This window comes from Monodelphis domestica, chromosome 2 (genome assembly GCF_027887165.1).
Source record: "Monodelphis domestica isolate mMonDom1 chromosome 2, mMonDom1.pri, whole genome shotgun sequence".
NCBI lineage: Eukaryota > Metazoa > Chordata > Mammalia > Didelphimorphia > Didelphidae > Monodelphis > Monodelphis domestica.
The window spans coordinates 24,964,374-25,028,535 of record NC_077228.1 but is presented as its reverse complement, the minus strand read 5'-3'; the positions used below and the strand labels follow the sequence as shown (position 1 = coordinate 25,028,535).

Sequence of the window (64,162 nt, the reverse complement as noted above, 5' to 3'; positions counted from 1 at the left end):
TGTGATTCCTGGAAATGCCCTTCCTCTTCTTCGTCCCCACCAAACCTTCGGAACAAAGATCCACGGCTCAGCAAAAAAGCATCCTCGACAGTGACCGGAGCCGTGTCCCCGGATCCCCTCGTTCAGCCCAGCGTCTTATAATGGGAAAAAAGGATGTTTTAGTCTCTGGTCTCCGAGGCCGTTACTGCTTTTTCTGCTGCTCAGAGACTGGCTTCCCCTGGATTCTCTTTCTGTTGAAGTCACTTGGAAAGCCTGTTTGGACTCAACTTGTACCTGCTGCCAGGGTCCCGGGGAGCACAACTACCCCAGAGTCCCTCCATCTCCAGACTCCGGGCCTTTTCTCTGGCTCTACTGCATGCCTGGAGTCTTTGCCTCCTCCTCTCTCCCTCCTGGTCTCCCAGACCTTCCTTCAAGCCGTAGCTAGTCTCACCTTTGTGCAAGAAGCTTTTCCCAATCTCTCACTATTAGGGCCTTTCTTATAACATTATCTCCAATTTGCTACAACATATATACATCCAGAATATATTACACATATACCATATAGGTATATTCATGCAATATATATAAATATGTATGTTACGTACACATAACATATAGCCATAGAAACCATGTACATGCATACACACAAATGAATACATGTATATAGACATACATATAAATGTGTACACACAGAAAGATATCCCCATGCATATACATACATATATACATATGCAATATGAATATTGTACATGGTTGGGTGTTATTCCACTGGCTTGTACAAATGTTATCATTTGATACATATTTCCAAAATTATTTATTTTTACCATAGAGAAATCTTTTATTTATTTATTTTTAAACCCTTACCTTCTGTGTTGGAATCAATACTGTGTATTGGTTACAAGGCAGAAGAGTGGTAAGAGCTAGGCAATGGGGGTTAATTTTAAGTGACTTGCCCAGGGTCACACAGCTGGAAAGTATCTGAGGCAGGATTTGAACCTAGGATCTCCCATCTCTAGGCCTGGCTCTCCACCCATTGAGATACCCAGCTGCCCCCTATGGAGAAATCTTTTAAAGCCAAAGCCCCAAATCTTATACCCATATAAACAAGTATCACATTTATTCTTTATGAGTTATCTTGGCTGTGCAAGCTTTCAACCTTCCCCTTTCTAGGCTAGGCTAGGCTTCATCCCTGTTAATAATAGAACTATTATTTAAAACAACTCATACCCTGATTGGCTAAAATGATAAAAGGGCAAAATGACAAACGTCAGAGGGGATGTGGAAAAGTGGAGACACTAATACATTGTTGATGGAACTGTAAACGGATCCAACCATTCTGGAGAACAATGTGGAATTGTACTCAGAGTTATAAAACTGGGTATTCCTTTTGATCTGGTATTAAGGTTATTTCCTAGTGATCAGGGTAAAAAGAAAAGAACTGATATGTTATAAAAGATTTGTTATAGCAGCTCTTTTTGTGGTGACCTAGAACTGGACACTAAAGGGATGTCCATCAGTTGGGGAATGGCCAAACAAGCTGTGGTATATGATTGTAATGGAATATGATTGTGCTGTGGGAAACGACAAGTAAGATGATCACCAAAAAAAACCCTGCAAGGATTTATATAAAGTGATGCAAAGGGAAGTGAGCAGAACCACAGTTCCAGCAATAATGTTTGATGATCAAATGTGAATGACTTAACTATTATCAAAGGCAATCCACCGTCACAGAAGGAATAGACCGAGTCTGAATGCAGATTGAAGCCATTCTTCACTTTATTTCCTCCATGAATTTTTCTCTAATGTAAGCAATATTTGTCTTGTTTCACAACATGATGAACAGGGAAATGTGTATTATATTGTATATGTATAACCTATATTATATTACCTACCCCCTTAGAGAGGGGGAAGCAATAGGAGGAAGGGGAAGAAGGGGGGGAAAGAACGAGATATAGATTTTTGGACATAGCTAATGTGAGAATTCTCTTTATATGAAATAAATTAAAATAAACATGCAAAAAATTGGATTGAAATGAAGCCTCATTTAAATCCAGTTTTTGCATGTTTATTATAATTTATTTCATATGTATAAAAATTATATTTATTATATTATTGTCATGTTACATATTGTATTTTGTTATATAGAAAATAAAAATAAATGGTAACTCAACAAAATTATTTATATATTTTTATATATCAATATTCCTTCCCTTTCTCCTACCCAGGAACTATCTCTTGTAACAAATGAATAACAAATTAATTGAGAGGGACAGCTAGGTGGCTCAGATCCTGGGTTCAAATCCAGCCTTAGACATTTCCTAGTTGTATGACCCTGGGCAAGTCACTTAAGACCCATTGTTTAACTCTTACCACCCTTCTGCTTTAGGACCAATTGTTGTATTAATTCCAAGACAGAAGACCAATAAAGTAATTAGTAATTAAGGTTAAATGACCTGCCCAGGATCACATAGCTTGGCAGTGTTTGAGGTCACATTTGAACCCAGGACCTCCCATCTCTAGGCCCAGCTCTCAATTCATTGAGCTACCTACCTGCCCCAGTAAGGTCCTTTTTTCATAACTGTTATCCATGGATGCACTCTACCAAGTCCCCTGCCTAAACTTTGATTTTAAACATTTTATTTAATTAATTAATTTAGAATATTTTTCCATGGTTACATGATTCATGTTCTTTCCCTCCTCTCCTCCCACCCCCTACCATAGTCAACAAGCAAACCCAGCAAAACCCATGTGTCAATAAATTTTGTCTCCAAAGCCAACAAACTGACTTTTTAAAGGCCACCCAGGTCATGGCTAAGCTTTCCACCTAATCTCAGATTGGAGCCATTAAAAACAGCTTCATACTTTGTAAAGAAGTAACAAAGAGTGTAAACACTTCATTATGTTATCTACCCCTTTACTCTGGCTATATTAACTGAGCTAAGAGGAAATCAATTGATCAGGGCTCTCTTAAATAGCTGCCCCAACATCCATCTACTGCAGTTGAGGGCGCCATCATCCTTTCAGTCATTCAGTCTTGTATCCTTGGTGTCATCCTTGACTATCACCTTCCCTCATCTGATTTGGCCAGTTTATTGTCAAATCCTTCTCAACATCTCTCCACTCACCTCATCGTCCTTCTGGTCTGGACCTTCATCACCTCATACTGGGGCTACTAAAATGGCCTTCTAATTAGTCTCAGCCTCAAATCTCTTCTTCTTCCAATCCTTCCTCTACACCATAGCCAAAAAGATCATCCTAAGGCTCAGGGCTGACCAGGTCACCCATTTATTTACTGTGGTTCTATTTTGTATAATTCTGCCTCATTTAAATCCAGTTTTTGCACAAGTCAAAAGACATCACCCATGATGTCAAGTTTGTTCCTCTTCCAGGAAGAAGGACATCAACCACATTCTGCTCACCTTAGAATCAAATGTAAGCTTTTCTTGGCATTTAAAGCTGCTGACCGCTTGGATTCAACCTATCTTTTCTATTTTTCTCCCTTTCTTGGAGCCAAACTGGGCTCCTTGCCCTTCACGCCTTTTTATAAAAACTCAATGGAATGATCCAAATAGGAATCAAAATATGAAACAATCCATTAGCCACATAAAGAGAAAACAAGAAATCTGAATGGAAAACTCTTGCACTGAAATCAGGGACAAATCACTTTTTCTTATTTTTACATTGTATGACCCCCCCCAAAAAAATCATACACTCGTGACCTGCAAGTGTATTGTAGCATCATCTATCTAGCAACCCCCCCAAAAGTATCTTAAAAATGATGGATTCACCCGACTGGCTAGCTACAATGATCCAATGAACTGAAAGAGCAATTACTAACAAATACTTAATATTTGCAAGTATGCCTTATCTCCCAAGGTGAACAGTGTGATCTATAGCATCCAAGGTGGCAGAGGGGTCAAGAAAGATGAGGGTCAAGAAAAGTTCATTCCATTTGGCAGTTAAGACATCATTGGCAACTTTGGAGAGAGCAGTTACTGTTGAATGATGGGGTCAGAACCTTGATTGCAGAAGGTCGAAGAGTGTTCCCTCAAGTTACAGTTAAAATTATTAGCCACAGAATCTCAGGCTTTCAGAGCTGGGGAGGACCCTCCGAGTTCTCGCCTGACCACGCATCACCTGTAGAACAGTCTCAAAATGACCAGTATTGGAGGGGCTGAAGGAAAACCAGCCCCACGTAGGGTGGGTGGCCATTCTGTTAAGACCCTTGAATCTATGCCTCTCAAAGTCACTAAATCTTGCCCACCCTTGATCCGGTGATTTCTCCTACCAAGACTGTAGCCCAAGAAGATCCAAAAGAGTAGGAGCAGACCTGCGTGTATTCAATATTTATAGCTGCCATTTCTCTAGTAGCAAGGAGACCTGGAGACCAAGATGGTACCCATCCACTGGAGAATGGCTGAATGATGGTCTACGGATGGGATGGAGTATGGAGGAAGGGGATGGTTTCAGAGAAAACCAGGGAGACTTATATGGATGGATGTGGAGGGAAGTGAGCAGAGCCAGGAGGACAATTTATATGATAACAACATCTGTAAAAACAAATAACCCTGGAAGACTTAAGAATGGAACAAGACAATGGCCAGCCATGATTCCAGAGGAGATGATGAAGGAGGCTGCCCTTCCCCTGGCAGAGAGGTGATGGGCTCATAATGGAAAATGAAACACGCTTTTTTGGATGTTGCTAATGGGGAAATTTGGTTTGTTTAACTAAGCATATGTGTTATAAGGGTCTTCTTGTCTCTCCCTATCTCACCCCCAATTTGGGGAAACAGAAGTGAGAAAAAATAAATGCTTTTTAATTGGAAAAAAAAAAAGATGTTTTTAACTTGAGTCCGTGTCTGTTAAAGACCTCCAAGGAAGGGGAATTCCCACCTTCTGAGGCTACTTTGAGATAGTTCTAGTTGGCAGAAATTTTGAGTTGGGCAGCTCAGTGGTTTAGTGGTTAGAGATCCAGGCGTGGAGAGAGAAAGTCCTGGGTTCAAATGTGGCCTCAGACACTTCCTAGCTGTATGACCTTGGACAAGACATTTACATCTCAGTTTGCCTCAGTTTCCTCAGCTGTAAAATAGGGACAATACTACATCTACTCCCCAATGTTGTTGTGAGACTAAAACGAGATAATATTTGTAAAATGCTTAGTATGGTGCCCGACACATGGTAGGCATTACATATATGTTAGCAATTTTTATTATTTGGTCCAACCCCATCATCCAACATTCGAGGCCACTTGGACTTGAAAGGAGAAGGGATTCTCAAAGGTCACACAGGGAGCTGGTGGTTCTGGGGACACTCGGCCATCGCCATCTCAACTGTACCCTGGAATTGATGCATAAGGAAGAATTTGTTCTGAGAAGAAGACAGAGTTAGGGGGAGACCCAGGAGGTCTCAAGAACAATACGATGATAGGAGTCACTGCAGGGCTTCTTGTCACTAGTCAGGGTGGCCCCTGCTGACCCCACTCCCCCTTTTTTGGCCCTTGTGGGGTATAAGTGAGGAGTGACTGGGGAAGGGAACAGCCCTAAAGCTGCTAGGACGGATTCTCTCCTACTAGGTGACAAAAATACAACAGAAATGATTCCCCACAAACAGGACGGCTTGTGCCCCATTGGGCGGAACAATCTTAGCTGGAGCCAGCGTGTGAGAAGACCCAGGGCACCAGAAAGTCCTCTTGTGGGACACCTGGCTCCAGTTTTTCCGTCCCAGAGGGGCCTTGCTTTTTCTTTTTGTTTTATTATGACAAGCTAACAAAAAATTGTCAAATATCAAAAAATAAGCTTTTTCCATAAATAAACAAAGGCTAGAATTGCCTAGAAACCTTGACTCTGTCACAGATAATTTTTTTGAACTATAAAACGAGCCTACTACAGTCATTTTAATAGTGCCCATTCTGCACTTTCTGCTGCTTTCTTCTGTGTATTTTATGGACATTATTGTCTTGATTTTGTTCCAGGGCGGGGGATACGAAGGAAGGGAAAATCCGTCCCTGCCCTCCTGGAACAAACATTCTAAGTGGAGAGACAACATCTAAATAACTGATGTCCCAGCATTATGGTGGGGATGTCGGTGTGGCCTATTGAGGTTGTGTTTCCACAAGGGTCTCTATAGTTTGGCTTTCCAGGACGTATAAATAAATATCTCCAGGATCTCTTCCACTCACATCCCCCCCCAGGGGGACTTTAATTTCCTGCCAGGAAACTGGGATCATAGGCTGGCCACTCTCCCCTCCTCAGAGGAGAATTCTCTCTCTAAATATTGTTGGTCTCTTGGGGAAACAATTTTTAGGTTCAGGCTGTGCCCTGATTCCTACGTCAAGCAGCCAAATTCTATGCCAAGGCTTCTCTCCCTTCCTTCCAATGCCAGGTCCAGAAAGCATAGCTATTTATCTACTCCTAGCAAATAGAAAATAACCCATTTATTAAGGCCAAAAACAAATGAGAGATGTTATTCAGATGAGAAATGCCGGCTGAGAAAGGTGTCTCAAGCTCAAAAATAAAAGGGAAGGGGGAGAAAAAGGGGAAGGGAGAGGAGAGAGGGAAGGAGGGAAAGGGAATGGGAAAGGTGGGAGAGAGAGAGAGAGAGAGAGAGAGAGAGAGAGAGAGAGAGAGAGAGAGAGAGAGAGAGAGAGAGAGAGAGAGAGAGAGAGAGAGAGAGAGAGAGGCAGACAGAGAAACAGAGGCAGAGAGAAAGACAGAGAGAGATAGAGACAGAGAAAGAGAGACAATCTACTGAGGAGAAAATTTTCAAAGTCTCTAGTATAGTAAGCTGGGGATTGGGACATCATGAAGATACCAACTTCTATTCATATTGGCTTTTTCCCCAAATAATTTCTCTGCTCTGGAGCTGCATATTTTCTCTCCTAGGCTCTGGTCCACTCTGACCCTCAGCTCAAGCACAGTAAATCAAATAATCTATTTCCTTCAATGAAAGAAGTCTTTTGCAAATGGCCTTGATAGATCTAAGTTAATGTAATTTAAAAAGGAAAGAAGAGGATCAAATGATCAGTATCAAAAATGAAAAAGGTGATTTCACCTCTAATGAAGAGTATATTAAGGCAATTATTAGGAGCTATTTTGCCCAATTATTTGACAACAAATATGACAATGTAGGGGAAATGGGTGAATATTTACCAAAATATAAACTGCCTAGATTAACAAAAGAGGAAATACAATACTTAAACAATCCCATCTCAGAAAAAGAAATTGAACAAGCCATCCATGAACTCCCAATAAAAAATCCCCAGGGCCAGATGGATTCAAAGTGAATTCTATCAAACATTTAAAGAACAATTAATCCCAATACTAGACAAATTATTTGACAAAATAAGTAAAGAAGGAGTCTTACCAAATTCCTTTTATGACACAAATGTGGTACTGATTACAAAACCAGGCGGAACAAAACCAGAGAAAGAAAACTACAGACCAATCTCCTTAATGAACATAGGTGCAAAAATCTTAAATATAATACTAGCAAAGAGAATACAGTAAGTCATCACAAGGGTTATTCACTATGATTGGGTGGGATTTATAGCAGGAATGCAAGGATGGTTTAATAGTAGGAAATCCATTGGCATAATTGACCATATCAATTACCAAACTAACAGAAATTACATGATTATCTTAATAGACAAAAGAAAAAGCTTTTGACAAAATACAACACCCATTCCTATTGAAAACACTAGAAGGTATAGGAATAAAAGGGCCTTTCCTCAAAATAATAAGCAGTATTTATTTAAAACCATCAGCAAGTATCATTTGCAATGGAGATAAATTAGAAGCCTTCCCAATAAAATCAGGGGTAAAGCAGGGATGCCCATTATCACCACCATTGTTTAATATTGTACTAGAAACACTAGCTCTCACAGAAAGAGAAGAAAAAGAAATTGAAGGGATTAAAGGAGGCAATGAGGAAACTAAACTATCACTCATTGCAGATGATATGATATACTTGGAGAATACTAGAAAATCAACTAAAAGACTAATTTAATCCACATTCAGAGGGAAAACTGTGGGAGTAGAAACACAGAAGAAAAACAACTGCTTGATGACATGGGTCAATGGGATGTGATTGGGGATATAGATTCTAAATGATCACCCTAGTGGAAACACCAACAGCATGGAAATAGGTTTTGATCAAGGACACATGTAAAACCCAGTGGAATTGCACCTCGGCAAGGGGAAGGGCAGGGGAGGGGAGGGAGGAATAGAAAATGACTTTTGTAACCAAGGAATAATGTTTGAAATTGACCAAATAAAATTTAAAAAAATTAAATTAAAAAATTAAAGACTAGTTTAAATAATCAATAACTTTAGCAAAGTTGCAGTACACAAAATAAACTGACACAAATCATTAGCATTTATCTGTCTTCTACTCATCATTGTCATCATCACGGAGCTCTGATTGGACAGACCCTCAAAGGGCATCTGGCCCAAGGCTACTAGTCCATCCTCTCATTTTACAGAGGCCCAGAGAAGAAAACGTCTTGATCAAGGCCTCCATAGTCCTTTGGCTTTCACCCCAGTGTTGGTTATCTATAGGAGCAGACTGATATTTCAAGGCTTGTCACTTTGGGGAGATTTTATATTTGGAAGGATAGAGATAGCTGGGTAAGCTGGGATGTCCTGGGGTCAGTTCCTACTACTGGGAGAGCTGGTTGTTAAATGCTGACCAGTATTTATTGGAAGGATGAACAATGTAGAAAGAAGCTCTGCGATCTGGGAGAACTAGGGCATTTAATTAAATTCTGCAGTATGTTGCTTTGGATTCTCTCCCTTGTAGAATGGAATATTCAGGAGTCCAATAATAATGGCTTTGTTAGAATGGACCTAAATAACACAGGAACTATATGAACACAACTACAAAACACTCGCCACACAACTAAAACTAGACTTGAGCAATTGGAAAAACATTAACTGCTCATGGATAGGACGAACCAATATAATAAAAATGACCATCCTACCCAAACTTATTTATCTATTTAGTGCCATACCCATGGAACTCCCAAAATATTTCTTTACTGATTTAGAAAAAAACAACAAAGTTCATTTGGAATAACAAAAGATCAAGGATATCCAGGGAAATAATGAAAAAAAAAAACACAAATGAGGGGGGCCTTGCAGTCCCAGACCTCAAACTATATTACAAAGCAGCAGTCATCAAAACAATTTGGTACTGGCTAAGAGACAGAAAGGAGGATCAGTGGAATAGACTGGGGAAAAGCGACCTCAGCAAGACAGTATACGATAAACCCAAAGATCCCAGCTTTTGGGACAAAAATCCACTATTCGATAAAAACTGCTGGGAAAATTGGAAGACAGTGTGGGAGAGACTAGGAATAGATCAACACCTCACACCCTACACCAAGATAAATTCAAAATGGGTGAGTGACTTAAACATAAAGAAGGAAACCATAAGTAAATTGGGTAAACACAGAATAGTATACATGTCAGACCTTTGTGAGGGGAAAGACTTTAAAACCAAGCAAGACATAGAAAGAATCACAAAATGTGAAATAAATAATTTTGACTACATCAAATTAAAAAGCTTTTGTACAAACAAAACCAATGTAACTAAAATCAGAAGGAAAACAACAAATTGGGAAAAAAATCTTTATAAAAACCTCTGACAAAGGTTTAATTACTCAAATATACAAAGAACTAAATCAATTGTACAAAAAATCAAGCCATTCTCCAATTGATAAATGGGCACGGGACATGAACAGGCAGTTCTCAGCCAAAGAAATCAAAACTATTAATAAGCACATGAAGAAGTGTTCTAAATCTCTTATAATCAGAGAGATGCAAATCAAAACAACTCTGAGGTATCACCTCACACCTAGCAGACTGGCTAACATGACAGCAAAGGAAAGTCATGAATGCTGGAGGGGATGTGGTAAAGTTGGGACATTAATTCATTGCTGGTGGAGTTGTGAACTGATCCAACCATTCTGGAGGGCAATTTGGAACTATGCCCAAAGGGCGATAAAAGACTGTCTGCCCTTTGATCCATCCATAGCACTGCTGGGTCTGTACCCCAAAGAGATAATGGACACAAAGACTTGTACAAGAATATTCATAGCTGCGCTCTTTGTGGTGGCCCAAAACTGGAAAACGAGGGGATGCCCATCAATTGGGAAATGGCTGAACAAACTGTGGTATATGTTGGTGATGGAATACTATTGTGCTAAAAGGAATAATAAAGTGGAGAAGTTCCATGGAGACTGGAACAACCTCCAGGAAGTGATGCAGAGCGAGAGGAGCAGAACCAGGAGAACATTGTACACAGAGACTAATACACTGTGGTATAATCGAACGTAATGGACTTCTCCATTAGTGGCGGTGTAATGTCCCTGAACAATCTGCAGGGATCTAGCAGAAAAAAAAATCATTCATAAGCAAAGGATAAACTATGGGAGTGGAAACACCGAGGAAAAGCAACTGCCTGACTACAGCAGTTGAGGGGACATGACAGAGGAGAGACTCTAAAGGAACACTCTAATGCAAATATTGACAACATGGCAATGGGTTCAAATCAAGAACACATGTGACACCGAGTGGAATCACGCATCGGCTACGGGGGGGGGGGAGCGGGGGGGAGGAAAAGAAAATGATCTTTGTCTTTAATGAATAATGCTTGGAAATGATCAAATTAAAAAAAAAAGAATGGACCTAAATAAATAGACAGGGGGTCGCCAGGGAAGATCTGAAGGAGTTTCCATTCAAACCCCGAAACTTTGGCATCTTTTAATTATTTGCTTATGAGTATTCTCCCCATTCCATGAAAATTTACTTGGCAATACAACACATTTTATACTAAAATCCATGGAGTCAACATGGGAGGAATTTGTAGTGATGGTTATTGTTGTCATTCAATCATGCCTGACTCTTCATAACCCCATTTGGAGTTTTCTTAGCAAAGATACTGGAGTGGTTTGCCTTTTCCTTCTCCACTTCATTTTACAGATGAAGAAAGTGATGCAAACAAGGTTAAGTGACTTGCCCAGGGTCACACAGCTAATGTCTGAGGCCAGATGTGAACTCAGATTTTCCTGATTCCACAACCATCACTCAATCTACTGCACCACCTAGATGTCTGTAGTGATGGTAGCATCTTTCTTCCCTCAATGGCCATTTTCCTGTTACATTTTTTAAAATAATGTACAAAGCAGTGACTTAAGAGCTAGCCTTGGAAACCAGAAAGATTTGCATTCAAGTCTTGGGCCAATCATTAACTCTCAATGATTCAGGCATCTTTCTAGTACTTTATTTAAAGACCTGCGTCAGTACAGGGATTTTCTTCAACTGGGAATTCCCTATATTAGTATCATCTCAGGTCTAGTCCCTATCCCTTAATATTTTATCCAATTAGCATCAATACAATAACTTAAATTTTCTGTGAAACTCAACATGTAAAATGCCATTAACTTGTCAGTTCCTCCCTTGCCCAGTGTCTATCTTTCTCCAGTCATACTTACTCACTTTTCTTTTTAGATGGTTGAAATTAATGTAAACCCTATTCTTCAATTCTGCTTTATTTCATAAAATTCTGGGTGTTTCCTTAGAGTTCTCACACACGAACTGAATTACTGTTGTCTATTCCACTAAGGTATCGCCATTTATTCAAACATTCCCTCACCATCAGATATTTAGATTGCTTCCAGTCTTTCTTGTTCTTTCTTGGGGTTATGGTTTTGTCTTGTTTTTGCAACTATACATGGTCTTGCCCTGGTATTTTTTGGACAGCCAGCTCTTATTTTTACTTATTTATTTAAAATATTTTATTTTCCCAATTACATGTAATAACAATTTCCCACATAATGTTTCCTAAAGTTATAAGATCCAAATTGTCTCCCTCCTCCCTCCCTGAGATGGTAAGCAATTTGATCTGGGTTATACATGCATTCTCATGCAAACCATTTCCATATTGTTCATTGTTGTAAAAGAATATTCATCTTATTTTTATTTTTAAAAAGCAAATAATTGGATCAAAAAGGATGATTCCTTTTGTCACCTTTTTTGTATACTGCCAGATTTTATTCCAAAAAGATTCTGAGAGTTTGCAGACCCACCAGTCTCTCCACACCTGCACCATCATTTAAAAAAAATTTTTTTAAACCCTTATCTTATGTCTTAATTGAAAATTTTTATTTAATTCATTAATTTAGAATTTTTTTCCATGGCTCCATGATTCATGTTCTTTCCCTCTACTCCCTCCCCTTCTCCTGTAGCTGACACGAAATTCCACTGGGTTTTACATGCATCATTGATCATACCTTATGTCTTAGAAGCAATAATGTATATTGGTTCCAAGGCAGAAGAGCAGTAGGGGCTAAGTGACTTGCCCAGGGTCACACAGTTTGGAAGTGTCTGAGGTCAAGTTTGAACTCAGGACCTCCCATCTGGCTTTTAAGCCACTGAGCTACGTAACTGCCCCTCAAGTATTTTTTTGAGGCTACTCCGTGCACTATGCTACAAACTAGAACTATAAGATAATAATAAAAGGAAACCACGCAGGCCTCAGTTTTCTTTATCTGTAAAATGAAGGGAATAGAACCTGATTTCCAAGTTGCCTTCTGGTTTCTCCATTCTATGAAACTAAATTAAATCCAGTTCAAGAACGATCTATTAGGCACCTTCCATGTCTAAGCACTTGGGGATAGAAAAATGGAATAAGGCCGATCCTGCCCTCCAGGAGCTTCCAATCGAATAACTATACTACAAGGCAGAAGGTGAAAAGTACAAAGACACCGACGAGAGATCAGGAGAAATCCAGGGGAGAGACGGCGGCGCCCAGCGTGGGGATCAAAGAGCTGAGATTCCCCCAACTCAGATTCTAAGGAGATCAGAGGAGCCTCCTGTGAATGGTGCTCTCGCATCTCTGCTCGTCACCCCCTCCTCTCCTCTGAGGCGGCCCCTCACCACGGCCATCGCTTGGTCTCCTTGCTCCAAATCTGGCTCCATCCCAACCCAGCGGCCAAAGTCCTACTCGATCCACTCCAATAGCCGTCGCCTCCGAGACCAAAGCAGAAAGTCCTCTGGCATTCAAGGCTCTCCCTTCCTTCCTGGGGCACAAAGATGCTGCTCTATTTGCTCCCCTCCACAAAGCAAGACCATTCCCATTTCTGTCCCTGGGTCTGGAAGGATCACTTTTCTCCGAGGCTTTCCATCCTCAGACCCTCTATCAGCCACAATCTCTCTTCCCTCAAGGGCCACCTTCGTGTCGCCTCTTCCTGGAAGCCTTCCTTGCGGATGGCCCCCCTCCCAATCTCTGTCCACTCCTTTCCATGTCCGTGTCCTGCCGTCCACATTAGAGTTTAAAGCTAAGAAGATCCGGGCCTGTCCAGGCATTGCCCACCACCCCTTCCCGAGGTGCCCTGGACCTCCCAGCACGTGGGATCAAACGCGTCCTGAGCAGAGGAAACGGGCAGCAATTTTTCAGTTGCTGTGGCAGGAGAAAACCACTTTATAAACCTTTGAGAAATTGGGCCGGCGGGTACCATTAGTCTCCTCCATGCCCTCTCTGCTCCCCCCAAACTTTGGGAATCCCCAGCTCCTCGGAAGGCTCCACTTGAAGCTCCGGAGGGTTGGCCCTTCCCCTCCTCAAATTAAATCCTAGCTTGTCCCAGGAGAAAGAATGCCTCATCTGGGTCTGGGGACCTGGGTTCAAATTCCATAATTTCCATTTACTACCTCTGTGAGCTGGGCAAGTCATTGCCCCAGTCGATAATCAATCAATCAATCAATCAAGAAACAAATAAATCAAATAGAAATATAAGCAATAGAAATAAATTAACATAAACTATAATAAATAATAATGAACAAATAATAAATAATCCATTGGATAGATCTTTATTAAACTCCTGCTTCCAAGGAGGTCCCAATGAAGCAGGGGACAACAGGCAAACAAGCTACTGAGAAGGGGAATTCCACAGCCCTGGCCTCAGTTTTCTCACCTGTATGATGGCGGGTGAGGGCAGCCTCAGGGGGTTCTGATCTCCCACGTCTTCAGATCACAGTCCTGTGCACCTTGCAGGCAGGGACCCGGCACCCACCCAGGGCTTGTCGCATGCAACTGGCCATTCTGGAGGCAGAATGCAGGGTGAGCAGATTGGAGCCGGCCCTTACCTAAGGCGGTCTGCCAGCTGCAATCTCCCCCTGGATCCCAGGAAGCTTCCAAATCAAGGGAAGGCCAGTCCCCTGAGCCTGGTGACCCAGCCTGCCACTTGGACGCAGGACAAGCAGATCTCACGATTCACTTCTTTGGATATTCCAGGATAATCATGAAGGGCCAGATTTTTAGAGGTCCAGAGTTTTCAGATGGGTTGCAAAAAATTAATTTATCGAGGGATACCTTGGGCGAACTGGAGGAATCAGGCCTTGGTTTTTTTTTCTTTGAAATTTTCTTTTTTTAATCCATCTCTTCTGTTTTTGATATTCCTTCCCTATATAAATTTCTTACTTTTGTTTTTAAAACTTAATACCTTCCATCTTAGAATCAATACTGTATATTGGTTCTACATTAGAAGTGTGGCAAGAGCCAAGCAATAGGGGTTAAGTGACTTGCCCAGTCACCCAGCTAGGAAGTGTCTGAGGTTAGATTTGAACCCAAGACCTTTGGTCTCCAGACCTGAATCTCTGGAGCCACCTGGCTGCCCCTCTATATATCTTCATAAATGTATCTATTTATGTTTATAGATATGGAGACAGCTCAGTCTCTATTCTGATGTGTGTGTGCACATACAGGAGATACATGCGTGTAAATACACACACATTTATTCCTACATCTCTATCCTTTCATAGCAAGCTTCTCCCCAGAAGGACTCTTACTGAACTTATAGCTTGCCCCCTCTTTTACAGAGAAGGACCCTGAGGACTCAGGAAGGAAAGGACTTGCCCAAGCTCACTCTGAATCCAGCTCCCCCACTCTTTCCTATTTGGATCAAAAATAGAAGGAGGCAGATTTCACTGGCTCTGGAACGCCCAGGAGTGGAAACTCCCTCCACTAATGCAGGGCTTTGACTTAAGACTCTTAGAGAGTTGGGGTAGATCTGCCAGGCCAGGAATCTGGAGGTTCTGGGTTTAAATCTAACTGTATGCACTGCCTAGCCGTGTGACCCTGGATAAGTCACGTAATCTCCATCTATTCTTTGGTCCTAGAGTCCATATTAAGCCAGGCAGGGTTTAAAAAAAAAAAAAGACTCTAAGGGAGTCATCTGTCCTGTCACTTGACCCAGATCACACAGTAGCTGGTATCTTTGGTGGGATTTGCACTCAGGTCTTCCTAATTTCAAGGTGGGCTCTGGACCCACTCCGCCCTGACGCCTAACGATAAAGGCGAGAATAAAGAGTCAAAACTGCCATTGGCATAGCGCTATGGGGTACAAAAGATAATGTCTGCCTTGCTTGCGGATGGAGTAGACCCGAGTTCTGCTCTTCCCTGCCCCTTGTCGGGCTCAGTTTCCTTTTGTGCAAAATAGGGATAATGGGATCCAATGCTATAGAATGGCCCGTGAGGGGCTTTGCAAACTTTAAAGCGCCGTGGAAGAGCTTGCATTTAAGTACAGACTAACACAAGTTCTCCCAACAAGCCAGGTTTGCAAAGCCCTTTCCCCGCCTCCCCTGATTTGGTAATGGAGGCTCCCGGGGCCAGGAATGACGTCAGCCTGTGTCCCTGCGGGGCAGGCACACAGTAGGCGCTTACTCGGTGCTCCCAGCAGGTCCAAGATGGATCCCGAGGGTGCCCCGCCTCCCACTCGCCCGGAGCTGGGGGAATGCCTGGCGGGGGTCACGCAGGTTGCACCCAGCAGCATTGCACAAGGACCCGCCACCCTTCCAAAGTTCCCAAGCTCTCCTAGCTCGGGCTGGGGGGGCGGGCGAGCTTGGGGAGGGAAGCCCAGCCCGAGCCTCGAGCTCCACCCGAGCCCCCCTCCCCTCCCCCAGCCAGATGGTCTCGGTGCACCAGTAGCAACCTCCCGGGGACTTGAGGTGAGCGCCATGCACTCCTCCCGCCCAGAGGCGGCGGCGGGGCCTCAGTTTCCTCCGCTGTCCGAGCAGACGGCTGGAGCTTGCGCCTGGCCAGGCTGCCCGGCCTCCATGAGCTCTGGGGCACGTCGGGGCTCCCCTCCGAGGGCTCCCGGGGTGCAGGGCCCTCCACCGCTTTTGCACCCGAAAAAGGGGTTGCTGTGCAAGTGGTCTGCGGAGGCGCCGACTTGCTACAAGTGTAACGACCTAGGGCACGCGGGGCTTCCGCCGGGGCAGCAGCAGGAGCAGGGGCAGGAGGAGCCGCAGCAACAGCAGGAGGAGGAGCAGGAGCAGAAGCAAGAGCAGCAGCAGGAGCCAGAGCAACGGCAGCAGCAAGAGCGGCAGCCGCCCAGCTTGTCCGCCCCGACGGCGCCCCCGCAGCCGCTGCCCGCGCCCCCGCCCCCGCCGCCCTCCAGCCCCGGCGGCTGGGCCATGAAGACGGAGCCCCCCAAGGAGGCCCCCGGCGACAAGATGCTGCGCACCCCCAAGTGCTCGCGGTGCCGCAACCACGGCTTCCTGGTGCCCGTCAAGGGCCACGTGGGCAAGTGTCGCTGGAAGCAGTGCACCTGCGAGAAGTGCTACCTGATCACCGAGCGCCAGAAGATCATGGCGGCGCAGAAGGTGCTCAAGCGCCAGACGCACGATGGCGACGACCCCGACGAGCACCCCGGGGAGCCTCCCGCCAGCGCCGCCGCTGCTGCCGCCGCCGCCCTGGGCGCCCCGGGGCCCGCGCCTTGCGCCCGTCCGGTGCCCCTGCCTATGCCTATGCCGCTGCCAATGCCCGGGCCCGGGCCCTGCGCCGCAGCCGAAGCGGGTCCAGACACCAGGGCAGCAGCCGCCGTCTACGCCGGCGCCCGGTCCGGCCCCACGGGGCCCTATGAGCGCGGCCCGGGGAGCAATGGCGGGGGCAGCCACCTGGGAGCCTCCGAGACGGGCGCCCGGGGCTTAGACGGCTGCTGCAAGCCGGGGCCGCGACGGGCGCTGCCCATGCCCATGCCGATGCCCCTGCCGGCGCCCCCACCAACCCCGCTGCCGTCGGCTGCCGCCGCTGCCGCCGCCTCCACTTCGGCCTCCCCCAGCCCGCCCTACGCTGACTTCGGTAAGTACTCTTCCCCCCCCCCCAGTCCCGGGACCTTCTCTCGTCTAGAAAACGCTTCTCCTCCCGCTGACTGCCCGCGTGGCGTCCAGCGGCCCTCAGTTTTCCCCCGCGCTAATAAGAGGGGATCGGAGCGCCCCACCCCGGCATCCCCCAAACCGCGCTCCCTCCGGGACTCGGAACCCCCGAGGGTGGGAGAACTTCCCTAGCGAGACGCATGTGGGCAGGGTCCGTGGCTCCTCGGAGTCTCGGTTTTCGGCCCCGGAAAGAGGGGGTCGACTTAGAATCCTCTCCCCGACCCCCCCCCCCTAACTCGCACGGTTTGGGCCCCACCGCGCTCCCTCCCGGACCCAGAACCTTCCAAGGTGGAGAAATTCTTATCACGGTGAAGGCGAGTCTGCAGGTCGGTGGCGCCTCCGGGCCTCAGTTTCCCCCCGGGTAAAATAGGGCTCTTGGACGATTCCGGGCGGGTGACCCCCTATCCAGCCCCTGCGTTTTTAGAGCGGGGAAACTGTCCCGGGGCTGGAGAAAAGCAAAGGCTCGGCCAACCTAACGCTGGAGCCGTAGGGAGGGGCCGCTTGTCTATATGGTCTCACAGTCTCAGCGCGCTTCGGGCCGTTGCGTTTGAATCGTCCGCCAGTGGGGCGGGAGGGGGCCTTAAGCCTTGCACAGAGCCGGGGACCCGGCCGGAGACCGCCGGTGATTGGTCTAAGGGCGCTCAGTGAGGAGGGGGAAGTAGAGACGCTGGCCCCCCGCCCCCACCCCAATCCAGGGCCGTTTCCACCCCCTCTATGGGCCGCAATACCCCGCGAGCAGTCGGGCCGGCGCCACCCTGGCTGCTCCCTTTTCTCAGGTGCCCTAAACTGTGGGCGGAGGCGAGTTTTTCACTCTAGTGCTGGGGTCGATCCTTAAACCTGGAAGGAGGCGGGTGGGGGACTGGCCCAAGGTCTCACCCAGTGAGTGAGTAGCGCCCCCCCTGGAGGGGCCTCTTGTCCGGGCTCTTTCTTCCTGAGTGCCCTGGGGTGGCCGCAGGGAATCCGTTAGACAATTGGAGAAAGCACTGGGGGAAAGGAAACCCTCAGCGAGTAAGTTTCAGCCGCACAGGGTTCTGGGACTTTTCCGGGCTGCTCAGGGCCAGGCATTGCTGGGCCTCCAAGGCCGCAGGGAGGAAAATGCACCGCCTCCCTGTGAGTTTCCCCAGGGAGCACTGTCCTTGGACGGGTAGTGTCTCCCCTCTGGGAGCTGCTGTGGGTGACTCTGGTTTTCTATCTTCCCTCCCCCTCTGGGGGCCCCACCTTGCCTCCCTCCAGGGCACCCATCCAACATCGCCCCAGAGTGCATGGTGGGGTCTGACTACCTAGAGAGAGAACCGTCCAAAATGTACCCGGGCTATGCCAACATGTACCACTACCGCCCGTTCCCGCTGGGCATCGTCAACCAGCCCAGCTACCGCAGCTCTCCTGCTACTTCAGGGATCCCCATCCAGAGGGGCTTCCGCCATGTTCCCAGCAACCACGGAGCGGGGACCTCCTCTTCTTTGCTGGTGAGTGGGGGCTCTTCCACAGGGGAGGCCGTGCCCAGGGAGTAGCTAGAAGGTCTGCTGCAAGGTGGCAAGTTCTGCCTGGACTTTAGGGGAAATGCTTCACTTTTAGAGCTGTCCTAAGACCCCTGGACTTGACCGCTGAAGTAGTGAGTTCCCTGTTCCTAGAGTATTCAAGCCAAAAATTATTTGATTGACTTCTGAACCCCCCCCCCCACGCCTTCATTTTAGAGGAGGAAACAGGCCCAGAAAAAGAGATAGAACGACTTAATGGAAAGAACACACAGTCTGGAGTCAGGAATGAGGTTCAAATCTTACCTCTAACATTTCCTAGTGTGGCAAGAAGGGCCCCTCCAGCCTCAGTTTCCTCATCTGTAAAATGAAGACATAGGAGTAAGGCGGCGTCTGAGGCCCCTTTTGGCTCTCAGTGAGGGTCCCGGTGTCTAAGGGGGTATTAGAATGACTGTTTTTAAACCCTCACTTTCCTCTCGGAGTCAATACTGTGGATTGGTGCCAAGGCAGAAGAGCAGTGAGGGCTGGGCCATGGGGGTCAAGTGACTCGCCAAGGGTCACCCCACCGGGAAGTGTCTGAGGTCAGATTTGAACCCAGGACCTCCCGCCTCTAGGCCTGGCTCTCCTCCTCCCTTTTAAAAGAAAGGGGGGGAGCCTTTTCTGTTTGGGAAATGAAGACAAAGGACGGGTGTCCCTCAGGGAGGGGGGGGGTCTGTCCCTTGGGGGGGGGCTCCCAGCCGCGTCTCTGTTTGCGAAGATGCAGGATACCAGTGGAGACTTCAGGCAGGGCTACTACCCGCCGCTGCCTCAGTTCATCCCTCCGAGCTTTCTGCCGGGGCTCCACTACATCCCGCCTCCGCTGCCGCTGAACGTTCTCACCGACACGGCCAAAGAATCCACCGGTAAGCTCGGCGGGTGGGGGCTGGGCGAAGGGGGGGCTCCAAGCCCGGCGGGTGGGGGCTGGGCGAAGGGGGGGGCTCCAAGCCTGGCGGGCAGGGGAGGCTGGGCGAGGCCTGGGGGGGCTCCGGGTGGACTCGAGCCCCGCCTGGGCCTGTGATTCTCTTGTAGCCACCCTGACGGACGTCTCGGATGCGGGCGTGATGTGTGAGCACAGCCAGCCGTCTCCGCAGGAGCCGACCAACTAAGCCCCCAGGCTGGTCCTCGGGCACACTGGGGGGGCCCAGGGGGGCTGCAGCTGTGCCAAAGGGGTGCTGATGAGCTGGAGTGACGCGTGGGGTGACTCGGGATGGGAGCCTGGAAAACTGGGGTTCAGGGAAGGCCAGGCCGGGGACAGGAGGGGGAGGAGGGGTGCCCGCTGTGGGGAGGGAAGCTGGTCTGGCCCGGTGTCGGGGCGCCACTGGGCCAAGAATGAATTGAGTGTTTCCCCGGCAGGGCAGCGGAGAGGAGGGCTGGGCCAGCCCTTAAGTTTCCCCAAAGATTAATTGAAATCTTCGCTGGGCCCAGCTTTCCTGCTTAGGGGTTGGGGAGGGGCCGCCCGCTGCGCCTGGGCAGTGGGCGGCTCCTGGGGAGGGGGGCCGGGGCCTGGTCTCCCCTTGGGCGTCCCAATCCTAAGCCAAAGAGGAGAGAGTGGGGGGAGGGGGAGGGGAGGGGGGCGGTTCTGCATCGTTTGTATTGAGAGCATCCTGTCAGGTGAGTGTGACTCGCTTCCCTGGGGGGGCCCTTTCCAGCCTGGGCATCCCCCCCCCCTCGCGCTCTCACGGTCCGGAGCCACTGGGGGGCAGTTAAGTCACAAAAGCACAAATGTTTCTTTTTGAGGCTGTTCTAAGGCGACGTTTCTTTGGTTGAAAACTCTAATTCTGTTCCGTGTTGAGCTTTTTGCTGTTTTTCAAGGGAGGCACGTTGGTTCCGGAGCTGTGGAGAGCCCCGGCTTGACCTCCCCAAACAAAGTGAAGCTACATTCAAGCGTGCGGGCTGCCCGCTCTCCGGGGGGCCGTTTTCTCCGTTTCAATAAAACAAAAAGATGCCTTAATTTGCCCTGAGTGGAAGCTTTGTTCTTTCTTTGGGAAGCCGGTGAACCTGCTGGCACTGAAATTGGGGGGCATCACGTCTCAGGGCTTAGCATGGGGCTGCGGATCCCCCAAAGAGCCCTGGAATTGGGGTTTCCATCCTGGGCCCTTGGACAAGGCAGGTTCTGGGGCCTCCGTTTCCTCATCTCTAAAGGAATGGGGTTGGGAGGCAGCACCATAGAAAGAGAGCCAGACCTAAGGTCCTGGGTTCAAATCTAGCCTCCAACTCTAGTCATGTGACCTCGGGCAAGTTACTTAACCCCAGTCACCCAGCTCTCGCTGCTCTTCTGACTTAGAATTGATATTAAGACAAGGTACGATCACCTAACCTCTCTAGACCACAGTTTTTCTATCAATAAAATGAAAGGATTGGACTAAAGAAAAAAAGACAGGGTACAGGTTTAAAAATAATTAAATTTTTAAATTTAATAAATTAAAATAAATAAAATTTTAGTTTTATCTTTATTTTATTCCGAGAACAAATCTACACATAAGTTCTCCAAAATTAGATGATGCTTGTGGTCTCCTTCCCTTCTCCTGTAGCCGAGAAGCCATTCAGTCTGGCTTATGTACCATATTGTTCATTTTTGTAAGAGAATCATGTTATAAACCCAAATAAACGAGTGATAAATGCTGTGCTTCCAGCTGCCCTCCAGCTCCAGCAGCGCTTTCTCCGGAGATGGACGGCCTTCTTTGTCCCGAGTCCCTCAGAGAGTGGTTTTACCCTTATCTCACAGGATACTTGAAAATCACTCCTTTCAGAGTAAATAAAACTACTGAGAAACAGAAAAAGAGCCGAGTCCACATTGTTCCTGATCCTCCCGCCCGCCCCGTGGGATCGTTCCACGGCCTGCCGCTTCTGACTGTGATGCTCCCCTGGTTCTGCTTACTTCCCTTTGCATCTGTTCATGAAGGTCTTTCTGGCTTTCTGAGACCGTCCTGTTACTGCTCCTCATCTAGAGATGTGATAAAGGGTGAAAAGGTTTGCAATTTGAGAAACTGCAAAAACTGAAAAGTGCACACCTAAGTATGGTGGACAGTGGCATGTGACCAAGGGTACGAGAGTACCATCTTTTTTTATTGAAATTATTTAATTAATTAATTTAGAATTTTTTCATGGTTACAAGATTCAAGATACAGGAGTATCCCATCCCCGCCACATGCTGCAGTTTATTCAGCTGTTCCCCCTTTGTTCCAATTTCTTGCCACCCCCAAAAGCACAAGGGTCTATTTTTGTACAAACATGTTAAAAATAATTAAGATGAAAGTGAGGGGGGTTGGGCTGGCTACTCAGCTCCCCTCCACCCCAGCTCCGGCTCCTGTGACAAGCTTCCCAGGTGCCCCAGGGGGCCCGGACTGCCTCTAGAAGGGGCGAACTCTCGGATGGGGAAGGGTCCTCAGAAGCCTGGGCATCTCCAACAAGCCCCTCTCCTCCGAAGGGGTCTGGGATGCTTTGGGACCCCTCTGGTCAGGAAGTCAGCCCTGGTCTGGAGTCTGGGAGACCCCAGTTCAAATTGGTCAGTCAATGAACGTTTATGAAGCTTCTGTTAGGTGCTGGCTTCTATACTAAATAGTCCTGAGAGGGAGATGATGAGTGAATGTGATTTAGGCACACAAGTAACTGGAGAAGATCAGGAGGGGTGGGAATAGTTTCCTGTAAAAGGGGGGATTTTAGCCAGAGAGGGGAAGCATTCCAGGCACGGGGGGTGGGGGGGGATTGAAATGCCCAGAGTGGACAGATGGAGTGTTTTGTGCTTAGAGAAGCCAAATGGCCCCTGGATCAGAGCGGGACAGCTACATAGCACAGTGGCTAGAGCATCAGGCCTGACGTCGGGGTGGGACCTGGATTCAAATCTGGCCTCAGACCCTTCTTCGCTGGGTGACCCTGAGCAAGTCACTTAACCCTGTTTGCTGAACCCTGCTGTCTTAGAGTATTAGCACTCAGTGTTACTAAGACAAAGTCAAGATTAAAAAAGAAACAAACCCAGTGACCCAAAGACAAGACCCTTCTTCAGGGGCCCATGGCTTTGAAACAAGAATGTTCCTCAGTTTCCCTTTTAAATGCAGACCTGCAGAAGCCTCCAGAGGTTTGAGAGTTGGCAGAGGAATGTTCTTCATGCCTCAAGCCCCTGACGTGGGATGGTGGTCACTGAGGCAGCTTCTGTTCCTTCAGGGCTGTAGGGTTTGTACGTTACCCTGTGAAATGCTGCCGTCTTCTTATACTGCAGTTTTTAAAAACTTCCATCTCCGCATCAAGACTGAGCATTGGTTCTAAGGCAGAAGAGCAGTCAGGGCTAAGCAATGGGGGTTACTTAATTTGCCCAGGGTCACCCAGTTAGGAAGTGTCTGAGGCCAGACTTGAACCCAGGACCACCTGGACTCTGATGATTGGATGAGAGTATGAGGTTGACTTCTTGGGGCAATTCTGCTTCACTTAAATCCAATTCATACATAGGTCAAGACATCACCTTTTTGACATCATCAACAAGGAGGGATGAATATTTGTAAATATTAGCACAGCACCTGCAGGGCCCATAGAAGACCTTGGATGAGTGCTTTTTTCCTTTCTCCCGCCCACACCTTTGTCTAAGTCACAGGTAAACAGATTATGGAGCCAGCAGGTCACTGCCAAGTTCCAGCAGGGGCTGCCTTCCAAGCTGACACGAACCATTAAGACCTCTTCTTTGTCCTGATGAAGGGACCTAATTATTCTATTATTTAACCATCTTTCTCCATCATCCACAAGACAGCACAAATGACCGTCCAGTACTTTGCTAAAATATAGACAAACCAGCCCTATTTAATCCCCCCAGTCCATGAAGACACCAGCAACTTGGAATGAATTGAATCCAACCCGCTTTCTGGTCCTTTGCAGTCGCTGCTGTTGTTTCTAGGTGTTCACTCTCCATCCCTTTAGTAACATGTGTGCTCACTGCCTTCTTCCCCCATTTAGCTTCTGGATTCCCTTCTAGTTACATCCTTTTTACATACACTTACATACATTTATATGCTGAATATTTGTGCTATTGTGCCCCCATATATGGGGAATGTGTGTGCTTAGGGTTCCAATGTAAAGGGACAACTCACTGCTGCCTCACAGGATCCCTCACTTCCTTCAAGGCACCTCTTAGCCACCATCTTTTTTTTTTTGAAAATTTTTATTTAATTAATTAATTTACATTATTTTTCCATGGTTACAAGATCCATTTCTTCCCTCACCCCACCCCCACACCCCTGTAGCCAATGCACAATTCCACTGGGTTTTACTTGTGGACACCATCTTTAATACAGAAATGACTTTGATTTCCCCCAACCCTCAGCTCCTTGGGCCTTCGCTCCTGAACTCCCCAGTGTTTCTTCTACATGCATTTACATGTGAGCTTGTCGTTGCTTCTTAAAGAATGTAAGTTCCTCCTTTAATTTTCCATACCAGCACCTAGTAGGTACTTATTGACTGATTGATAATATGTTGGGTTTGCTTCCATCTGGCCCTGGTGAGCCTCTAGTCCCTGCTGCCTTTCTGCCTGAAGCATAATTATGCTTTTAAATGCACGCAATCAAATACAGGAAATTTCCAGGGAAGCCAATTATATTTCAATGCATTCTATAGAATTGATATGCAATATACTATATCTCCCTATATAATGTATGTAATGTTTATCTCCATATAGAATAATATATTTATTACATAATAATTATACACACAAATGTATGTTTATTATAAATATTTATACATGTGTATATGTGTATCTTCACTATTTTTCTATAGGAAGTTACCAATCCTTGATTACTAATACTAATCAATGTATATTGAGGAATACATGTATATAGATAGATGTCTCATCTATTATTTATATATATACTATGAGACAGCTAGGTGGCTCAATGGATAGAGCACTGGGCCTGGAGTCAGGAAGATCTGAGTTCAGATCCAGCCTTAGACACTTAATAGCTAGGTGACTCTGGGCAAGATACTTAATCTCTTTTGCCTTAATCCACTGGAGATGGAAATGGCCAACCACTCCAGTATCTTTGCCAAGAAAACTCTATGGACAGAATTGGAATGCTGTGGTGGTCCACAGGGCCACAAAGAGGCAGCCACAACTAAATGATTGAATGGGAACAGTCCATTATTTATATATATGTATGTGTATGTGTACACATATATGTTTGGGCACGTATACATATATAGAATTGCCATATGATTGGCCTCCTTGGAAGTCCTTTGGATTTGACTTTATGTATTTAGAAGCATAAAAAACCAGAGTGATACATCCTAATTCAGCGAGTTCCATTTCCCATATTTCTTTGGGATCTTACATAGATGAGCGGCCAAGGACAAAGGGCCAAGTATATGCAGTCTGTACTCAGGAGTCAAGTTCTTTGTCTACTGGCCACATATATATATATATATGTAGTTTTATATTATATACTTAATATATTACATATATTTTATATATCATTCATTAATTTATTCATGTTTGTTGGTTTATTTATTCATTCTTTTTATTTATCTATCTATTTATTCATTTGTTCATTCGTTTGTTTATTTATTTATTTATCTATCTATTTATTTATTTGTTTGTTTGTTTGTTTCTTACTTCCAGTGCTGAAGGCCTTTTTCAGAGCATTTGCTGTTTCCTGCTAAATTTGCCCTTCTAGACCCGAGCTTTTGCAGCATTGTTGCCCCTCCGTACACCATATTCTCGGGTCCCTCGCAGCGCTAACCTTCCCTATTTTCTCCCCTTTCTCCTTCTCCATTTTGTGTTCTCAGACTCCCCGCGTGCTTCCAGGACGCCCTTTCGCAGCCTCGAGATGGTCCAGGCCTTGGCTTTCCTGGGGTGGATGAGCGGGTGGGCAGCCAGGGGTGACGCCACAAAGCCTGGGCATTCCTTGAGCAGATGTGAAGCTCGCGGTTCTGTTTGTCCTCTTGCTTTATTAAGAGCAGATGGGGAGATGCTAACGTTCCGTGGTTAAGGCAGGCGTCAGCCTGAGAGTCATTATGGTGTTGGGGGACAAACTCTTTCCAGAGGGGTGTTTCGTCTTGATCTTTCTTTTTATATTATGATTGTTGTTCTTATGAGAATCAGAAAATAGCTTTTTTCTTCTTGGAAGCCAACTTGGACTTTGGAAAACTCGCGATGATGAGGGTTGTTTTTTTTCCACATTAATAGGGCAATTAGTTTTAAGCACTGATCCAGAAAAACAGGGAAACTTGAAATGGCCTCTGGACGCCATCCACCATTTGCTGGTAGATTCTCCCTCAATTTTGTTCCCTCCTTGGAGGACATAAATGTCCCTGACATGGGGCGTTCAGATATGCCTGGTTGGAAAAGTGACAACTTTGTCTTCTTGTGGGCCAGTCCCCGGGCCTCCGTTTTACCATCTTTCAAATGGGCTCATTTGACCAGGAGGTCTCCAAAGTCCCGTCCATCTCTGTCATGGCCCCTTCCGTAGATGTCCTGTGTTCTTGGCAGCCACAAAGTACAGAGAGATTTAGAATCACAGAGTTTAAAACACTCTCCTAGGCCACATGAGTGTGGTTGCTTATATAGAAGGGTGGCTAAACCAAAGGCCAAGAAATTTGGATTTCAGGTCTTATTTTACCTTTTATTTTCTATAACCTGGGCTAGAGGGGCAACATGTCATCATGGATAGAAAGCAGTTTTAGAATCAAGGAGACCCGAGTTCAAGTTCTGCTACTGAAAAATTGGCTTGTGTCTCTGGACAAGTCATCTCATCTCTCTCAGTTGGTAGAGGTAGTTTCCTGCCTGGGAATTTTCTCTGCCAAGGGAATCACAGGCACAGTTTCAAAAATGGCGTAAGTCCATTCTCCCTGGTAGGCATCATCTATGAAGTGGTCCAGATTCACTGATGAAGTTCAAACGACACTATTGTAAAGTCCCTATAATTAATCCTGGGTTGGCAGTGACTGTGTGGGAGAAGGCTAGACCAAGATAAATAAGATGGCCTCATCTTGTGTGAAGTTAGAGATCGGAACTGGAGCAGATGGAGAACAGAAGTGGTCTTCTTAGAGAGCTGCCAGTGAAGTAAGAACTGGTGGAGAGGAAGAGAAGCCCAGTGGAAGAAACCAAGACTTCTGGGCCATAAGGACAACCAGATATTTTCTCGGATCCTCATGATGTTTCAAATCTCTGCAAAACAGAAACGATGACCTGAGGATAAAACAACTTGGGTGGTCTCCTTGGTCTGGGATACCCAGAATCCAAAAGAAGATAAAAAAACTCCATGACCTAATGCCCAACTCGAACTTACTGGACAGCCCCATTCCTATTACCCACCATGCTGCCAGCAATGAAGGTGCCCCCCCCAACTCATAGGCTGACAACAAAATGAACCCTGGTCTCCCCTCTTCAGTGCCTTGGAAATCCATGCTTCAAACTGTAGAAATTGACTGAGGCCAAGAGGGCCAGTGTCTGAGCCACACTCCAAGTCCAAAAAAGCTGGGGAGGAATGGCAGGAATGGCTCCTGACGTGTATCTGGGCTCATAGTGGAGCTCCATCTCACTCCTTAGCTCCCTTCTACCCTATCCTGTCAGGTACCATAGAGACTCTCTTCCCAGACTCCAAACAGCAGAGACTTATCTAAGCCATGAAAAAAAGCAACATGACAGCATTCTGCATAGATGGGCAGAGAACTGAGGAACAGAAAGAATGGGGCAGGACACCATGGGGTGGGTATGACAGCGACGATGGTGCTGCATGGCTCTCTATGAAGCCAGAAGAGAAGAGCTCAGCATCCCATTGGGGCCAGTTCTGTTCCTCTACTGTCACCAAAATGGGCAGGAACCTAGGCAGGTGAACTGTGAATTGCTCAGCACTGGAGGAGACTGAGATGCTTTGGGATCCAGCCCACAGGGAAACCATGTGCCAGAAGGGAGGGAATCAAAAAGTGAACAATAGGACAAAATAAAGGAAAATCAGACTGAGCTTATCCAAGATGTCAGGAGGATAAAAACTCAAAAACCTTAAACCGAAGCAGACAAATTAACAAGGGAAACATTGAGAGTTGGAGGAAATATGGCCTTTAGATCTGGTAAATGAGTTCAGGCATCTATGAATAAATTACTGCAAAACAAAGGGAAATGATCTAAGACTTGATCAGACAAACAGAAGACTTTGTGAAATTTGAGAAGAAATGGAACTACAATATGTGGTTCCTAGCTGGCTTAAAAAAGAAATGAGAATTATTAGAATAGAACTGCTGGCCTACACAGGAGAAATAATGGGCACAGAAAAACTAGAATCTATAATGGCAAATCTCTCCACAGAAATGAGAGAAGATAAATGATTAGGTATTAAAATACAGAAAAGTAAAGAATAATCTGGAAGATCCCTAAAAACCAACAAGATTAAAAGAATGCATGCCCTCTCTTCAAGTAAAACATTTTGACTTCAAAGACAAAATTTTTAGAGCCAATTTAAGGATTATAAATCTCTCCCCAAAAAAGAGAACTCAAAAAACCTGAATGTTATAATGCAAAAAATAATACAAGAAAACTGCTCAGGACTTCTGAATATAGAAAATAAAATGCCAATCAAAGGAATTCATAGATCACCTACAGAAAACACACACACACACACACACACACACACGCGCGCGCGCGCGCGCGCGCCACTAAGAATTCAAACTCTAAGATATATAGTGATTACATTTAATAATTCAATTCAGAAACAAAAAAAAAACTTCTGTAAGCAATCAGAAGAAAGATCTTCAAATACAATGGAAAGGAAATTAGAAGACTATTCTGCACCCACCAGAAATTACAGGAGAGAATGGAAGAATGTTCTGAAAAGCAATGGAACTTAGAATGCAGTCCAAAGTGATCTGTTTTGCAAATTTGAACTTAACCATAAATGAAAAAAAAAAGGATGAATATTCAATAATAAAGAAGCATTCAAAACAGTCTTAGGGGGGGAAAAAAGACCCAAAGATATTACTTGCTCTTTAAACATACCAGACAACAGAAATTCAGGAAGGGTAAAAGAATGCATGCGGTACAGACAAAAATAGCAAGAGTAAGAGCAGAAAGACAAGTAAGTGATTTCTTTCTAATGTACACAAGGTGAAAGCAGAAGTAAGGTGGACATAACAGGGAAGAGGTAGGCCATGGACACTATGGGCAGAACCCTGTGACTTGTTGCCTATAGATGAGTCCATTTTGGTTTGCTTTGCCTTCTTTTGAGTGGATGGGGAGGTACTAAATTTCAGAATGGGAGAGTGAATGGAAGTGAGGAAAGAAGAAAGAGGCTGGGGGATGACTATGTGATGTGACCTAGTCAAGCAATGATGGGAAGGTGACTCTTGTGATCTCTCAGGAAGAGGACAGCCTATAGTGGAGAAAAAGATAGAGGAAGGGAATGGAAAGGAGAAGAAAAAATGGGAGGCCTTGTTTTGGTGGTGGTTACAGTGCCACTTAGGAATGCTTCTGCAGTTGAACAGAGATGTTCTGTGAAGGGAGATGGGGACCCTGGACCAGAAGTTGACTGATGGGATTTGGTGCTTGGAGACTTTACTCATCATGCCTTGGGAAATGGGAGTTTGAATTTATTGAGGGGAAATTGTTCCATTCTGAGGCAATAACCAGTGATAGGGCATAGATCAGAGGTAGGCTGCATAATCAGAGATGTAGTAAAGGTCCTGCCAGGAGCAGTGTCCTCTCTACTGCCCACAGAAATCAGACTTGTTCTGGGAGGGAGGCACAATGGAAAAGGGAGGCCAGGAGGATAAACTCTACAAGGCAGTGAAATAAAAATTAAATACAGTACCATTTAGAAAATGCCAAACATAAGTCATTTAATTTTAGTTTTTTCAGAAAATTTTTAGTTCTATTTCTTCCCTTTTGTTAGTCTTTTTGTTAGACTGAACTGAAAATGAAGGACATTGACATTCACCAACACTATTGTATTATTATCTATGCTTTTGTAACTCATTTAATTTTTAAAAAACTTTTTAACTTTAGAAACTGTGTAGAGGGGAGAGCCTAGCATGAGTACCTCAGAAAGTTTGATTCCATAAGGAATGCAGAGAATAGAGAGCAACTAGATATGTAAAACGTCCGTGTTTCAAAAAGTGAAGATTAAACAGAAAGAGAGGACAGATAATAAAGAGAGTGATGGAGAATTTTCTTTAGAAAGGGGTACATAAAACTAAATTTAAAAATTTTAAAACTAATGAATAGAACAAGTTAAAGAAAAGAGAAAGGGAGTTTCTACTTTGGATCATTAAATAACCAGATAAAATCAAGAAAGGAAAAAGAATTAATAGTCAAAACTCCAAAGGGAGAGGACTAGCAAGTAGAAAGGATGTAGAATTTAGCAATAAGGGGAAAAGACTCAATGGAAATATGACCACATTAAAAACAAAATAAGCTGAAGCTGAAGCAAGTAAAATATCGTGTTTACAGAGGAAGAGTGAAAATAATAATTTTTAAAGATATTAGAAACAAAAGGAGAAAAATAGAAATTTACTTTTCTTTTAAAAGTTTTAAAAATCTTTAAAAGTGAATGGGGGAGAGGAGCTGGGTAGCTCAGTGGATTGAGAGCTAGGCCTAGAGACAGGAGGTCCTAGGTTCAAATTTGGCATCAGATACTTCCTATCTGTGTGGCCCTGGGCAAGTCACTTAACCCTCAGTGCCTAGCCCTTACCACTCTTCTGCCTTAGAACCAATATGTAGTATTGATTCTAAAACAGAAGGTAAGTGTTAAAAAAAGGTGAATGGGCTAAAAAATCCAATGAGATTAAAAAAGTGAAAATAATTGGATAAGAAAACAAACCCCAAAGTGTGTTGCTTAAAAGAAGCACATTTTAAAATAAAAGCATACCTATAATAAATGTGAGTGGCTGGGCAAAAAATTTACAAGGCATTGAATAAATCCAAAAAAACAGGAGTTGTAATTATACTGGCAAAGAATGAACAAACGTTCAAGGAAGCAGTCAAGGTTAAACAAGGAAATGATGTTATATTCCATGGAACCATGAACAAGAAACCAATATTAAATATTAAAATCAAACTTATATGCTCCTAATACCTTAGCATCTAAATTCATAAAATAAACATTAAATGAGCTACAAGAACATAGATAATACAGTAGTGTCAGGATATGTCACTGTTCCTCTCTCATTTTTGGATCAGTCTAATAAAAAGACAAACAAAAATAGAACTAAACACATTGCTGGAAAAACTAAAACTAAATGACTTATGGTAATCTAAATGATATTGTAAAATAATTCATATATTTCTTTTTTTCTTCAGCTGAAGCATCATAGATTCTGCTCCAGCCCCTTGTTTTTACTCTGTGTATGCCTCTGTTTCAAGTGTGACCCTTCTAAACAACACGTTGTTGGATTCTTGTGTCTAATTCATTCTGCTATCCTTTTTCCATTTTATGAGTGAGTTCATCCCATTCACATTCACAGTTGTGATTGTTAACGGTGTATTTCTCTTCATCCTTTTTCTTTTCTATTTATCCTCCTTTTTTACCTTGCCCTTAAATTTTTTTACCTTAAATTTTTTACCTTAAAATTTAAATTTAATTAAAATAAATTAAAATTAAATAAATAATATTAATTAATTAATTAAAATTAAAATTACCTTTACCTTAAAATTCTGTTTTGCTTTTGACCACTGCCTCTCTTAATCTACCCTCCCTCATAAACCCTTCTTATACCTCTTAACTCTCTCTCTTTCTACTTCCCTGTAGAGTAAGATGAATTTCTGTACCCATCTATGTATCTCTGTGTATGTGAATTCTATATAATGTATATAAATATATGTAAATATTCTCTCTCTCTCTCTCTCTCTCTCTCTCTCTCTCTCTCTCTCTCTCTCTCTCTCTCTCTCTCTCATCTTCCCTCTTTGAATCAGTTGAGATGAGAGTGAGATACATTTCCTACCTCCCACCATTTCCCCAACCAATGCAAATTTTATCTGCAAAAAAATACCTTTATTGAGTACTTTTTAAATGCAAATAATTTTCCCTGTTTTCCTCTCCTTTTCTCCTTCTCCCAGTTCATTCCTCTTTCTTATCCTTTTATTCTTCTCTTAAGGTCATCCCAACATAATAAACTCACACTCATACCCTCTCTCTAAGTAGTCTCATACTAACTGCCTTAATGATGATAAAATTCTGAAGAAGTTATATGTATCATCTTTCCATATGTTAAGGTAAAGAGTTTATAAATCATTATGATTCATCATTCATACTTACTTTTTCATGCTTCTCTTGAGAGATATTTGAATATAAATTTTCTATTAGCTCTGGGTTTTTCAACAGGAATGTTTAAAAGTCTTCTATTTTATTGAACATCCCTTTTTCTTTTGTGAAGTTTACTCAGGTTTTCCAAGAAGGTTATTTTTGGTTGTAATTGCAGTTCTTTTGTCTTACAGAATATGATATTCTCAGTCTTTTTTTTTCCCCTTTACAGTAGGGCTGCTGCTGAATCTTGTCTAATGGCTGTAGCTCCAGGATATTTGCATTATTTCTTTCTGGCTGCTTGCAACATTTTTTTCTTGATCTTCGAAACCTAGAATTTAGTTACAATATTCCTGGGAGTTTTCTTTTTGGGAATTCTTTTCAGAGATGATTGGAGGATTCTTTCAACTTCTTTTTTGGCTTCTTGTTCTAATATATCTAGGAGGTTTTCAGTATCTTGAAACACAGTGTCTAGGTTTCTTTTTTGATCATAGCTTTCAGTTGATCTAATAATTCTTAAATTATCTCTCCCTGATTTATTTTCCAAGCAAGTTATTTTTCCCCATGAAATATTTTATATTTTCTTCTATTTTTCAGCCTTTTGACTTGGTTTTATTGCTTCTTTTATTTTTAATCTTTACCTTTCATTTTACTGTCAATTCCAAGGCAGAAGAATGAAAAGGACTAGGCAATTGGGGCAAAGTGATTTGCCCAGGGACACATAGCTAGAAGTGTCTGAGGCCAGAGTTGAACCCAGGTCCTCCCAACTCTAGGTCTGGCACTCTATCCCCTCTGTTACCTAAGTGCCCCAGTTTTATATTATTTCTTTTTTTTTAATTTTTATTTAATTAGTCAATTTAGAACATTTTTTCCTTGGTTACAAGAATCATATTATTTCCCTCCCCTCCCCCCACCCCTTCCTGTAGCCAATGAGCAATTGCACTGGGTTTTACATGTGTCCTTGATCAAAACCTATTTCCATGTTATTGATGTTTGCACTCGGGTGATCATTTACAGCCTACATCCCCAGCCATATCCCATAGAACCATGTGATCAAGCAGTTGTTTTCTTCTGTGTTTCTACTCCCACAGTTCTTTCTCTGGATGTGCATAGCTTCTTTCTCATAAGTCTCTCTGAATTGTTCTGGATCATTGCATTGCTGCTAGTAAAGAAGTCCATTACATTAGATTGCACCACAGTGTATCCGTCTCTGTGTACAATGTTCTCCTGCTTCTGATCCTTTCACTCTGCATCACTTCCTGGAGGTTGTTCCAGTTCACATGGAATCCCTCCAGTTCATTATTCCTTTGAGCACAATAGTATTCCATCATCAACATATACCACAAAACCTTTTAAATTTAATGTAATTAAAATTATTTATTTTACATTTTGAGACTCTTTCTAAGTCTTGCTTGGTTTTAAAATCTTTCCTTTCCCAAAGGTCTGACATGTATACTATTCTGTGTTCACCTAATTTACTTATAGTTCCCATATATACTTATATATTCAAGTCATTCACACATTCTGAATTTATCTTGGGTAGGGTGTGAGGTGTTGATCCAAACCTAATCTCTCCCACACCGTCTTCCAATTTTCCCAGCAATTTTTATCAAATAGTGGATTTTTGTTCCAAAAGCTGGGATCTTTGGACTTGTCATAGACTGTCTTGCTGAGATCACTTACCCCAAGTCTATTCCACTGATCCTCCTTTCTGTCTCTTAGCCAGTACCAAATTGTTTTGATGATCGCTGCTTTGTAATATAGTTTGAGATCTGGGACTGCAAGGCCCCCTTCCTTTGTATTTTTTTTTTCATGATTTCTCTGGATATCCTTGATCTTTTGTTCTTCCAAATGAACTTAATTATGGTTTTTTCTAATTCAGTAAAAAAGTTTTTTGGTAGTTCGATGGGTATGGCACTAAATAAGTAAATAAGTTTGGGTAGGATTGTTAGTTTTATTATGTAAGCTCATCCTGCCCATGAGTAATTAATATTTTTCCAATTATTTAAATCTAGTTTTATTTGTGTGGAGAGTGTTTTGTAGTTGTGTTCATATAGTTCCTGTGTTTCTCTCGGCAGATAGATTCCTAAGTATTTTATTTTGTCTAGGGTGATTTTGAATGGAACTTCTCTTTCTAATTCTTGCTGTTGAGATCTGTTGGAGATATATAGAAATGCTGATGATTTATTTTGTATCTTGCAACTTTGCTGAAGTTGTTGATTATTTTCACTAGCTTTTTAGTTGATTCTCTAGGATTCTTTAAGACCATCATATCATCTACAAAGAGTGATAGCTTGGTCTCCTCATTACCTATTTTAATACCTTACATTTCTTTTCCTTCTCTAATTTCTACTGCTAGTGTTTCTAGTACAAATTTAAATAATAGAGGTGATAATGGGCATCCTTGTTTCACTCCTGATCTTATTGGGAAGGCTTCAAGTTTATCCCCATTGCAGATGATGTTTGCTGATGGCTTTAGATATATAGTGTTTATTATTTTTAGGAAAGGCCCTTCTATTCCTATTCTTTCTGGTGTTTTCAATAGTAATGAGTGTTGTATTTTGTCAAAGGTTTTTTCTCCATCTATTGAGATAATCATGTGATATTTGTTGGTTTGCTTGTTAATATGGTCAATTATGTGCATGGTTTTCCTAATATTGAACCATCTTTGCATTCCTGGTATGAATCCTACCTGGACATAATAGATAACCTTCATGATCAATTGCTAGAGTCTTTTTGCTAGTAGTCTACTTAAGATTTTTTGCATCTGTGTTCATTAGGGAGATTGGTCTGTAGTTTTCTTTCTCTGTTTTTGACCTGCCTAGTTTGGGGATCAGTACCATATTTGTGTCATAAAAGGAATTTGGTAGAACTCCTTCTTTGCTTATTCTGTCAAACAGTTTATATAATATTGAGATTGGTTGTTCTTTGAATGTTTGATATAATTCATTTGTGAATCCATCTGGTCCTGGGGATTTTTTCTTAGGGAGTTCTTTGATGGCTTGTTCAATTTCTTTTTCTGATATGGGGTTATTTAGGTATTCTACTTCTTCTGTTAATCTAGGCAATTTATATTTTTGTAAATATTCATCCATATCACCTAGATTGCCATGTTTATTGCCATATAATTGGGCATAATAGTTTTTAATGATTGCCTTAATTTCCTCTCATTAGAGGTGAGGTCTCCCTTTTCATCTTTGATATTGTTAATTTGATTTTCTTCTTTCCTTTTTTAAATTAGATTGACCAGTTCTTTGTCTATTTTATTTATTTTTTCAACTATCAGCTTCTACTCTTATTGCTTTGACTTTTGATTTTATTAATTTCTCCTTTAATTTTTAGGATCTCCAATTTAGTTTTCATCTGAGGATTTTTAATTTGTTCACTTTGTTTCTTGAATTGTATTGTGAGTTCTTCCAAAGCCTGTGTCCAATTCGCTGGAGTTTCTGTGTTTTGGCTTGGCATTCCTTGATCCTCCTCTGTTTCATTTGCTTTGTTCCTTGCCTGGATAGAATCTGTCAATTGTAATTTCTTTTTTCTTTTTCTGTTGTTTACTCATATTTCCCCCTTCTTTCCCTGCCTGTAGTTGCCTGTAGTCTTGCTCCTCTCATTATGTGCTGGATCTGTGGGTTTGGGCTGTTCTGTCCTGAAGGGGCTTCTTCTCTGTTCTGCTGTTTGATCAGTTAGTCAGATCTTCCCTGGCTGAGAGCAGAACCTGAAAAGGAGTTAGGCTTCCCACCCTATTGTCAAGGTTATTTTCTGTAGTTTGTTGCAGCTTTTGCCTTTGGGGCTTAGTCCTCAAGGCTCTTGGGTCAGTCTGTGGGGGAGGGGTGTTGGAGTTTGAGCTTCCTTGCCCTCTGAAGGCTTCTTGTCTGCCCTATTGATGAGATTGAGCCAGGATGGCAGAGTTGATCTGCAAAACTGGATGTGCCCTGAAGCCAAAACCTCCAGAAAGGGAGAGGGGGCAAGATGAAACATCTTGACTGTGACTGGGCTGCCTCCTCTCCACTTCTACTCCAGCTGCCTCTAAGTCACCTGTGTTCCACTCCTTAAGCCTGGCATAGCTTTGCTGGCAAGGTACTCCCTCCAGATTAGCACCCTTGCCAGAGATTCCAGCCACTGCTGGAGGCTCAGCGCTGTAGGTGGTGGTGGTGGTGGTGGGGTTCCTGGGATCTTCCTTCTTCCTTCCCCTTAAACCCGTGTGTTCTAGAGTTCAGGCTTTTTGGGGGTGTAACTTTTAAGTTGGGTCCAGGAAGAGGGTTCCCTACCTCTGTCCTGTTGTTAGATTTGGTTTTCAGTCCTCTCAAAGCATTGTGTTTTTTATTGGTGAGGAAGGATTTATGGAGGTCTGAGCTATTGCTGTCTCTAAGCCACCATCTTGACTCTGCCCCTCTCAACACTATATTATTTCTTAATGTCTTATGGAGTCATTAGTTTCCATTTGGCCAATTCTAATTTTTAATGAGTTATTTACTTTAATTAAATTTTATATCATTTTTACCATTTGGTTAATTCTGATTGTAAAGGGATTACTTTCTTCAATATTTTTATGCCTCTTTTACAAAGATGTCAATTCTCATTTCATATTTTTATTGCATTGCTCTTGTTTCTTTTTCCAAAGTTCCCCCTACTGTTCTTATTTGATTTTTAAAACATTTTTATTTTGCTCTTATTTTTTAAAAATCTTTAGTTCTTCCAGGAATTCTTGTTGGACTTGTGTCCAGTCTGCATTTTTTCCCTTTGAGGCTTTGTTTGTAGATGTTTTCATATCATTGTCTTCCTTTGAGTTTGTATCTCTTTCACCATAGAAGATTTTTATGGTTAGGTTCTTTTGTTACTTCTGTTTGCTCATTTTTCCAGCCAATTTTTAAACTTTGGATTTTATGTTGGAGCTTGGAATCTCTGTCTGAGCAGGTACTCAGTCCCTTCCCCCTCCCTGTTACTGCTGTGGCTATTGCCTCTCCCTGCTATGATCCACACCTGCTGCCATTTCCATTGTAGTGTGCTCCTGGCCAGCCTCCATCTCAGGAGTTAGAAAAATCACTCTGAGTTATAAAAATGATTCACAGTAACTTTTTATTAGCTATTCCACTCAGAATTTGGTTTGATACACTTTTACAAATTGTTTAGAGCTATGTTGGGGCAGCTAGAAAGCACAGTGGATAGGACAGAGCTCTGGGCCTGGAGTTAGGAAGACATCTTCCTGAATTCAAATCCTGCTTCAGATGCTAGCGTGTGACCCGGGGCAAGTCACTTAACCCTGTTGGCCTCAATTTTTTCATCTGTAAAGTGAGCTGGAGAAGGAAATGGCAAACCATTCAAGTATCTTTGCCAAGAAAACCCCAAATGGAGTCACAAAGAGTTCAACACAACTGAAAAAGACTCAACAACAATTACAGCAGGTTCATTGTGAATGGAGAGAGTCTGCCCAGCATATCCCAAAGTGTTTTTGACCTCTTGGGATGTGTCAGATGGCCTGTTTGAGGGCTTTGTGTTTCATCGTTTGTTCAGAGACTCTTGAATCTCAAGCATTTTCTGCAACGAGGGAAATAAAGGCTATTGTATAGCCAATATCCTTCCACTGAGTGTCTGGTTAAATGGCAGGCACAGGAATGGGAGATTCTGTCACCCTCTTTGGGAGAAACCTCAACACGAGCCACACCTAAAATTTATTTGGAAAATTTCCCTGGGGTTGTGCTCCAGAGTGATGGCTGGAGCCAAAGAGAGATGTTGGCTATTTTTAATTATTATTTTTAAGGTTTTATTTAATTAACTTAGAATATTTTTCCATGGTTACAAGATTCATGCTCTTTCCCTGTCCTCCCCCAGCCCACCCTCCTGTAGCCCTCGCAGAATTCCTCTGGATTTTACTAGAGAGATGCTGATTCTTGAGCCAGCCCTTCCGAATGGACTTGTCTGCATGAGCTCAAAGTCTTGAGGAATCTTGGCTCGCTTAAAGCTAGGTACGAAGACCCCTTTGGTCTTTCCTTGTTGAGGCTCCTTTAATGGATTCTCCTGCAGAAGAATTACCAAGCTCCCTACTGTCCTATTTACCTTCTTCTACACTATGGCGATGGTTTGCTGGTTGGTATCTCACTCCACGCCATCTTCCATTCAGCTACCAAAGTGGTTTTCCAAAGGCTCTGGTCTAACCACGTCACCCATATTTAATAAACTCTTAGAGTTCCCTCTTTTACTTCCAGGTTCAAATACAAAATCCTCTGTTTGGAGTTCAAAGTCTTCTAGTCTTCTTATGTTGTCTCTGCCCCCACCCCAACTCCTCGATCCAATGATGCTGACCTCTTGGCCATTGCTCACCAAGACTCTCCATCTCTGGGCACTTTCTTTGACTGGCCCTCATACCCAGAAAGCTCTCTCATCTCATTGCTTCCTGCCTTCCTCTCTAAAATTGTACCTTGCACAGGAAGCCCTTCCCTCTCTTAATTCTACTGATTTCCCCTCTTAATTATTTTTCATTTCTCCCCCCCCCCCCATTAGACTATGACCACCTTGAGGGTAGGGATTGAGTTTGCCTTTTGGGACATTGCCAGTGCTTTATACAGTGCCAGGCACAAAGGAGGAGTTCGTTTAAAAATGCTTATTGAGGGGGGCAGCTGGGTAGCTCAGTGGATTAAGAGCCAGTCCTAGAGACGAGAGGTCCTAGGTTCAAATCTGGCCTCAGCCACTTCCTAGCTGTGTGACCCTGGGCAAGTCACTTGACCCCCATTGCCTAGCCCTTACCACTCTTCTGCCTTGGAGCCAATACATAGTATTGACTCCAAGACGGAAGGTAAGGGTTTTAAAAAAAATGATTATTGAGGGGGCCCCTGGGTAGATCAGTGAATTGAGAGCCAGACCTAGAGATGGGAGGTCCTAAGTTCAAATCTGGCCTCAGACACTTCCCAGCTGTGTGACCCTGGGCAAGTCACTTGACCCCGACTGCCTAGCCCTTACTGCTCTTCTGCCTCGGAGCCAATACACAGTATTGACTCCAAGATGGAAGGTGAGGGTTTATAAAAAAATAAAAATGCTTATTGATTGACTAAGTCTCTCCCAGTTCTGCCATTCTTTGTTGAAAGGACCCTCCTCTCTCTGACGTTCTGTCCTAAGTCTTGTCTGCCTCAGACATTCTCTGTTCCAAGCAACTTTCCAGGGCTGAACATCTATGAAATTCTATGAGCCCAGGGACAAGGAGCCCACCAACCCACTCTGGTCAGAGGGAGCGCCCATCAGGAATCACTCAGTGTTATTCCAAATCTGGTTTAAATGGAAACCATGCTGGGAGCATCCATCCCTCGTGCTCTCCTCCCCCTGCCCCACTGCTGGGCTCGCGGTCTCTACTTCCCCCTTTCATACTGTTTATTCTTTTGAACAAATTGTGAGTTTTACAAGCTTTTCAAGTCTTTTGGTGGCAAACATATGTTCACGTGTAAATCATTAGATGGCTCTGTTGGTGGGCGCAAACTCTATTCTCTTAGAGGTACCCCTGGTTCCCTGCCCTCCTTGGGCATCCTCCAGCCCCTCCGTGTCCATATGGGCTCGCAGAGGAATGTTTTACCTCTTAGGATTCTAGATGATCAGCTCTAGAAGCGGCTTTCTAGGCTATCAAGCGTGATCGCCCTTCCGCCATATCATTCCCCTCTCGAGCTCTTGATTTAGGGTCAGAAGGTCTTCTTTCGGTTATTGCTGGTGTTGGGAGCTCACTTATTCCCAAGTTGAGGTTGACCATGGCTGACTGCCTGCTCCTCCCACTTATGGCTCCAATAATCCTCTAGCTGGTCTTCCTGTTTCACCTCTCCACCCTGGTAGAGGCCCTCGTCAGCTCTCGCCTCTCTGCATCATTCGCCTCCTCCCCTCTAGCCCCTGGATCTGGGCTTCAGGTTTCTATCCATAAAATCAGGGTCTTGGGTTCAATGGTGTCCAAAGACCCCTCCAGTTCTACAACGTACCCCTTTATTCACGCTACATTGCTTTCTCAGCGTGCCTTCCATCCACTTGAGTTTGTGGGCTGCCATGTTGGATGTTGGCTCAGGCTGGGAATCTCTCCCTCCCTCTCAGCTCATCCCTTGGGGTGGAGGGCGGTAAAGTATAGTTTATATGGGATATTGGTGCAGGCTTAGTAAACTGGGGAGAGGTGGGTACAGCTATGGCCAGGTGGCTGACTTCCTGGTTCTACTTCTTGGGGCTCCTCCAGAGAATAAATAACTTGGTCCCAAACCAGCCCAAGTGCATGTGGGTCATGTAGCCAGCTTCCTCGGGGGTCTTGTCTGAAGGAACTCAGGAGAGGTCGGAACAGAGAATGTCCATGCTGGGAGAGTCTTAGAACAGGGAACGACAGAGCTTGGGGAGGCCTTAGAACAGGAACTGTTCTAGCTGGAAGGACCTTAGAACAGGGAATACCTCAGAGGTATTTTAGAAATGGGATGTAATAGGAGGCCACTAGGTGGTTCAGTGGATGGAAAGCCAGGTCTAGAGATGAGAGGTCCTGGGTTCAAACCTGACTTCAGCAACTTCCTAGCTGTGTGACCCTGGGCAAGTCACGTAACCCCCATTGCCTCGCCCTTTCCGCTCTTATGCCTTGGAACCCATACACAGTCTTAATTTTAATATGGAGTTAAGGGTTAAAAAAACAGGATGTAACAGATGAAGAAGATCTTAGACCACAGAAAGACAGTATTGGGAGGGATCTTAAAGCATAGAATGTCAAAGCCAAAAGGGACCCAGGAGCTGATAATGACATAAACAAGAGGAATGTGGGGCACCAAGACTGTGAAAGCTAGAAGAGACCCCAGAACATAAAATGTGAGAGTTGGGAAGAATTGGCGAACATGGAATGTTAGAATTGGAAGAGAGCACAGGATGTGGGACTTCAGATAGTCTGGGAAGGATGGCTGGGATTTGGAAAGTCAGAAGGTAACAAAGGACGAGTGTGTGTGTGTGTGTGTGTGTGTGCTTTACTGCCTCACCTACTGTCCAAAATGTGAAGGCGAGGGTTTTGCATCTTCTTTGAGTGGCAGAATTTGGAGTCAAAAGACCCGAGCTTGAACCATCTGTATGAGCTTGGGTAAGTCACTTATCCATTTGGACCCCGTTTGTTTCCTTTTGTGCTGTGGGAGGTACCAGAACTTCTATTCTCTCCACCTTTCTGGAAGCAGTAGAGATGGCTCTCCGCTAGACCACGTATTTCTCCTAAGCTTCATCCGTTTCCACGTTGCTCCTTTCCCTTATCACATCGGATGGAGGACAGGACACGGTCACACGATAGGAAAATTCAGTTCCCTTTTAGCGTGGGGGACAGTACAATGACCCCAGGTCCATGTGGCTCCTTCCTCTGCTGTTAAATGGGTTTATAGCAAGTGGAAATTTATTTATAAAATCATTATAGCTCAGAGCCCCCAGTTAGGAAACTTCCTGGCACTCAGAGAGATGTTTGGCTTCAGCGCTGGGTAAAGTTTTATTTCTCTTTAGTTCCATACTTTCCCAAGCAATGGCCTCTGCTCTGACGTTGCTCCTTTCCCGGGAGAACACCATGTTTAAGCGGTTCATCTCCATGCTGCTGTTGTTCTAGAATCCCTCTTCAGGCCCCCACACTGCAGGCCTGGATTACGTCCCCCGTCCTGGCGTTGCTGCTTCTCAGATGCTGCTGCTGACCAAGTCGTGAAACGACGAGCAGATCTGGAAGGCCCAACGCCTCCATTTAAAGGCTTCCTGTCTGCCTCTCCAGAGAGCCCCCTGGGCCCTGCCCCAACTCCTGCTCCTGAAGTCAGCCCTCTTCAGTCCGCCGTCCACTGTGGCTGGAGTTAATCAGGGATTGGCCAGCAGGTGGCGCTCCACACTAGCCGATGGTCCCCAAAGGCTGCCTAGGAGTTTAGCAGAGTGCATATGCGGCAGGACCAGAAGGTTCTAGTAACCATCCTAGCAGCCCTTCTTCCAAGGGAGCTGCAAAGCTCCGGAGTTTGGAGAGTCCGCAAGCTTGGCTCAGGGCCAGAGGCCTCCCGAGGCCCTTCCCTTTTAGTCCCAACCTTTTGCTCCAGAGAATCCTGAACTGACATCCCCCAACAGGGTGGCACCGGACAAGGGAGGACCACAGAAGGCCTGGCAGGGAGGACCTCTGAGGCCCTTTAGTCCAGATCTTTCATTTCATAAAAGAAGAAACTGAGACCCAGAGCCCTTGGGCACTCCTCCAACGCCCCATGGAGCAGGCATAGAGGATCCTGGAGTTTGTCGAGTGGCAGAACCAGAATCGGGAACCATCTGTTGGTTCACAAGCATTTATAAAGCGGATAATGTATTCTGGGAACTGCTCTCTGACTCCAAGTTCAGGGCTTGGGACAGTGGAAGAAGCAAAGAAAGAGCTGGGTTTAAATCCTAGCACTGTCACTTATTGGTTGTGTGACCCCAGAAGAGTCATTTCTGCACTCCGAGCCTCAGTTTCCTCATTTGTAAAATGTGGAATACTATCATTTGTCTGGTAATGCAGTCGGGAGGATCTGTGAGATTAGCGTTGGCTGTGCACCTCATGGTAGACCTTCAGTAGGGATGTTCCTACTGCCCAATTGCCCTGCTCTCAGGACTGTTGTGAGAATCCGATGAGATAATATTATAAAGTGCTTTGAAAACCTTAAAATGCTATATTCATGCTATCTATTAATATATATATTCTATGTACTTAATTACATATATATTGCCCTCATTAAAATATAAACCCCTCGTATACAGCTGGGTTTTTGCCATTTTTTGTATATATAGTGCTTTAATACTTGCTGACTAACTGACTGAAGAGGATCAATAATTTTGATGATTAGTGTTTTCTGGAGAAAGCATAGTTTTCCCACCTGACTTTGATCTGTACAATACTTCATCATCAGTCATAAAATAGATGTACTATGTGGTGTGGCACTATGACTCTCACACTCTCCTTTCATTGGTTCATGAGCCCCCATCTCAATGAAAAATTTCCATTTCCTTTTAGAGCTTGCTTGTTCACAAATATTAGCCTCAAGTTCATCATTAAGTAGCTTAAATTAGATTAGGGGAAATTTATGTGGTGGTTCAGTCATTTCAGTTGTTTCTAACTTTTTATGACCGTATTCGGGGCTTTCTTGGCAAAGATACTGGAATGGTTTGTCATTTCCTTCTCCTGACCATTTTATAGATAAGGTAGTAGTAGTAGTAGTCTCTCGATAACTGAGGATGATGATTGTCTTTGTGCGTTTTCATCTGTGATAGATGAGTGTGCACAAAGACACTTGTGCGTGAAGGAGATTTAAGTGGAAAAGCCGATGCACGGAGACAGTCCCACTATCTCAGCGTTGGAAGCCTGGGTCCAGTGGTACAAAAAGTTGTTACACCTGGAGACTTCCTCAGCTGCATTGGATGGCTGTGTTGTCTTTTGTGCTCCAACACGCCCTAAGCACTCCACAGTGCCTTGCTGCATCGCCCTCTCAGCCGTTGAACCTTCTTATTGGTTTCTTCTATAGATAAGGAAACCGAGGCAAATGAGGTTAAATGACTTGCCCAGGAGGATTCAGCTAGTATCTGAAGTAGAATTTGAACTCAAGTCTTCCTGAGTTAGGTCCAGCTGCCACTGGCTGGTGGACGAACCTCCCCCTCTGCATCTTCCCACAGTCCTAAGCTTCATGCGTCTCTCCATTCCTCCTCCAAACTTTTATTGGAGTCAAGCCAATTTGGGCCATGCCGGTGCTCCGACCTTCCAGAGGGGCTCCGTACTGAATGGCAAGGAAGAACAGCTATTCCAGCAGACCATTCTCTGCCCCTAATATTGGGGCAGCGGCTCGAGGGACGGTGCTGGCTTGTTTCGCGCCTCTTTGGGGAGGGTCGTTTGCCTACAATCCCTGGATCTGGTGGGATGCTGGGGTCGATTTGTTTATCAGCCGGTCTCAAAGGCAGGATGGCTGTCTGCATGAGGGATGGGTTTGTAATGGGAAGAGAAGTCTAGAGCTCGTTAGGAAAAAAAGGAACCAAATAACAAAGAAACACAAGCTCGAGCCATTTGCTGAGCCATCAAGCCTCTGAGCTGACAAGAATGGAGCAGATTTGTCATCATTAGAGGATTTTTTAAACATCGAATTCCGCCTTGGACGCGTTTTCATCTTTGTGTATCCACTGAAAACTGTTTTGGGGAGGAGGATGGGGTGGTGTCTGTCTGCTTTCTGTCAGTCTGTCAGAGCCCTGAAAGGAAAAACAGTCATTACGGCAGACATTTCCAAAGCGTGGTGGGCTGACAAAGCTGCTTGAACCCACCGTCTCCTGGGAGCCTCCCAGCAGCTCCAGGAAGCAACGACGTCCATCCTCACTTTACAGACGAATGGAAGGGAGAGTGGAGAGCCTAAATGGACGAGACCCAGCGAGAAGAAGTCCCGGGTTCTTGAAGTTCATGAAAAGTACTTGAAATGCTCGGGGAGGGCAGCATCCTGGGGGCCAGCTTGGCTCAACAGGACGGTGGAACCTGAGTTTGAATTCTCCCAGCACAAGCCTGGAAAACTGACTTCCCCTCTCTGGGGCTCCACTTCCTCATCTGTAAAATGGGGCGATTGGTGCCTGTAGTAGCTACCCCACGAGGCTATCATGAGGACTCAAATGGGAGAGTATATGCAAAGGGCTGCCGTCATTGAGGAGTCATGGAGGGGGAGAGCTGGTCAAAGCCACGCTGCTCCGAGCCAGCCCCCCTGCCTTTCCCATGGGGTGAAAATACAATCACTGGCCCATTCGCGCTGAGCAGCCGGGGAACAGCAAGCAGCCAGTCAGGCTGGATGGTGATGTACCCCCGAGTCTAAAGGGAGACAAGGAGGCAATGTGGGTGATACGGGGTGAGTTTGGGGGTGTCAATCTCCATTTCTGAGCCTGCAGCCCCACTAGCCTGGGCAGTTATGCAGGCAGAAGCTTGGAGCTGGAAAAAGGGGGGGTTAGGGGGCAGCTGCTGGATAGAAAGCCACATCTGGGGTCAGGGGGTCCTGAGTTCAAATCTGACCTCAGATACTTCCTAACTGTGTGACCCTGGCCAAGACCCTTAACTCCCATTGTCTAGCCCTTAGCACTCTTCTGCCTTGGAACCAAGATACAGGATTGATTCCAAGATGGAAGGTGAGGGTTTAAAAACACAGTGGGGGATGAGGCGGTGGCCTGAACCTCCCAGCAGGAGGCAGGGGGCCAGAGGAGATAAAGGCAGAGGACACCGGACACCGGTGCGGGCCTCCCTGACCAGGGAGGGCAAAGGGACTTCCAGTGCCTATTTGGGAGTTAATGGGCTTGAACCCCCAGGACCTTCTCAAAGAATTCCCGTCAGTCCTTTGCTCCAGGGCTCAGCATAACACCAGGCACACAGTAGGTGCTTAGAGCCTGAGGCAGGACCCAGAGTTCCATTGTGCAATCAGACCTCCTGGGAGACTCCGCAGCTAAGGGACTAATGAAGGAGGAGAGGAGAGAGAAGGATGCTCAGGCTGGGGCAGGGCAGCAGGGGGCCCTGCCTTTCACGAGGGGCTAACGCTTTCCTGCTGACTGTGCTTTGTTTAATGTAATTAAACTGTTTAGCTTCTACGGTGTGACTGAAGCAACATGGCTAATGAGAGGGGAGCATCCACCCCCACGGAAAGAGAGGCTGCAAATAACAAGGCTGAACCTCCTGCTGTTGGGGGGGGGGGAAGGGGATGCAATATTTTTTTACATAAAAACTTCTACCTTCCATCTTAGAATCAGTATTGTGAATTGGTTCCATGGCAGAAGAGTAGTAAGGGCTGGGTATATGGGGTTAAGTGACTTGCCCATTGTCACCAAGCTAGGAAGTATCTGAGGAGAGATTTGAACCCAGGACCTCCCGTCTCTAGGCCTGGCCCTCAATCTACCAAGCCGTCCCAAGGCATACAATCTTTTACATGGAGTGATGTCAATTATAATTTTAAAAGTTTATTATATCCTCCCTCCCTCCCTCCCTCTCTCTGTCTCTGTTTCTCTGTCTGTTTCTGTCTCTTTCTCTCTCCCTCTCCTCACTCTCACACACACTCTCTCCCCCCCTTCCCCCTTCTCTCCCTCCCTCTGTTTCTGTCTTTCTCCGCCTCTCTGTCTCTCCCCCTCCCTCCCCCCCTCTCTCCCCCTTCCTCCCTCCCTCCCCCTGTCTCTCTGTCTCCCTCCCCTCTCTGCCTCTCACCCTCCCTCCCTCCCTCCCCCTCTCTCTCCCTTCCCCCTCTCCCTTCTCTCTCCCTCTTTCTGTCTCTCCCTCCCTCTCCCCCCTCTGTCTCTCTCCCTCCCCCCTCTGTCTCTCCCTCCCCCCTCTGTCTCTCCCCCCCTCCCCTCCCCCTCCCCCTCTCTCTGCCTCCCTCCTCTCTCTCTCTTCTCTCTCCCTCCCTTCCTCCCTCCCCCTGTCTCTCTGTCTCCCTCCCCCCTCTGTCTCTCTCCCCTTCCCTCTAGCTATCTGGCTCTCCATCTCTCCGTCAGTCTGTCCATCTGTCTCTCCTTGGCGCTGTGATACCCACCACCAAAGGCTCCAGGCTTCCCTGTTCCTTCCTCGAGTCTATGGCGGAGGAGATGCTGATGGGGGAGGATCTCGGGGGTACCACAGTGCTGCTGCCTCTCACCCTGGGTGAACCTGGAGCATCTCTTCTCACGTCTTACCATTTTGTGCTGCCTCAAACGCCTCCCAAGAGGCCCCAGAGAGATGGGGCAGCCTTTGGGATCGCCAATCGGGGTCCAAGGGCCCAGGGCACGGGCAGCCTCCAGGTTCAGAATTTACTGTTTTAAAAAACTTCAGTGGGGGGGTGGGAGGTGGAACACGATGCGGGCCAAGTCCTGGCAGGAGCAACGGAAGCAGAGATGTGATCTTGGCCTAAGAGGAGCAGCCGGTGCCCCACGACGCAAGTCTCTTGACCCCCGTGGGCCTCAGTTTCCTCCTGTGTAAAAGAGGTGGGTGTGGGCTGGGTGGCCTTTGGGCCTGCCTCTACCTGTGATCCTGGCGGAACACTGACCATTCTCCTGGGACAGCCCTCTGTAGACTCAAAAGCCTGTCGGGGTGTTGGCGGGGTATTGTGGGGACAGCCTAATGCCAAACTTTTTCACCCACATTTTGATCGTGGCATGTTAGATATGGCTTCCCAATAGAATAGTGGGACTGTGCATCAGCTTTGACTAGCAGCCACGGAGCCCGCCATCATCAATGACAAGAGCTGACGCCTCTATCACCTTTCTAAAAAATCCTCACCTCTCTTAGAATCCACATGAAGTATCAGCTCCAAGGAAGAAGAGTGGTAAGGGCCAGACAACAGGGGTTAAGTGACTTGTCCAGGGTCACACACATAGGAAGTATCCACCTAACTGCCCCCATCTCTATCACTCTTTAACTAAGCTGTCAGAAGCTTTACTGTTTCATAACAAATCTCAGAGGTAGGCCCTCTAGGTGGTGTTATCCCTATTATAAACATTGGGAAACTGAGGCTAAGAGAGAGTGAGCGACATTCCCAAGGTCATACAGCAAGATAATGACAAAGAAAAAACTAGAACCCAGGTTTCTGGACTATCAGTCTATATGGCACCGTCTCCTCTAAATAGCATTTAGCACAAATGTCTATTTAACCCAAATTTTCATTTCAATTTAATTGAACCTTCTAATACAGTGTGAGCTGAGACAATGGCTGGGTGGGGGGAGAAAGAATGAAAGAAGAAGAGAAAAAAGAACTGAAGGAAAGAAAGAAATGAAGGGAGGAAAGAATGAAAGAAGAAAGAAAAGAAGGAAGGAAAGAAGAAAGAAAAATAAGAAAAAAAGAAGGAAGGGAGAAGAAGAAGGAAAGGAGAGAAGAAGAAGAAAGAAAGAAAGAAAGAAAGAAAGAAAGAAAGAAAGAAAGAAAGAAAGAAAGAAAGAAAGAAAGAAAGAAAGAAAGAAAGAAAGAAAGAAAGAAAGAAAGAAAGAAAGAAAGAAAGAAAGAAAGAAAGAAAGAAAGAAAGAAAGAAAGAAAGAAAGAAAGAAAAAGGAAGGAAGGAAGGAAGAAGAAGAAAGAAAGAAAGAAAGAAAGAAAGAAAGAAAGAAAGAAAGAAAGAAAGAAAGAAGAAAGAAAGAAAGAAAGAAAGAAAGAAAGAAAGAAAGAAAGAAAGAAAGAAAGAAAGAAAAGAAAGAAAGAAAGAAAGAAAGAAAGAAAGAAAGAAAGAAAGAAAGAAAGAAAGAGAGAGAGAGAGAGAGGGAGGGAGGGAGGGAGGGAGGACGGAAGGAAGGAAGAAAGAAAGAAAGAAAGAAAGAAAGAAAGAAAGAAAGAAAGAAAGAAAGAAAGAAAGAAAGAAAGAAAGAAAGAAAGAAAGAAAGAAAGAAAGAAAGAAAGAAAGAAAGAAAGAAAGAAAGAAAGAAAGAAAGAAAGAAAGAAAGAAAGAAAGAAAGAAAGAAAGAAGAAAGAAGAAAGAAAGAAAGAAAGAAAGAAGAAAGAAAGAAAGAAAGAAAGAAAGAAAGAAAGAAAGAAAGAAAGAAAGAAAGAAAGAAAGAAAAGAAAGAAAGAAAGAAAGAAAGAAAGAAAGAAAGAAAGAAAGAAAGAAAGAAAGGGAGGGAGGGAGGGAGGGAGGGATGGAGGGAGGAAGGGAGGAAGGGAGGAAGGGAGGAAGGAACGAAGGAAGGAAGGAAGGAAGGAAGGAAGGAAGGAAGGAAGGAAGGAAGGAAGGAAGGAAGGAGGAGGAGAGAGAGGAAGGAGGGGAGGGAAGAAAGGAAAGAAAAAGTAGGAAAGAAAGAAGGAAAGAAAAAAGGAAGAATGAAAGAAAGAAGGAAGGAAGAAAGGAGAAGAAAAGAACAAGAGAAAAGTAAGGAGAGAAAGAATAAGAGAAAGAAGAAAGATAAAAGTGAAGGAAGTGAAAAAGAAAGGAAAAGAAATAGTCATAGACTAGGCCTTCTGTGGAGGAGGCTAGCACTATTACTCACTGATAGCACTAACCATGATCTCCCCCTCCAGACCTTTCCTGATGCTTTACCATAGTGTCAGCTGTTGGACAAGAGGATCTCTGTGGGCTCGTCCAAGTCTAGGCTTCTGGGACCTGATGGCCCTTTGGTTCATGCCCTTCTCTCTCCCCTGGGGCCATATTGGGGCCCTTTCCATCCACCTGTCACTTTGGTCCTCCCGAGAGGTCCAAGAAGAGAAACAGCATCCCTCTGTGTTCCCAGCCCAGTGCCCGCCTTGTGTCAATATTGCTTTCCCCCCAGTGCCCACGACTCTGGTTTATTTTCTTAAACACGTTGGGTCCTTTTCATCAGGAGATGTGGAGGGAGGGACAGCAAGCGAGGCCTCGTTCAGTTTCGTGGTGCAGCCAGAGCGGCCCCATTTGTTATGTCTACCAGCTGATCGGCCTTTCTAAAAATATTTAGCTAGTAACGTGACTCTGCTAGCCGCCCATTTTTACTGCAAACACTCAATTAATCACCCTAATTTCTCTAATTACCCAGAAGCCTGTGCTTCTTGGGGGCCCCTAGAATGTCACAGGATAGGGTCGCAGTTCCCTGAAAAGGGCTGGTTACCTGCACACAGTAGGTATTTCATAAATGAACTGTTGGACTGAACTACAGTGAGATTCTGGCTTTGAAATGGGGAAGTTTCCACTTACCTTGTTGAGTGTGAGCTCTGGAGTGATGGTCATAGAGATGGAATCAGGAGAATAAAACCGTGAATCATAGTTGTAGTAATTTAGTAAATTTAGTGAAAAAAAAGAAAAAGTGCACCATGACTTAGATAGGAGAGGAACAAGGCTAGCAGGTCCACTGTGAAGGTCTGGGGAGGCTGGAGATGCCTTAGAACCATCCCACATCTTCTAAGTCAATCAGTCAATAAGCATTGATTAGGCTCCTGTTGTGTGCAGGCACACCTTCCTCATTAAAACCAGCAAATATTAATTGAGTTTCGAGTTCCTTCAGGGGAAGCTGCCCAAGTTGGTGGAAACACAACTGGCCCCAAAGTCTCAGCCCTGCTACTAACTCACTGGATGGCTTTAGGCCTTTCTCCTCTGTGGGCCCCAATATTTCCATTGATAAAATTAGGGGGGTGGGATAAGAGATCTCAAACTTCCCTCCCAACTTTACATTCTGACATTCTAAGTTCTAAGATTACTTGTTGTTTGGTGTAGGGTCAGAGTGCCAGAATTGGAGTCAGGAAGACTTGAGTTCAAATCTTACCTCTTCTGTTTACTAGATGTATGAAAATGGGCAAGTCACGTAATCTTTTTCAGCCTTAGTTTCCTCATCTGTAAAATGAAGAAGTTGAGCTGTGATCTGTAAGGACCATGATCTAAGAATCCAGTAGGTGTCTCTTAGACACATATGTTCTCTCTCTATGTGCCTCACTCCCAGTGTCCTCTTCTTTGAACCCATGTGTGTGCGTGTGTGCATGTGTGTGAATGTGTGTGTGTGAATGTTTGGCTATCACTGTTCTTGCTTTATGTTCTCAGTAAATACTCTTTTCTAGAAGCCTATAAAGTTCTACTGATTAATGTTGGGGACATACCAGGTAGGGGCTTCTGAGCAATAGTGTTAGAAATCCCAACCTCTCATGGTGATCCCGGAACCTTGAAGAGAAGAGTATTTTCTCCTCTGGAAAGCTCTCCCGTGAGTTTGGAGGGTAAGGAGAGAGGTAGAAGAGAGGAAAGGGAATGGGGGAGAAAGAGACAAGAGGGAGAGGAGGAGGGAGACAGAGAGGAGAGAGAGGAAGAGAGAAAGAGAGAGAAGGAAGAAAAGAAAGAGAGGAGAAGAGAGATGGAAGGAAGAAAGAGAGATAAAGACAGAGGGAGAGAAAGGAGGAAGAAAAGAAGAAAGAAGAGAGAAAGGAAGGAGAAATTAAAGAAGGAAAAACAGAATAGAAGGAAGAAAAAGAAGAAAGAAAGATAAGGACAGTAATAAACAAATTAAGAAATAAAAATCTGGAAGGGAGAAATAGAAAGAAAAAGAAAAAGAGGAGGAAGAACAAGAGAAAAGTAAAGATAAAGAAAGAAGCTGGGAGATATAGAAAACAGAGAACCAGAGGATGCTCAGGAATTTGGCAGAGAATGAGGAAAGGGTCTAGGAGGAAGGAAGTACCATCACCTCAAGAGCCTGGCTCTCCCAGTGGAAGGGGGGTGATCCTGCCTCCATCCCCTTGGGAGGGCAGGGATGCTGGGATGCTGCAGTCCAAGTCTGAGTCCCAATCGAGAGCTCCCTCTGGTGTAGCATGGAGGACAGCACTTCCCTAGCCAAACTGGATGGAAAGGGAATCCATTGAACCTGCAGGGTTCCAGGATCAAGCTGAATTGAACAGGGTCAGCCCTGAGAGGCTCTGGCTATTAGGATCATCCAGTTTGCCCAGTGCACCTTCTGCAGCTCCCAACTTTGCTCCCCTTAAACCTAAGTGGTGATCAGAATACCTCTAGAAGAAAATAGGTGCCCACCATTTTATAGCTGAGGAAACCAAAGTCCAAACAGGGGAAATGATTTATCCAAGGTCATACAGAGGACAAGCAAAGTAGGGATTCAACTCTGGTCCTCTGATAAAAAAATGTTTTATTGATGTTTCTTTTTGGCTTTTGTTTTGTTCTCAACATCATGGTACTTCCCCAAAATTACCCTCCCCCTGCCACAAGTGAACAATAAGGCATAGTTGAGCCAGCCACATCTGATCCTGTGCATGTCCCTCTACACCACCGAGCAGGATTCATTTGGATCTCCGAGGTCGTGGTGGTGCACGGCTGTCCCTGGGCTTCTGATGCTTCAGGTGGTATTTTCCTCGACGTTAGCCTGGTCTGCTCTCTGCTCTCTGTACGAGTTCACAGAATTCTTCCTGTTCAGTGTCCTTCCAGCCCCGGAATACTCCATCCCACTCCTCTAGCTCAAGTCGTTCCACCATGTTCTAGGCTTGGGTCGCCGCCTTGACTTTCCTTCCAGGTTCTACTCCTACAAACGGTGCTGCTTCCCAGGGCACCACACTGCCTTGCCTCTAGCTACCCACCAATCCCTTGGGCTAATGATGGCTCCTCGCCTGGGTCTGGCCATTCCAGCTTCCCAAGGCCTTTCCTGTGCTTGGTGCCCTGCCTTGGTCCTTGTATATCACCGTGCTTAAGCACTGCATGGGCAGTTGCGTAAAAGATGGACTGGAGGGGAGAGATGCCAAGTACAAAGACCTAACAGGAAGCTACTGCAATACAGACAAGAGATGATGAGCGCCTGGACTAAGGCAGTAGACTGGGAATAGAGAGAAGGATTGTACAGAAGAGACCCCACCGTTACTATACCTAGAATTCACTCCCTCCATCCTAGAGACCTTCTCTTTGGGAACCAACTCGGACATCCCATCCTCCCTGAAGGCTTTCCCGATCCCGGAAACATTTAATATCTTCCATCCCCAACTCCCTGGTGTGTAGCCACTTTGTATATATTTGCTTTGATAGATAATAAAATAACATATACTTTAATGTTTATTATAATGTAATATTATATTAAATATATTCTACATTAAGTATAATATACAATTTCTATTTTTATAATGTTATACATAATATAATAATATAAATAGTACATATTACTATATAGTTTATAATTGCATTTGCATTTATTTGCTTGATACTTCTGATGTAGGCAGGTAGACAGAGCGATGAACTGATTGCTAGAATATTGATTAAATATTGGCTATGGGCTAAGTAGTGCTTTGCCTTCAAGAAGTTTATATTCTAAGATCAATACCTGGAAACAGGTTCTAATCAAGGACACCTGTAAAACCCAGTGGAATTGTGCGCCAGCTACAGGAAGGGGTGAGAGGAGGGGAGGGAGGGAGAGAATGATTCTTGTAACCAAGGAATCATGTTCTAAATTGGTAAAATATAATTTTCAAAAGAATAAAAAAAAAACAACAAACAACAAACAATTAATTAATTAATTAATATCAGATCCAACTCTAAAAAAAAAGAAGTTTACATTCAAATAGGGAAGAAAATATATTAAAGAGAGCTGGAAGGGGTCAGGTGGGCACATCTGTCCTAACACAGTTCAAATGTCAGAAAGTATTAGAGAAGATGATTTGGGGACAAGACAGGGAGAAAGCTCACCTCTCAGAGCTGGGAGAGCCAGGGTGGAGTCCATCAGTAAGCTGGGGGAGAGGGAGGGAGGTAAGGATGATGGTAGGGATGTGGGCAGTGTGGTCAGGAAATGGTCAGGAGGTATATGCATTTCTATATTGCTGGTTGTCTTTCTCATTAGTGTAAAAAATATCATTATTTTAAATTGCAAAGTTTAAATTCCTTTTAAGAAGAATTTTAGGTAAAGAAAGATGCTACCTCCCTCAATCCAGAAACTGAACTGTTGGAGAAGACACCATGAAGAATCCTCCAGACTACAAGCTGCACAAAAATGAACTTTGGGTGTAGTTGATTGAACATTTATTTGTATGTATACTTTCATGCCAAAGGGGACTGCCCCCTAAAGGGCTTTTTGTCAATGCGTCCAGCAATTATTGGTTTTGGGTTTTTTTTTCTCTTATCCTTGAATTATTGTAATCCTTAAGTTGATTAGGTTTTCATCATCCTTTTGGGGAAAAATTTCTTTTTTCCAAAAATGATCACATGGAGAATGTAAAAATGGAGACTTGAATCCAGGACTTTAATCCCCAGAAGTCCTTGCTCCATTTCCCCTCAGTTCCCTAAAATTTTTATCTTTATATTAGAAAGTAAAGTTCTTCAGAGTAGAACTTGCTTCATTCTTTCTTTGTATTCCCCGAGCCTGCACATTGTAAATAGGTGCTCATTGACTACTATTTCCCTTTCCTTTTTTTTAACCTTTTATCTTCTATCTTTGAATAAATGCTGTGTATTGGTTCCAAGGCAGAAAAGTGGTAAGATATAGGTGATGGGGGTTAAGTGATTTGCCCAGGTCACACAGCTAGGAAGTGTCTGAGCTTAGATTTGAACCCAGGACTTCCTTTCTCTTGTAAGGGTTAAATTGGGGTTTTGACTAAATAAGAGAGTTATAAATTCAATGTTGTTGTCACCAATTAAAATATTATCCCTAAGCCAGAAAAAAAATGTCAGCAGCTTTTATTTATAATGAGGAAAAGAAAGAGTTGAAGTATGAAATGTAGGAGGGAAAGAGGTAAGGAGTTGCCTAGCCTGTCCTAAGTGCTGATCTGATGAAATTCAGCTTGCTCCCGACAAAGTTCCAATGTCCACGTGGAAGTCCAAGTCACTCACCAACAAGCTGATGCAGGATCCAAGGAAAAAAGAGTCTCCACAGAACTCATGCTGAAGGGAGTGTCCCACTGAATCACCAACGAGCAAAGAGGGTCTCCTTGCAGAGCCACCAAGGCAGGAATCTCTCCAAGCCAGAAGTTCCAAGGAGAAGTCCAAAGGAGAAGACGAGGACAGGAAGTTCTGGACTTTTTATAGTCCTTTTCCCACGCCCCTTCCTGCCCCTTCCCCTCTTCACAGGGGCCAATCACAGCTTCCAGATTGCCTAGCCCTGCCCCAGGAGGGCACTGTCTGTGGGATCCACCTCTCTCCTCTGAGGGTGTAAACTCTCATCAAAGGATACACAAGTTTCTGACTGATTGAGTTAAAAGGGTGGAGCTCTCCAAGTAAGTGACTTGTGAATTCTCTTACCTGATGGCTAACAAAGTGCTAAGTAGGGGTTTCTTGGTTGATTAACCCCAAATAGACAAAGAGAATAAAGATTCCCTTTCACACTCTCAATCCACCGAGCCACCTCGATGCCCCAAAATTTCCCTTTCTAAATGCTCAAAAACTATCCTTTTAATAATAAATCACGAGAATTTTGGCTCCAAATGCAGTATGGCCAGTGGATGGGTGAGCCTCTGTCTCTGCCTCCACTGAGCTTGGCGGGTCAATTGAGGTCACTCAGCAACTGGCTCCTGAAAAATCCCTCTCTGTGCCTGGACTCCGCTGGCTTCCCCTCCTGACCTTTGGAGAGGCTCCCAGCGCCACGGCCATCTCCAATCTACTTCACCTAAAACAACAGGAAGGCGCAAATGCAGAGATGGCTGTTTGTTGGCCTTCTCCATGGGGAAGGGCTGGGCCTCTCCCTGACCGCCTTTTCCACCCATGCCAGATCCAAAACCAGGAGAGGAGGAGGCAGAGCAAAATGGGAGCCAACAGGCCCCGGCGGACTTCTCCAGGGCTACGGCCGCTCACGAGCTGGACTCTTCATCAAGCAGGCGGCACACTCCATACAGGGGAACACCGTCTTTGCGCGTCATTGTGCCTCTTTGGAAGGAGTGTAAAAAACGGAGACTTGAATCCAGGACTTCAATCCCCAGGAGTCCTTGCTCCACTTCCCCAGAATGCTTTGTAATCTCACTGAATGCTCACCTGGGCCGAGAGCAAATCATTATTTAGAGGGTCTCCGCCCACGGCCGGGCTCTTCTCTTCCTGGCTCTGCTGGCAAACAGACCCGTTTCATGACGTGAGTGAAATTTGGGTGGGCCTCGTGGCCCACCTAGCACGTGCTTCTCTTGCTTGCATTTTCTTTAACCCTTGACCTTTAATAAACCTCATAAAAATATAATACTCCGTGCAGAGAGAAACTCATTTCTACCTGCCTCAGTTTCCCCAAAATTTTAATCTTAACAGGAGGATGCCCAGACTCCTCCACGGGGGCAATTGCATCCTATACACACACAACAGAGGCAGACTTACCCAAGGTCACACGTTGTAGGTGGCCGCAGAGGGGCTGCTCATGTGAGTTTTTGAGGCATTTTAACATTATTCTGAGCCCGACGCCCTGTCCCGGTCATTTCCCCGTGGGACCATTACGGTTGCTTTACAATTGGGTAAAAAAGAATGGCTGGTTCTTTGGCGTCTCGCGTGCTCTTTATTGGTCGGAATAACGCATAAACTGCCATGCGTGTGTGGATGGTCCCCTTTTTCTTTGTTCCTTCATCCAGGGGAGGGCTCACCGCACAGGAGAAAGGGCGGGATTCGCTGCGGAAAAAGAAAGTATATTGAAAAATATTTTTTAACTATTTAGAAAAAAACTGGGTGGGGAGGCTCTCTCCGAAGGGACGAAGCCCACAGTGGGGAGGGCGCGCGTCCAACCCCACACAGCGTGCATGCAGCGGGCCATGACAGCCCCCTTTTGGAATCTGGGACAGACTCTGACGGGACTCAGTGGGGCCCGTGGCTGAGCGATGAACTCAGTCCTGGCTGGGAGCTGGCCTGGGAAAGCAGGCCACATTTCTCCAGCCTGGCAGCCCCGAATCCCTGTGGCAGAAGGTGGGGGCACCCTCGGGGGGCTCCGCCGTGCCTGGGCCCCGCCAGCACCCGGCCCGGCCCCGCCGTACCTCTGATGCTCCCGTGAAGCCATCCCTACCTTGGCGGCTCCGAGGTAGAAGCAGACACCCGGCCCACATCTGAAGCCGATTGCCACGCGCTGGCGGAGCCCTCGTTCAGCCACTGGTGGGCGGATGTGTAAGTGATTAGAGGCTTAAGGAAGTCTAAATAGCGGCTTCTCGAAATTGATAACACACGGAGAGCCGGGGAGAATTCCCACAGCAATTACGGCCACCTCCTCCCGGCTTGGGCACGATTGGATAATGGTTTGACACATCCTGAGGGAAGGGGTCCCTCTGCACACTCACACACACGTGCACACTCACACACACACGTGCACACTCACACACACACACGTGCACACACACACACACACACACACACACACACACACGGCCGGGCCCCCAAGCATCCTATGGTCCGGTTGGGAGGTCATTGAGCTGGGAATCAGGAAACCTACGAGGGGGCAGCTGGAGGCTTCAGGGGATGGAGAGCTGGGCCTAGAGACAGGAGGTCCTGAGTTCAAATCTGCTTTCAGACATTTCCTAGCTGTGTGGCCCTGGGCAAGTCACTTAGCCCCCATTGTCTAGCCCTGACCGCTCTTCCGCCTTGGAACCAAGACACAGGATTAATTCTAAGACAGAAGGTGAGGGTTGGGGAAAACAAACAAGCAATAACCTACAAGACAGCCCTGGCAATGCCACCTGCTTACTGAGAGACCCTGGGTAAGTCCACTACCCTTTCTGGGGCCCAGGTTTCCTCCTCTGCCAGTCAGGTGAGAAGATCAGAGGCTGCTGCTTCAGACACACTTTCTCAACAAAGTCCTTAAAAGGCTCCCGTATCATCTTAGGGAGAAAAGTTCTGATCTGATCCCTCTGCCTTTACTATGGGTCAGGGGTTAAGAGACGAGGATCCCATAGCTGGCAAACTCTGAGGCGGGATTTGAACTCTGGTCTTTCTGACTTCAAGTCCAAGATTCTATCCTCTGTGCCACCGAGTTACCCTTCGGATGACTTCAGAGGTTCCTTCCAGTTCTAAACCAATGACGTCAGATACCAGATGACCCTTTTCTTTGAACCAGACTCAAATATTAATCAACTGCTAAGTGCTAGACTAGGCAGCTAAGTGGTACAGTGCATGGAGCACCAGCTCTGAAGTCAAGAAGACTCACCTTCATGAGTTCGAATCCGGCATCAGACACTCACTAGCTGTGCGATTCTGGGCAAGTCATTTAATCCTCCTTGCCTCAGTTTCCTCCTCTGAAAAATGAACTGGAGAAGGAAATGGCCAACCACTCCTGCGTCTCTGTCCAAAAAGCCCTCAGATGGGCTCACAAAGAGTCAGACATGACTGAACAACAGCATGTGCCAGGCAATGTGCTAAGTGTTGGGAAGACAAAGCAAAAGGCAGTCTCTGCGCTCAAGGAGCTCAAAGTCTCATGCAGGAGGCCACGAGAAAATAACTGGACCAAAAGCTACATCCAGGATGAAGGGGAAATGCCTGGAAAAGGGACGGCACTAGAATGAAGAGGGAGCAGGAAAGGCACAGCCACCATGCAGCCCGTGCCTCGATGGGCCCTCACCGCCGAGCAGCTTTCCCTCCATCTCCTTCCTCTAGCGGATGGGAGGCCGGGTGTGAAAGAATCAGAAGAGAGCGGCGATGAGGCTCAGGCTGCGCTAACGGCTGTAAACTTTACATAAGTATTACGTAAACTCTGTAAACTTTAAAGGGCTGTGTAAATGTTAGTTATTAATAATTATCCTCCATCACATAGAAGGCAGATCCAATTAAGGGCATTTCCCAGAATGCCGAGACCCAAAACCTCCATTGCTCATCTGGAAAAGTTCCCAGAACTTAATTTCCCAGGAGACTGTGTGCCTGCAGTCATGCCGTCCAGGAGGAGATGATGATCAGGAAGGAGAGGAAGATAGTGACTTGGAGGAGAGATGGATCAGGGTGACGCAGAGCGGGGAAGGGCTTGGGGACCGAGTCATGCCAAGGACCAGGCAGGGCCAGGCGCGGGAAGAGCCAAGAAACAAGGCTGGGGACCGCAGAGAGAGACTCTAGCAGTCTTCTAAGGTGACATGCGGGCTCTCGGGACGGACGACTCCACTCCTCCCCATCCTGAAGTCATGAACAGAAGAGGAACTCTTCCAGATCCTTCCAGGGGGTTGGAGACGGGGAATGAAGCTGAACTCTGTCCAATCCAGAATGTGGGTGATTGTTTCCATGCGTGATGATTCATTTCAGTCCCAATTAAATGTTTTATTGATTCAATGCTATCTTTTGCCGAGGACCTATTAGTACAATGGACAAAAGACGTCTCCAGACTTGAGTGAGTGTCTTTTAAAAGTTTCCAGTTTCAGTCTGGGTGGGGGCGAATGAGCCAGATGAAGTAAGTTATCCATAAATTAGCCGTCCTCGGTGACCTCTGCCCTAGTCTTTAGGGATCCAGGATGAGTGTAACAGCATCCGTTCCAGAGGGTCACTGTGAAGATGGTAAAGGACCGGCTTTGGCCTCTATGTAAGGACACATTTCCTAACAATTACTGCAAACAGAAGTGGAATGGGCTGCTTTGGAAGGGAGTGGTTTCCCCTACCAAAGGTCTTCAAGCAAAAGCTAAATGGTCATCGGTCAGAGATGGAATAGAGGGGACATCTTGTTAGGTATTAGGTTGGACCAGATAATCATAACATTTAAAAAATTGTTTGCATTGGATGGTGAAGCCAATATGGCATTGTACAGACAGCAACCCAGCTGAACTCTCCCAACATTTTCCTCTACATAACTTTAAAATAACTCCTCAAATTAAATTTTGTAGTACAAAAAATGGAATGAGAAAGAAGAATGCCTTGGGAAAAGATAGAGGTAGAACAGGGAAATTTTTTTCACATAAAAGAAGTAAGCAAAATGTTTGGCAGAGCCAACAAAAAGTCAGAGTGAGACAATTTTCTGGCATAAGATAATTTAGGAGGTCTATAGGAGAGATCCATAACACCCCAGTGGGATCCTGCCCAGAGTATCATGGCAGCAAGATAAGTGTCAGGCCTCGGAGGTGGCTGTGACAGGGGCAGAAGCAGCAGCAGCTTCAAAAGTTTTCAGCCCAGAGATGGCAAGGAGGTCAGGCAACTGGTCAGAGAGAGATTATGGAGGACCTTTTGCTAACCCTAAGTGCAGCTGGAGCTACTTGGCAACTCTATTGTTCTAGGTTGCAGTTATAGGGTAGAGAAGAGAAGAGAAGGGCTGAGAGTTGGTCACAAGGGAGAAGGGGGCCCTGGTAGAAGTTCCAGGGCAAAGAGGAGCACTGGCTGCAAAGGAACTAGGGCACTTCCTGGGTAGAGACAAGAGTAAGACCAGGAGAGCAGTGTCCACACCTCTTCCAGGATAATACCTTGGAAGTATCAAAAATTTGCAGGCTCCCAGAACCATGTTGAAAACAACATGAAAAAACTTGAAGCTTGGGACAGTGTCCACCTCTCAAGGTTGAGGAGAGTTGATCTTTAGCATAAAGTTCAAAGTCAATAAATAGACTAGAAAAAAGCAAATAGGAACAAAAGAATGACCATAGAAAGCTACTATTGTGGCAGGAAAGATCAAGACAAATTTAGGAGAAGAAAGTGAAAACATCTACAGGCAAAACCTCAAAGAAAAATGTCCATTGGACATAAGCCCCAAAAGAATTTCTGAAAGAGTTAAAGAAAGAGATGAGTGGTAGATGGAAAAACTGAGAAAAGACATGAGAATGATGCAATAAAATAATGAAAAGAGAATTAATAGCTTGATGAGAGAGGCACAAAAAAAATACTGAAGAAAATATCATTTGAAAAACAGAATTGGCCTAATGGTAAAAGACACACAAAAATCCTCTAAAGAAAATAATTTCTTAGAAAGCAGAATAAGCCAAATGGAAAAAGCTTAGGAAGAAAATAATTCCTTAAAAATTAGTATTGGGCAAGTAGAAGCTAATTATTCCATGAGACACCAAGAAACAATAAGACAGAGTAAAAAAAAATGAAGGGGAAAAAAGGAAGAAAATGTGAAAGGTGTCCTAGGAAAAACAACTGATTTGGAAAATAGATTGAGGAGAGAGAATTTAAAAATTATTTGACAATTGAAAGTCATGATCAAAAAAGAACGAAGGCATCATATTTCAAGAAATTATCAAAGAAAACTGCTTCAATAGTTTAGATCTCAATGGATAACTAGAAACTGAGAGAATCCACTAATTACCTGAAAGGAATCCCTAAATGAAAAGTCTTGGGATTGTTATGGTTCTCAGGTAAAGGAGAAAATACTGCAAGTATTCAGAAATAAATTCAGATATTATGGAGACATAATAAGGATCACACAAAATTTAGCAGCTCCATGTTAAAGAAGTGGAGGACTTGGAATATGATGTTCCAAAAGGCAAAGGAACCAAGATTACAACCAGGAATAACCTATATAGAAAAACTGAGTATAATCCTTCAAAGGGAACAATGAAAATTTAGTGAAATAGAGGGAGTATTCCTGGTGAAAAGATCATAGCTGAATAGAAAATTTGACACTCAAATGGAAGGTTTAAGAGAAGCATAAAAAGGTAAACACAAAAGAGTAATCATAAAGGATTCAATAAAATTAAACTATTTACATATCTATTTGGAATGATGATACATGAAACTCCTAAGAACTTTATCATTATTAGAGCAATTAGAAGGAATCTATATATAGAATGTGTATGAGTCAATTATGTTTGGATGATCTAAAAAAACAGTGAGAAAGAGGGATGCACTAGAAGAAGGTAAAAGTTGAGTGGGGGAAATTTTTTCACATAAAAGAGATAAGCAAGGAAAAGCTTTTATAGTGGAAAGGAAAATGGAGCTAGTGGTGGACAACAGTGCTTGAACTTTACTCACATCAAAATTGGTTCAAAGAAGGAAGAATACATCTACACAGTTGGGTAGAGAACTCTATCTTACCAAACAGGAAAATAAGAGGGGGAGAGAATAAGAAATATGGTGGGGAGGATGGTAAAAAGGAGGGTGGATTAAAGGAGGAAGGTGATGAGGAGCACGAGAGAGAGAGCGAGAGAGAGAGTGAGAGAGTGAGAGCGAGAGAGAGAGAAAGAGAGAGAGGGAGAGGGAAAGAGAGAGAGAGAGAGAGAGAGAGAGAGAGAGAGAGAGAGAGAGAGAGAGAGAGGGAGAGGGAGAGGGAAAGAGAGAGGGGGGGGAGGGAGAGAGAGAGAGAGAGAGAGAGAGAGAGAGAGAGAGAGAGAGAGAGAGAGAGAGAGAAAATGAGATGGTAGCAATCCTAACTGTGAATGTGCATTGAAGCAGAATGGATTAGAAACCAGAATCCAATGTATGTTGTTTATTGACACATTTGAAATGTGCAGATATATATAGAATCAAAATAAAGGGCTGAAGCAAAATCTATTATGTTTCAGTTGAAGTAAAAAAAAGGCAGGGATAGCATTGATAATCTCAGACAAAGCAAAAGAAAAAATAGATCTAATTAAGAGAGATAATCAGGGAAATTATACTTTGCTAAAAGGTATCATGGACAGTAGAATAATATTTTAAAAATTTAAACCTTTACCTTCTGTCTTAGAATTGATATCAGTTCCAAGGCAGAAGAACGGTAAGGGCTAGGCATTTGGAATTAAGTGCCCAATGCCACAAAGCTAGGAAGTGTCTGAGACTTGATTTGAACCCAAGTCCTCCCAATTCCAGACCTGTCATTCTATCCACTGAATCACCTAGTTGCCCTTAACAAAAAAAAAAAGTCATAGAAAATTTTGCAGATAAAGGTCTTATTTCTTAAAATTTATAAAAATTAGAGCCATTCCTCAATTAATAAATGGTCAAAAGAAATAAACAGAAATTTTTCAGAAGAAAAGATAAGTTATCTATAGTCATATAAAAATACTCAAAATGAGTATTGATTATAGAAATGTGAATTAGAACAACTCAGAGGTACTACCTTATACCCATCAGAAATAACAAAAGAGGGAAAGTAAGTGCCCTCAGAAACCCTTGGTGGCGTTGTGAATTAGTCCAATCATTCTGGAGAACAATTTGGACCTCGGCCCAAAGGGCTATAGAACTGTGCATAGCCTTTGACCCCGCAATACCACTACTAGGTCTGTATCCCAAAGAGATCAAAGAAAAGGGGGAAAGACCTAATTATTCAGAAATTCTTCTAGCGGCTCTTTTTGTGGTGCCAAAGAATTGGAAACTGAGGGGATGCCCATTATTTGGAGAATGGCTGAACAAGTTGTGGCATAGAAAGGTGATGGAGTACTATCCTTGCTATAAGAAATGAGGAAATGGAACCAGCCCTAGAGATGGGAGGTCCTAGGTTCAAATCTGGCCTCAGACACTTCCCAGCTGGGTGACCCTGGGCAAGTCACTTGACCCCCATTGCCTAGCCCTTACCACTCTTCTGCCTTGGAGCCAATACACAGTATTGACTCCAAGACGGAAGGTAAGGGTTTAAAAGAAAAAAAAGAAATGAGGAAACGGGCTCAGAAAAACCTGGCAAACTTCCATGAACTGATGCGAAGAGAAATGAGAAAAACCAGGAAGTCGGTGTGCACAGTGCAGCCATGTCCTCATGATGATCAACCGCGAAAGACTTGGCTACTCTAATCAATACGAGGATCCAAGACAGCTCCGAAGGACTCACGATGAAAACTGCCATCAGTCAGAGAGAACGACTGACGAACTCTGAGTGCAAACTGAAGTATAACTTTCTCACTTTCTCACTTTCTGTATTTTTTTTTTTTGCAATCTGGCTAATATGGAAATAGGTTGAGCATATTTGTTTACGTGGATAACCAATCATTTTGCTTGCCTTCTCGATGAGTGGGGAAGGGGTGGGAGGGAGGGAAAAGATGTGGAACTGGAATTTTAAAAAGAAAAGAATATTTTAAATGAATTAGAGAAAAAATTGGGGGTGGGGGCAGGTCTCTGTGATTGAAGAATAGTGGGAAAGTTCCCAGGGTAGAAGGAAGCCCCTCAGATCCCTCAGCAAAGGTCTCTGGGATTCTGAGCTCTTGGGGGAGTGAAGTTCCCTTTTTCTACACACTTTTCGGGTGATGGCCCAAGGGAATACTTCTCCTCATTTCTAGGGGCTCGCCTCATCTTTTCCATCTGCCCCAGAATCCCAGGAGTTTTCAAGGGAGCTTTTCCCTCTTCTACAAGAAGCTTTCTCCCCTCACCCTACCCAGCTGCTAGTGTCTTCCCCTCAGATGACCTTCATCTACACTGCATTTTGGGTCAGCCTCATCCTCTGCTTCTTGTCTCTCCTACTAAAATATGAACTCCTTTAAGGGCATGGACAACGTTTTTACTTTTCTTTAGATCCTCAGCAATGAATACAGTGACAAGTGCATAGTAATCTCTTTCTTTTTTCACCTTTTGTTTTAGAATCAGTTCCAAGGCAGAAAAAGTGGTAAGGGATGGGCAATTAGAGTTAAGTGACTTGCCCAGGGTCACACAGCTAGGACAGTGAGTTCTTTTTTTTTTTAACCCTTTCCTTCCATCTTAGAATCAGTATTGTGTATAGGTTCTAAGGCAGAAGAGCGGTAAGAGCTAGGCAATGGGGGTTGAGTGACTTGCCCAGGGTCACACAGCTAGAAAGTGTCTGAGGCTAGATTTGAACCCAGGACCTCCCGTCTCTAGGCCTGACTCTCAATCCACTGAGCCACCCAGCTGACCCCCATAGTGAATTCTTAATAGTGCTTGTGGACTGACTGAACAATTGAAATGTACACATTTAAGACTCAAATAAACTGCCCAGAGACAGGTGAGTCTCAGTCCCAGCTATCTGGCCTCAAATCAGCTCCCATCCCCTCATGTAACCTCAAAGCCCACCTCTCTTCTGGCTCCCAAGATCCTCTGGACCCCGGGCCTAGTTCCCTCAACAGATGGTGGGTACCGTCAGGAGTAATGCTGAATTACATGCAATTGGTGAGAAATTTTAAATTTAATTTAAGAAGTT

At 44.7% G+C, this 64,162-nt stretch overlaps 1 protein-coding gene across 1 annotated transcript; it reads left to right on the top strand.

Annotated features, from left to right (window-relative positions):
* The first annotated feature begins 15,959 nt into the window (after positions 1-15,959).
* On the top strand, positions 15,960-19,949 carry DMRTB1 (DMRT like family B with proline rich C-terminal 1). The gene is made up of 4 exons (XM_056815103.1): positions 15,960-17,115; positions 18,423-18,655; positions 19,422-19,566; positions 19,733-19,949. Exons 1-4 carry the CDS (start codon positions 15,990-15,992, stop codon positions 19,807-19,809), a joined length of 1,581 nt encoding a protein of 526 aa, XP_056671081.1. The 5' UTR covers positions 15,960-15,989; the 3' UTR covers positions 19,810-19,949.
* The last annotated feature ends 44,213 nt before the right edge of the window (positions 19,950-64,162 follow it).

Bases quoted from the DNA above. Each gene is read 5' to 3' on its own strand.
- DMRTB1 (XM_056815103.1), top strand. From the start codon at position 15,990: ATGCACTCCTCCCGCCCAGAGGCGGCGGCGGGGCCTCAGTTTCCTCCG. The intron at 17,116-18,422 runs GTAAGTACTCTT...GCCTCCCTCCAG, and splicing joins CCCGCCCTACGCTGACTTCG to GGCACCCATCCAACATCGCC. The intron at 19,567-19,732 runs GTAAGCTCGGCG...ATTCTCTTGTAG, and splicing joins CACGGCCAAAGAATCCACCG to CCACCCTGACGGACGTCTCG.